This window comes from Lithobates pipiens, unplaced genomic scaffold (genome assembly GCF_037356315.1).
Source record: "Lithobates pipiens isolate NorthernLeopardFrog02 unplaced genomic scaffold, aLitPip1_a1.2 Scaffold_13, whole genome shotgun sequence".
In the NCBI taxonomy this organism is placed as follows: domain Eukaryota; kingdom Metazoa; phylum Chordata; class Amphibia; order Anura; family Ranidae; genus Lithobates; species Lithobates pipiens.
The window spans coordinates 222187746-222259834 of NW_027507718.1; the positions used below are offsets into that span (position 1 = coordinate 222187746).

At 44.9% G+C, this 72089-nt stretch overlaps 1 protein-coding gene across 1 annotated transcript; it reads right to left on the minus strand.

Annotated features, from left to right (window-relative positions):
• Positions 1-21232: 21232 nt before the first annotated feature.
• Positions 21233-45549, minus strand: ERI1 (exoribonuclease 1). Its single transcript, XM_077476248.1, has 7 exons — positions 45187-45549; positions 42829-43004; positions 39278-39497; positions 34948-35031; positions 22296-22405; positions 21864-21978; positions 21233-21641 (listed from the first exon to the last, which is right to left on the minus strand). The coding sequence occupies exons 1-7, from the start codon at positions 45283-45285 to the stop codon at positions 21399-21401; spliced, it is 1047 nt and encodes a 348-aa protein (XP_077332374.1). The 5' UTR covers positions 45286-45549; the 3' UTR covers positions 21233-21398.
• Between the last annotated feature and the right edge of the window lie 26540 nt (positions 45550-72089).

The following is a 72089-nucleotide window of genomic DNA, read 5'->3' on the forward strand; positions in this document are numbered from 1 at the left end:
TATTTTTTTTTTTTTTTTTTGTCCCCTTTTTTATATATCATTAATATAAATTTTAAATGAAGTGGATCTTTACATTCCAAGTCTTTCATGACATATAATAGTCCCAAATATATCTGTATAAGATACCTTGTATAACTTGTCTTTCTCTGATTGATGCATCCTGCCTTATTTGAATTCTCTGTCTTTTATGTTATGTTTTTGCTTTATACCTATTTTTTGATTATACATGATGTATTTACCAAAGAGTTAAATTCAATAAAAATTATTGAAAGAGATATCAGCTGCAACAAAGGTTAGACAGTCTTCCTGAAGCCGAAATCCAGTCTGACAGGAGGTATTAGTGTTCCCCAATGAACCACTGGAGCAAAAGATTTTACCCGTATGGGTGCTCAACTTGTGGCCCTCCAGCTGTTGCGGAACTACAAGTCCCATCATGCCTCTGCCTTAAGGAGTGACGTTTGTAACTGTCAGCCTTGCAAAGTTCCACAACAACTTGAGGGCCACAGGTTGAACACCAATTTAGTCAGTCTAACGGTGAGTACAAAAATATTCCTTATGCTCATTATTAGTTTTCTATGGACCTTCAAAAGCAGTCCCAAAAAATGGAGGAGAAATATGCCAAAGGCAACTATCAAGGATCAGTATGTGACTGAATCATTCTGCCGCATCCAAAAATGGTTTCAGCTGACTCAGCAGGCTTAGGGTGCATGATTTACCATAGTGGGCCAGTAACAAGGTCTCCTGTAACTTGAGAGAATAAGGCTTCATGCACACTGTATTCTATTGACACTTTGTTCTCCTACAGTTTAGCAGCACCAAAAATATGGTAAAAAGACACATTGTTGCATGCACATTTATGCATGCTCCAGTGTCAAGCATTATTATGTTCTATTGGCCATAACAATACATTAAAGCGGGCCTAACGTTGATGCGCATTTATGCATGTTTAGGTGCTTTTGAGCGCTTTTTTTATGCTCAAGCGCTCCTTTATTTTTAACGACCAAGTAATTATTTATTTTCTCTAAACTTCTACTGTATGTGTGCATGGATACATAGATTAACATAGAGGGCGTTTAGAGGCAGAAAACAAAACACTCAAACGCCTGTAAAAGCAGAGTTTTTAAAGTGGTTGTAAACCCTTACAAACCACTTTGACCTACAGGTAAGTCTAGATTAAGGCTTACCTGTAGGTCCAAGAAATATCTCCTAAACCTACACGGTTTAGGAGATATTTACCCGAAGACAGCCACCGCTGTCTACGGCGCATGCACCGTAGACAGCGGCGCACAGATCGCGGCGATATGCTGCGAGTGTCGGCTCTCGTGCGCATGCGCAGGAGTGACGTCATCGCGGCTCTGGTGAATCACAGCGCCAGAGCCGCGAGACCCGGAAGTCGCTTCCGGATACATGGCAGCGGCGAAGAGGAAGACGGAGGACCGCTTTGGGGACTTCGTTCTCAGGTAAGTTATTCTTAATGAGCTAGTATGCTATGCATACTAGCTCATTATGCCTTTGCCTTGCAAGGTGTGTTTTTTATTTTTATTTTTATTTTTTTTCCCTTTACTTCCTCTTTAAGCTCAAGTGTGCATGAAGCCTAAATCTGTGAAATGGTTAGGCATCTTTATAGCGAGCCTTTTATAGGAATAATTAAACTCAATAAGTAATCGCAGTGTAATGCATTTTTCTAGGGGGTAGCATTACACTGGTTTTAAATGATGCCATTGTGAAAAAGATGTACTGTTAGTTCTTTACAAAGTTGATCTAATTGCAGAATCTACAGTATTCTACCCTATGGGTCTGATGCATAGCACGATTACAATTTGATACCTTGTTTATCAGCGATCAGTCAAAAAAATGATTAGATCAGGTGACTACATTAGTTTGCCTTTTTTAAGCCGTTTCTTTTTAATAATTTATTTAAAACCTTTTTCCCCCCAAAAGAAAAAAATAAACTTTCATTCTAACTGCTTATAGCTTGTTAGCTGCAGTTGAGCTTCAAATTGTTAGTCAAGTACATTTAACTCTTCTAGTCTAACACTACTAAACTGACAACGATGCTATCCAAAGGTGTCTTGCTTAAAGTGGATGTATACCCTCACATAAACCCAGTGAAGTGAATAGCCTCAGACGATACATCGAGATTAAACAAATCCTTATACATGCAGTGCCTTGAAAAAGTATTTGTACCCCTTGAAATATTCCACATTTTGGCATGTTACAACCAAAAACGTAAATGTATTTTATTGGGATTTTATGTGATAGACCAACTCAAAGTGGCACATAATTGTGAAGTGAAAGGAAAATAAATGGTTTTCTAAATTTTTTACAAATAAAGATGTAAAAAGTGTGGTGTGCATTTGTATTCAGCCCCCTTTACTCTGACATCCCTTACTAAAATCTAGTGCAGGGATCCTCAAACTACGGCCCTCCAGCTGTTGTGAAACTACACATCCCATGAGGCATTGTAAAACTCTGACATTCACAGACATGACTAGGCATGATGGGAATTGTAGTTCCTGAACAACTGGAGGGCCATAGTTTGAAGACCCATGATCTAGTGGAACCAGTTGCCTTTAGAAGTCACCTAATTTTGTAAATAGAGTCCACCTGTGTGTAATTTAATCTCAGTATATATACAGCTGTGAAGGCCTCAGAGGTTTGTTAGAGAACCTTAGTGTACAAAAAGCATCATGAAGGCCAAGGAACACACCAAACAGGTCAATGATAAAGTTGTGGAGAAGTTTACAGAAGGGTTAGATTATAAAAAATTCCCAAGTTTTGAAAACCTCACTGAACACTGTTCAATCCATCATCCGAAAATGGAAAGAGCAAACCTACCAAGACATGGCTGTCCACCTAAACTGACAGGCCAGGCAAAGAGATCATTAATCAGAGAATCAGCCAAGAGGCCCATGGCAACTCTGGAGGAGGTGCAGAGATCCACAGCTCAGGTGGGAGAATCTGTCCACAGGACAACTATTAGTCGTGCACTCCACAAATCTGGCCTTTATGGAAGAGTGGCAAGAGGAAAGCCATTGTTGAAAGAAAGCCATAATAAATCCCATTTTCAGTTTGCAAGAAGCCATGTGGGGAACACAGCAAACATTTGGAAGAAGGTGCTCTGGGCAGATGAGACCAAAATTGAACTTTTTGGTTTAAAAGCAAAACGCTATGTGTGGCGGAAAACTAACACTGTACATCACCCTGAACACACCATCCCCACCGTGAAAAATGCAGATGGCAGCATCATGTTGTGGGAATGATTTTCTTCAGCAGGTACAGAGAAGCTGGTCAGAGTTGATGGGAAGATGGATGGAGCCAAATACAGGGCATTATTAGAAGAAAACCTATTAGGTCTGCAAAAGACTTGAGACTGGGGCGGAGGTTCACCTTCCAGCAGGACAACAACCCTAAACATATAGCCAGAGTTACAATGGAATGGTTTAGATCAAAGCATATTCACGTGTTAGACTGGCCCAGCCAAAGTCCAGACCTAAATCTAATTGAGAATCTGTGGCAAGACTTGAACATTTCTATTCACAGATGCTCCCCATCCAATCTGACAGAGCTTGAGCTATTTTGCAAAGAAGAGTGGGCAAAAATGGCACTCTCTATATGTGCAAAGCTGGTAAAGACATACCCAAAACGACTTGTAGCTGTAATTGCAGCGAAAGGTGGTTCTACAAAGTATTGACTCGAGGGGTGAATACAAACACACGCCACACTTTTCAGATATTTATTTGTAAAAAAATTTGAAACCCATTTACCATTTTCCTTCCACTTCACAATTATGGGCCACTTTGTGTTGGTCTATCACATAAAATTCAGATAAAATACATTTACGTTTTTGGTTGTAACATGGCAAAATGTGGAAAATGTCAAGGGGTATGAATGCTGTCGATTTTTACCTGTATATCTGCAGTCTTCCCTTTTCTATACTCTTTGGAAAGTACAGATCGTGTCAGAAATCTTTCTTCCTCTTTTAACAGTGGGTGGGGAGTCTGGGCTTACACTGTGTGAGAGCTGATTGGAGGAAAGGCACACCCCCCCCCCCCCCTCCACATAGGCAGAGGAAGGAAGGAACATGCAGAGCTGTAGTCTGAATATTTAAGCTGCCTGCTAATCTTCCTCTAAGCTCCCTCCCTGACACAAATTTTCAGCTGCTGTTTTCTCATGTCAGAAGTGACTCCACTGATAACAGAGGAACGGATCACCAGAGAGAAACGGCACTCTGAGCTTTGGAGAGCGATATATAAACACTAGATATATGGGCTTAGGTCAAATTTCATGAATGGATTTTACAACCATTTTAACTACTTTATCCAGAAAACAGATACACCAAGATAGAAATTGTGTTACTGGCATGATCAACAGGTGAAATTAAAGGGGAAAAAAAGTTTTTAAAAAAAGAAAACCAGTGCAACCACCACATCTAATGATTGGTAAGCTGCAATATATTATATTTTTGGGTTTTATACTGCTTTAACTCATATACAAGGTATTTTTCAGATGCAGGCGTACCTTTCACCCACAAGCTTACTTAAATTCTTTCTTGTACTGGCATATGCTTATTGATTCTTTTGTAAAGTACACTGTTGTACATTTATCAACTACTTTTTCTGGTGGCAAAGTCCAATCTTAGAATGCATAAACAAAAGAAACAGCTGATGAGGTCCTTCACACAACTAGTCTTTAAGGGTTCATTAAGTTAGTGTGCAACTATCTACATGTATTCAAAATGTGTATTAAAGTATTTATAACCCAAACTTTTTTTTTAACACCAGGACAGGCGGGGAAGGGAGATCCAGTGGGAAAACATGTTCCACTGACAAATGTCTAAAAGGATTCAGATACAATTGATTATACTGCAGTGGCAGCTGGTGGTTCTTTGTTTGGGGGGGGGGGGGGGGGGCGGCAAACAACTGAACTCCCCTCCACGGCAACTTAAACCCCTTACCACCCCCCGCTGTCCGCTGGTCGGTCCACCGGCACTTGCCCCATCTAGGCAGCAGGGATCGGGCATCCGTGGAGCGGTGGCAGGGATCGGGCATCCATGGACCGGCGGCAGGGATCAGGCATCCATGGAACGGCGGCGGGGACCAAGCATCCAAGGAGCGGCAGCGGGGACCGTGTGGCTCTTCTCCTCCCCGCCTCCTATGCGTCCAATAGGATCGCCTGTCCTTTCAGCCAATCGGGTGACGGGTATAAGACCCACTTCTCGATTGGCCAGGAGGAGGATCAGTGTTGCAACCTAATGAAAATTCATTCACTGTTGTAACACACCTGAGTGGGCTCCAGATGCACCCTTAGCATCCCGAGCCCACCCTATTTTGAAGCCTGTTAGAGCCTATGGCTCTATACAGGTACTTAAAAAAAAACCCTGGCCACTGTAGTTCATGCGCCCGGTGACCCGAAAGGGGCCAGACGCATGAATAGGGGGTGGCCATGGATAGATTCATGCTATGCATGATTCAATGCTATGCATGAATCTATCCATTGCATATAAGGGGTAGCGACGAGAGAGGGAGCAGCGCCCAGGTGCCCCTAATGGAAGGGCCACCCCTGGTATACTGGCACTTACAGAATAAACTTTAAGCCAGCCCCCACCTAACCCCTCCTACCAGCATGCTTCAGTTTTGTAGAAAAAGCAGTAGCAAGAAAAACAATGGACCCAAAGATTTTACAGCAAGTACAAAAACCTTTTTTTCTTTCTCGTCCATTGGGGGGCACAAGAATTCAGATACAGTGAGACAGTTTGTCTAAAAGCAGTCACAATGAGGGATGGCCAATAGTCACAGACATGTCACAAGGAGGGACCTGTCTGCAGCTCTGAACCAATGAACACTCTGAACCAGATGAGGTAAATCCCCCCGCAGGACAAGAAAAACTGCCAATGATCAAGGGATCAACCTTGTGCTCAAGACCAGAAAAGAGGAGATGCAGAGCCTGAACCAGCAAGAAGGTGTGAAACGAAAAACCCATCAAGACAAGCAAACAAAACATACTGTAATCTCAGTGTAGTAGCCCAAAAGGGCCGTAAGGAGATTCCTGAGGCTGGCAGAAAACTTTAAGTATACGATCACGTGATGTCAACCTGACTAAAGGGGATAGGGTGCAAGAAACACCCTCACAGGGGTAGGCAGGGATGAGAGGTACACCTCAAACCCCAGATTGGTAAAAAGAGGACCACACAAGAATGAGGATGAATGAAAAAACATATATTTTTCAAGATCATAAGGTGTCTCCGCGGCCTGTCAAAAGAACTCTGCGGGACCACAGAACATGGCTCCAAGAAGCCTTTAACCTGTCTCAGTCCAGAGAAGTGACCAGAGCCACGGAGAGAGGGACAGGAAACTTAGACTCTCTGTTAAGAACATTCATTTGAGTAGGGGCACAATTAGTGCAGCCATCAGAAATTTTTGGGCCCCTCTGCCCCCCCCCCCGAGCCTGACCATCAACATTCCCCAGGGCTTGCACCCCCTCCCCCCACACACACCTGTATATATGTCAGAACCCATTTGAGGAAAGCCAGATTCCAATACATTGTCTTTAGGGGAGACAGTGCAAAGTTGAGAGCTAAGAGAAGTAGTCGACCGGACTTTCCGGCAGACTAGGTCCGTTGGTCTTCCTGACGGACTTTCGGCGGACTTCCGACAGACTTTCCGAACAAACGGAATTGGACACACACAATCACACCAAAGTCCGACGGATTACAACGTGATGAGTTGACGTACGACCGGACTAGAATAAGGAAGTTCATAGCCAGTAGCCAATAGCTGCCCTAGCGTCGGTTTTCGTCCATCGGACTGGCATACAGACGAACTGATTTTTCGTCCGGACTCGAGTCCATCGGAAAGATTTGAAACATGTTCTAAATCTAAAGTTCGTCTGATTTTTAGACAGAAAAGGTCCGCTGAAGCCCACTCATGATTGAATTGTCCAGCGGATTCGTTCCGTAGGACCTTTGCTTTCCGGTCGTGTGAATATGGCATTAGTGTTGTCCAGCATAGGGACCACATACTTGTTCTGTCGCAGGAACTAATGCTGCTAATTCCTAAAGGCAAAAGCACTGCAACACCTAGGTAATAGCCAGGAAACTGAATCAAAGGGGGATTCCCCCAACAAAGAGGGAACTACCTGTTCAGGGGAACCAGACAGAAGCCCCAAGTATGGAGAAAGCTTAGCAAGCTGGGTAGCCCTGAGGTGGGAGGAATCACCTGGCTCACCTGATGATACTGATGGATCATGTCAAGGAGTCCATAGAGACCATCTGGATTTTGCCCTCAGAGCCCAGGCCCATAGCAATAGAGGGGGTCTGAGAAGAACCCAAAAGAACCAACTAGAGATGGGGTTCCTCCAATGCCGTACACTCCCCTGGTGGGGAAAAAGGGTGTTTGGTGGCACATAGGGTGTAGACCTTTTAGCAAGGGTGTAAAGAGTTATTAAACCCAAAGGAAAACATTATATTGCAGCTTACCAATTCTTACATGTGATGGCTACATCAGTTTTCTTTTTTAGGCTTTCTTTTATTTTCACCTGTTGATCCAGCCATTGAGTTTGGTGTTTTTCAACAGAACAATCTGTTCTGCAGATGTGGCAGTTAGAGGAATGAGACAAACCATTTAACACTGACAGGAGTGCTTACAATAGTCAGCTTTTTTTATGTGAAACTTTTATCCCAAAAGGATTTGCTTAAAAATGGTCAGCTGGTATTACTCAACAGTTTATGGATTTCCCGATGCTGGAGGATCCGGTCTTCTTCTTGCTCCATTGCTCACAATTACCTCTTAAAACGTACAAGAAGTTAGTCCTTCGTCACATGCCTAATGCCGCCAAAGTTTGTATTACACTGTGCTGGAAAGACACCAATCCCCCCTCCATTGCCATGTAGCACAATAAAGGGCATTAATGCCCTGGAGGATTTAGTGCTTACCACCCAAAATAGGAGTGCGCAATACAGGAAAATATGATCATATTGAAACAAGTTTGTATACTCTGATGAGGACCAAGCTCTCCTGAAAGACTGTTCTGAGGATTGATCTGCTGACTCAAACATGTCACACCACCCCCTTTCTCTCTGCTGCCCACTGTTATCTTTTAATCCTCCTACCTCCCTGTCCCTTCTTTTGAAAATTGGAGTATCCACCCAAGCAATTTCTGTTCTATTTTCTATGGTTCGCTATTTAGGGTGATTATCTACTTTTATATGTGGCTTGATGCTCAACATTTTCTGTACCTCCTTTTAATGACAGAATGTTGCTCTTGTTTGTCTTTTCAGAGACAGTACATCTAAGGCCGCGTACACACGCGGGGACTGTTCGCCCAACTTTGTCCGTCAAACAGTTTCGGCAAACAGTCCGCTCAAAATTAGCATGGACGGACATGGCCACACACGACGAACGAACAGTTTGCTGAAACCGTGCGCGATGACGTGAACGGCACGTACGACGGGACGAAAAATACGACGTCCTATACACTGCATTATAACTTTCGGCGTGTAAATCCTTTCTGAGCATGCACGGAACTTAGTTTGACGAACAAGCCTACACACGAGGGGACTGTTCGCTGAAACAAAGTTTCAGCGGACAGTTTTTCGGAATTTCCGAAAAACCTTGTTCAGCGGACTGTTCGCTGAAACTGTCCGCTGAAAGCCCACACACGAGCGGACTGTTTGCCGAAACACTGTTCAGCGGACAAAGTTGGGCGAACAGTCCCCGCGTGTGTACGCGGCCTAAGTTGTAATTTGTATCAGGTTGCTCTGGTGGATGGATGCTTTACTGCTTTCGAAATAAAGAATTTGCAAAAAAAAATAAAAAAATAAGAATTGTCAGCTGGAGTTCAGCTCAAAATTGTTTTGTGCATTTAAATCTGCAAGTGCATCTAAAGCCCCATACACACCATCAGATTTTCTCCTTCAGATTTACCAAAACAATATAATATGAGGTCAAACCTTAGGAGTTTCAATGTGTATGCAATCAGGCAGACCCTTGTACTACATGGTTTTGGTAAATCTGAAGATAAAAATCTTCAGAAAATCTGATAGTGTGTATGGGGCTTAACACTACCTTCCCCCCAGATTGACAATGCTGCTGTCCATAGGTATCTCTGTTGCTCCTTCATCTAGAGTGGAGGTACTCTGATACATGAGGTATGTGCAGGCTTGACCACCAGGTAAAAACAGGGAAGAAAACATTTAAAAAGTAAACGAATGCAGCCACCACATCTAATGATTTGTAAGCTGCAATAGATTACATTTTTGGTTTGGGGTTTAATACCGCTTTAAGCTAAACAGCCTTGGCCACCAGTGGCAAGTAGCTAACAACAACAGGCACCTGCAAGGCCCTAACCAACCAAATCTTCTTTCAGAAGAGTTTGACTGTGAGGGTACTCTAAGCTGACTCTTAAAATAAGGTTTTCTGAGAACACCACAATGGGAATGTCAGAAAAAGAAACAGGTTAATATAAGGGTCTATGCTCTGAGGAGTAGCAGGTGTCTCCAAAGGACACTAAGGAGTGTGTTTCTGGATGGGATACAAAGCCAAAACATGGGGCCTCATTTGCACATGGGCAAAGGGGTCACAGGGAGGCAGGGGATGCTGCAAATCGTTGGGCAGAAGCACAAGAGAGATTATGAAATGCAACTGAGGGGAATGCCAGAGACAAGAGGATAGACTGTAAGCAAAATTGGGTGTGCTCTGTGTCTGCATGCATAATCAAATCCCCACTTATAAAAGTGGGGTGCACCTTCATGCAAAAGGTTTTTCACAGGGTTAGCTTACCTCTGGTCTTGAGCACTATGGCCTCAGGAGGAGGCTTTAAAGACCTGTGAGTATATACTGCCAACATAAATGAAAGTGAAGAGTGGGAATCCTCAAACCCCTCTACAGACACGCTGGCTATTTGTGGTGTTGCTAACCATGGTGTCAAGTGCAGGGCCAAAGACACAAGGTCCCTTGAAAATTAAGCAAGCCATAAACTCCTTGAATGCAGCATCAGCATCTCAAATGTGCAGCCAGAATGCTCTGTGCATCTGCACAGTAATTACTATTATTATACAGGATTTATATAGCGCCAACAGTTTGCACAGCGCTTTACAACATGAGGGCAGACAGTACACTTACATAAAAATCAATACAGGAGGGATCAGAGGGCCCTGCTTGTTAGAGCAACATCAGACCCATATAAGACACAAGTTCAGATGCTTGTAACAAGCAATTACAATTGAAGCAAAACACTCCAGACATTTGCTCTGATCCATGAAACACTAGGTTGGAGGAATCCCTTTTTAGGGAACCTGCCATTCTTACATGGTTTGATAGATTAAAGTCACAGCCAATATGGGATTGAGAGTACCAATCAATTCCAATTAGGATTCAAAGTGGGACTCTACTTTAGTTTTAGATAGAGTGGAGAGGGATGAGAACCCTTGTCAGGTTGTATTGCTGTCTGTGACCCTGTGAGATTTACTCTCTGCTTGTCCTGTTTACCGTTATCATTGAAAGTAAAAGAATGTCCCAAATTTTGGATTGCTCCCAAAAAAGTAATATATGGGAAATCCTCCAATGGGGACACTAGTTCTGAATTGCCTTAATTTGCAGGGTTTCCTTCCCACTTCCTGTTAGGCTATAGGACAGGAATTAGAGGGTAATCTCCACAATGGGATGCAGATGGCAAAAAAAAAAAATCTGACAGAGGTTATCACCCGTTCTTGCTTTATTCAAAAATTAAGAAAAAAAAAAGTTTTGCCTATAGTTCCATCTTAAACCTTACTGTGGTCAAATTGGCAGTGGCAGGAATTTTGAAAGTCACCTAGTGGAGTAAACAATGAAGTAGCTCCCTGCGTTTTAGCCTGAAAAGCCTTACTCACAAAGTGAGTCTTTTAGGGAAAAGGTCAAATTGGGGCTGTGCCACAGATCTGGACCTGGAAAGCACACTGCAGCTAACACAGTACATATAGGTCTGAACACGCCATGCAGTCCAACAGGGTGTAAAGACTGCCCCCAAAGCTGGGCTGAGGAAACATTGGTCTGGATAGCTGCTAAATAATGACTCAAACAGTGGAGATTATGATAGACATCACCAGGAAAAAAACTCCTAGATGAAAAGAAGGCTAGCAACAAATGGACTTTTCCTAGCAGATCTGAGGCATTCAACCTCCTGGGCACCAACAAAAAAGCGAGGCACGCTGGGTAGAGGACAGAGGCTGGATGGCATTTTTACTGTTTGCTAGTGTCTTGTAGGTGGCAGTATCTGTATCCCTACGTCCCTCAATGGACCAGAACGAAATTTCCCCAACAAGATACTAGTGAAAAAAACTGACGCGTTTTAACACCCTTACTAGCTTAGACAAAAAAAAAATAGTCTAAATATACTTGAGGCTATTTGCGTCGGGCTCTGTTTAAGATATGGAGCTGAAGGGTGGATTGCAGCACTATATGAAAAGGTTGCCAAAAGTCTTTTAAATGGTTGTTGCATAAAACTGTGCAAACTACCAATTAGCAAACGTTTTGAATTCTGTGTGTGCTGGGCCTTACATTAACCAGAAAGTTTACGTAAGAGTCTCAGTTTCAACTGTTATATTAAAACAGCAGTGACATCTACTGGCACTATAATACACAACCATAATTTGAGCACTGCTGTTGTGTCCGCATTATTCTTTCCACATGACCTATTTCTTAAGGGTGTGGAGCAATTCAACATCCTATTTGTAGAAATGAGGCATGCTTAATGAGATATAATGGCTGTAATTTGGCAGGTACATAGATTTTCTAAACACGTAATGTCATCTTGCCTGTACAATAACTGATACAGCACAGAGCTCTGTCGAAAATTGGCATAAAACATACTGCAATGGGGCATCATGAAAAAGCATATTATGAGGTTTCGATTTTTATTTTTTTTCACGTAAACCTTATGCAAAACACATAGACACATCTAATCTATGAATCCAGGGTTTTTCAAATTCAGTACGCCAACAGTTTATTTTTGCACAATTTTCCCCAGTTAGAAATGTAATGATTACCTGGCTTAGATGAAAATTTGACATAAAGGAAAATCTCAAAAACACAAGTGCTCTAAAGCAGTAGTTCTCAACCTTTTTGGAAACAAAGCCGGATTCATTTTTCCAATCATTTTCCAGAACAGCTATGAGGGAGGGAAAGCAAGTAAAAACACCTCAGAGCCAGACTCCTGCCCATAGAACTTTCTATGGTCAAATCAACTCAATCTTCATGAAGGTGTTGTGACTTGACCATACAGCTGCTGTACAGATTTGGTCCAATGTGGTCCCTGGCTTTCTGTCCAGGACGTCACTGGTAATCTCAGTAAATGGGCCTTCAAGGCCCCTGGGCCTGTAGACCTTGCTTATTGTATACAAAAGAAATAATTTCTTGGAGAAATCTAACCACTGAACTTTTATGGGCTTGAAGACCTTTCTTATGCCACTGAAGACTACTATAAAGGTGACTGGATTTACCACATTTCTTCATTAACTCCAGATGAAGAAAAAGACACCTGTATACATCCATGGAATAGAATTCCTTAGCCTAGGCTCCTAAACCAGAAGATCTTGCCATTTTAGGAGGTGCCAAGGTATCTCCAGAGACAGCACAGTACTGAGAATACGGGAGGATATTGTCCAGATAAGAAAGAGCTAAAATCCACTGTCCCTGAAACTGATGCTGGCTTGGCCAAATATACAGAGTGCTGCCCAGAGAACAAATGGTAGAGATTTGAATTGCCAATGCTGAATGCCTTCCTTCTGGCATCTGAAGCACAATGCTGAGAAACTGCTGATAAAATGGATGAATTGGAATGTGCAGGTACACATCCTGTAAGTCCAGAGAAACCATATGGGCATCTTTTTGTAGGACTTGTCACACTGAATAGATGCCTTTCACGTTCTGTAAATTGGACACTTGTCTAGCTGCTTCAGCTTTTTAATCATGCGATAGTTGTAACCATAAAAAAAAAAAAAAATTACTTCACAGGAAACTAGCTGCACAGTGGAAAGTCTTACAGTGGTTGTAAAGGCATAACATATTTTTGCTTAATATATTCTGTGCATTAAAGCGGTAGTAAACCCGCACATTTTTTTTTTTTTTTAAACCTGCAAAGCAAAAGGCATAATGAGCTAATATGCACCGCAAACTAGCTCATTATGAAATACTTACCTTAGAACGAGGCCCCGACATCTGGCCCGATCCACGCCGAGGGAGCTGACATGCTCCCTCTGCGTTTCTTCCGGGTATCGCGGCTCCGGCGCTGTGAGTGGCCGGAGCCGCGATATCGTCACTCCCGCGCATGCGCGCGGGAGATTTCCTTCCGGCCGGCCGGCCACTGCCGGATTTTCAGGCCGAGAATCCCCTTGTGCGCATGCGCCGCTGCAGTCAGCGGCGCATACCGAGGGGAATATCTTTTAGATATTTTTTTTTACCTACAGGTAAGCCTTATTTATAGGCTTTCCTGTAGGTAAAAGTTTAAAAATTGAGTATACAACCACTTTAAGGTAAAAAAAAAAAAAAAAAAAGTCCCAGCAGGTTTATTGCGCCCTTGCCTCCTCTTATACTTACCTGAATCCTATTTTGATCCTGTGCTGTAAATGTCTGCAGTGGCACTCTCCTTACAGGACACATAAGCAGTAGCTGGACAACTGGCTCCCGCTGAGGTCAATCAAATCCTGTGAGGAGGAAGCGGGGTTCTAGGGCGAGCCACAATATATATGAATGCACACAGCCCAGGTCTGGAGCAAGCTTACAGCTGTGCGACCATAGGGGGTACACAGAGAAGGAGCCAAGAGTGCCTCAGGGACCCCTCAAAAAAAAGGATGTTTTGCAACAACATTGCACAGAGCAGACAAGTATAAACGTGTTATTTAAATAAAGAAAAAAAAAAAATAGGATTTTTGTACTACTAAAATCCTTTTCTCTGTAGCTTGCTGACTGACACAGCTCCTTTATTCTTGACCCTTGGGTTGTTACACCACCTTCAGGATAGGACTAGGCAGAACATGTTAACATGTTAAAAAAAAACTAGCAGTAACAAATGCAACAGTGCATTTACTGAAACTGTGTTTTTGTCAAAAAAATTGAAAAAAATTAAGTGCAATTACAATTACACGGCCGCCTACAAAACTTTACGGCCAAAACAGGCATTAGCCGATGCACTGACATCTACCTTGTAGAATTTTGTAGAGGTGTGAACAGACGACCAAGCCGCCGCTTTACACACTTGAGCGACAGACGCTTGATGTCGGAAGGCCCAAGACGTTCCAATTGCCCTGGTGGAATGGGCCATGACCAGAAAGGGGGGCACCGTCTCCTTCAAGGCGTAGGTCTGTACTACAATCTGTCTGATCCACCTGGAAATGGTGGCCGACGAGACCGCCATGCCTTTTTTCGGACCAGCCACCGAAACAAACAAGGAGTCTGACTTCCAAAAGGGAGACATAGCAGACAAATACACCCTCAGAGCCCAGACCACGTCCAGGGAATGCAGGGCCACTTAGGATGTGTCGGTATAGGACACAGAGATGGTAACACAATGTCTTCATTAATGTGAAACGCCAAAACTACATTCGGCACAAAAGAAGGTTGCGGACACAACACCTTATCCTTGTGGATAACCAGATAGGGCGACTTGCACGACAAGGCCGCCAGTTCCGAAACTCTCCTGGCCAATGTAATGGCCACTAGGAAAACCACTTTCTGGGAAAGAGTCAACAGAGGGATCTCTCTGATATTCTCAAACGGCGGTTTCTGAAGCGCCGATAACACCAGGTTTAGATATCATGGGAGTAACAGTGGACACACCGGAGGAACTACATATCGGACCCCCTTGAACAAAAGTGGTCACTAGAGAGTGAGACGCCAGGGGTTGCTGAAAAAAGACAGCCAAGGCTAATATTTGTCCTTTAATGGTGCTTAAGGCCAGTTTCTGGTCTACTCCTCACTGTAAAAACAGCAGGATCATGGATATAGAAAAGGAGCGCGGATGCCATCCTTTCTCCTCACACATGGAGAGGTAGGCCTTCCAGGTACGATGATCTATCTTCCGAGAAAAAGATTTCTGAGCTCTCAGCATAGTTGGAATCACCGAGTCCGAAAGGCCCCGGTTCCTCAACATCTGGCTCTTAATAGCCATGCCGTTAAAACAAACGATGGTGAAGCAGGATGGAGAATCGGACCGCGAGACAGAAGGCCCTCTCATAACGGCAGTCTCCAGGAGGAAACCGCCACCAGGCGCACTAGGTCTGCGTACCAGGGGCTCTGTGGCCAATCAGTATTACTGGAATCCCCCAGCCTCCACTCTACGGAGCAGGCGTGGTAGTAGCTTTAGCGGAGGAAAGGCATAGATCAGCTGGTACTGACCCCACGGAGCCACCAGAGCGTCTGCCCAAGGATCTCTTGTCCTGAACACAAATCTCAGCACCTTCCGATTGAGACGGGAGGCCAGAATATCCATGTCTGAAGTGCCCCATCGCAGGCACAGTAGCCTGAGCACCTCCGGATGCAACGCCCGTTCTCCTGGGTCCAGCATCTGGCGACCTAGGTAGTCCGCCTGCCAGTTCTCCAATGGCCGACAGGGTCAGTACATGTCGCTCTGCCCACTGAAGGATGTGAGCGACCTCCCGTGCAGCGGGCGAGCTTCTTGTTCCTCCTTGATGATCGACATATGCCACCGCCGTGGCGTTGTCTGACTGAATCCTGATCAGACTCCCTCAAAGTCTTATCGACCATGTGGAGAGGCATAACTTGATCGCTCGCAGCTCGAGCACATTGATCGGCAACTTGGATTCCTCCTCCGACCAGAGGCCCTGGGTCAACTGAACTCCCATTACTCCACCCCAGCCGGTTAGGCTGGCGTATGTTGTGATCACTGTCCAATTCAGAGGTAGGAACGACTTCCCGGACCGAAGTGCCGGGGATCTCAGCCACCAAAGCAGGGAGTCCCTGACTGACTGGCTCACCTGAATCTGCCGATCCAGGGATAATGGAGATTTGTCCCATTTTGTCAAGATCTCCTTATGCAAGACTCTGGTGTGGAACTGGGCATACAGTACTGCCTCAAAAGAGGCCACCATGAGTCCCAGGACTCGCATGCAGAAGCGTAGCGATGACCACCTGCTGTTCATCAGCAGTTTTACCACGGGTCTGAGAGTCTGCAGCTTGTCTGAAGGTAGAAGCACTCTCGCTTCCATGGAGTCCAGCAGTAAGCCTAGGTACTCCAATCGTTGAGTCGGTACGATCACCGACTTTTTTAGGTTCAACAGCCACCCAAATTCCCACAGGGGCTGCATAGTGATCGCCACATCCTCCTCTAATTCTGAGGCGGAAGATGCTCTCAGGAGATCGTCTAGGTAACCCAAGACCTCGCGATCCCACGTTGTCGCAGCAACGCCAAACAGGAGCAAATACCTTGGTAAAGACTCGGGGGGGGGGGGGGGTGATGCCAAGCCAAAAGGGAGAGCCACAAACTGATGGTGGGCTTCCCCAACTGCAAATCGCAGAAACTTCTGATGCCGAAGGCATATGGGTATGTGCAGGTACGCATCCTGGATGTCCAAAGAAGCCAGGGAGTCCCCTTGATGGAGTGCAGCGACTACTAAGCGAACTGATTCCATTCTGAACCTCTGTACTTTTACAAAGTAATTGAGGGCTTTTAGGTCCCCCTTCCTTTTTGGGGACTACAAACAGATTAGAGTAGCACTCCTGGAACCTTTCCGGCTCTGGAACTGGTACTATACCCATTTCAGCAGGTCCCTTACCACCCCCATTAGGGCCTCCCGGCGAGTAGGAGTACGGGTATGCTGGAGGGGAAGAATCTGTTTGGCGGCCGAGAGAGAAACTCTATCTTGTAGCCAGAGGAAATCAGATTGCAGACCTATTGGTCGGACAGCCAAGAGCCCCACCGGGCTGCAAACTCCTGAAGGCGACCCCCCATCCATGTTGCGGGCAGGGGCAAACCTTCATGCGGTAGCACTTTTGCGCACAGGCTTGTGGTTCCAGGGACGCTTTTGTCTCCAAAGGTTGGCCTGTTGGGCTGGGGACGTTTAGCCAGAGCCCCGGGCGGACGAAAACGCCACTTGTGAGTGGAAAATGAGGAGGAGCCGTCAATTTTTTTGAGAAGGCTTTTCTCAAAGGGGTAGGGCACCACCATGTATTTGGGGACCGAAAAGGTCCGTTGTGGTCGATCCCATTCCTTGTATATGAACTTATCAAAATAAGTCAGATACGGAAACACCTTAGGTGTATGGGCTGGCTTACGGGACCCAAAAGGGACCACTACATCAACAAAGGGATCTGCTGTATCCTGAATTTTCAGGGTATCACGCACAGCTGTAATAAGTGCTCCAACAAGCGCTTTATCGCGCACGGGCGGGGACTCATCCTCAATGCCCAATCGGTCCTGGTCAGCATCATCTGAAACGACAGAGCAGGGGTCACCAGCCTCAGCGAGGCCTGACTCTGCGTCAGAGCTCTCCCCAGAGGACGGGGGGCAGGGGCTGCTTTTACCACCTTTGCGCCCACGCACCGCCTCCATCTTGGCAACGAACGTGTTAAGGACCGCCGAAAAAAACATCCTGAGGCACTGCAGGCGAATCGGTTGCATTGCCTGGATTTCGGGGGAAGAAACACCAGTTTCTGAAGCCATGCTGACCCTACCCTGTCTGCCACCTGTTGGGAACTTAGGACAGTGATGGCCCCACCCTCCTAACTGCTGCAGGCTGAGGGGCCCCCACCGCAGGACTCACCACCCTGACCGAGTTCTGCTCTGTCCAGCTAGGTGTGCCTGTGTCAGCTCCCAGATGCCTGTAAGAGAAAACCGTGCTGAGCTGAGCCCCAGAGTACATCGCTGAGCATGAAAAACGTGTTCAGGCTTCAACAAAATGTCAGCCGAGCGTCCAGTATAAGGCACATAATCACAGGAAAAATGGCCGCCGGACTACAGTAACATGGAGACAGACCATAATTCTCCCTGGTTACACCAAAAATGGCCGCCGAGCACTGTATGCAATGAGGGACAGTGAAAACAGGCAGAGGAAATTGTGGCAAACAGCACTACAGAGATCAGAAGGGGAGAGACCTACAGACATCCAGGGCACAGCTACCCAGCGCAACCCCCACCCCAGGTGAGAGACCCCCAGGAGCCCCTGACTGACACACACACACACACCGCTCAGCAGCCCATGCAGCATCCCCCAAGGGGGGGGAAGGTAAGATAGGGACAGGGAGAGAAGAGAGGGAGGTGAGGGACCCCCGCCGATTCAACCTCCCGGGGAATGCCCAGCCGAGGCCGGGATAGCTGTACTTGCCAGTCTTGACGAGCTGGGGAACATTCCATCACAGACCCACTCTCCGATCAGTACGGAGTGGCTGCTAGCCCGGCACACTGACGCAGACATCAGTAGCCCGGTCATATGTGAGGCGTGTTGTGGCCGACGCAGCGCAGAGGTCTAGACTGCACATGCTCGCTGGCCAGGCTGGGGAGACTACAAGGATAAGGGTATCCAGCCTGGCACCCAGCAGGCTGTTGATAGCAGATCACAGGATCTTAATCTTGCGCAAAAGGCAAACTTCTGCAGAAAAAAAAAAAAAAATCCACGGACTGATGGGTCCGTAGGATTCCTAGGTCCTTTTCCTTTACTAGACAAAAAAAAAAAAAACAGACTGCAGAAGGCAGGCTGGGGGGGGGGGGGGGGGGGTTGTTACCCAAGGGACCGCCCCTTCAGCAGAACTAGAAAGTTCTGGTTTTGTTGTACATGTTAACATGTTCTGCCTAGTCCTCTCCTGAAGTTGGCATAACAACCCGATGGTCTAAGAAAGGAGCTGTGTCAGTCGGTGAACGCAAGAGAAACAGAACTTTCTAGTTCTATTTTCTTTAAAATGCAGAATGTGCAGAATTGCAACATTACACGGCCACCCGCAAACTTGTGGCCAAGCAGGCATTAGACGATGCACTTACATCCACTCTGTCAAATTTGGTAAAAGTGTGAACGGAGGATTAAATCATCGCCCTACACACCAGAGCGACTGCCACTCGATGTCGGAAGCCCGAGAGGCCCTATTGTCCTGGTGGAATGGGCCATGGTAGGAAAGGGGGGCACCTGCCCCTTAAAGGCGTAGGCATGTACCACATCTGTCTGACCCACCCGGAAATGGTGATTGATTAGTCCACCATACCCCTTTTTCAGACCAACTACCGAAACGAACAGAGATCTACTCCCAAAGGGGAGCCGTGGCAGACAAATATATCCCTATAGCCTTGATCTCATCCAGAGAATAAAAGGGCCACCTCTTACGATGTGTCGGTTTAGGACACAGAGTTGGTAACACAATATCATCATTGAGGAAGCAGGCTGGAGGGTTGTTACTGAAGGGACCACCCATACTAGAAAGTTCTGTTTTTTGTTAACATGTTCCGCCTAGTCCTCTCCTGAAGGTGGCATAACAACCCAATGGTCAAGAATAAAGGAGCTGTGTCAGCGAGCGTAAGAGAAAAATAGTTTACAAGCACTTTAAAGCACAAATGCAGGAGGAGTTAAAAAAAATCCTTCCTTTCTGTAGGGTCATACCTGCACTGTGGGGGTTAAATGCATGCAAATCCTATGCTCCAGCAGTAGACTGTTCCTTATTGTCCTCACACAGCAGCTATGGGCCCTGAATCCCCCTTGATAACATCAAGGATATCTGACCATCAGAGAATAGGGAAGGTGTGGTTTGGGGGGGGGGGGGGGGCGCAGTGTTGCAATATAGAAGGTGCCTGTGGGAACAGTGTATCAGGCAAGTAAAACTGCTTTTTTTTCTGGTCCCCCTCCTAGATGTAAAGTAACAGTAAACACAGTTTAAAAAATAATATGCTTGTGTCTTCTGAAAGCAAAAGAAACCTCTATCTCAGCCTCCTGCTAATTCTTTCCTTTTTTTTTTTACTTTTCTGTTCCAACTTCCTGTTAAAAAGGTGGCAAATGTTAATTTTTCATGGTCCCACTCTATGTAGGAATGCAGCCACCCTCTCTTGTTGCACCCAAGATGGATTAGGGACTGTGGAATTTGTCCACAGAGCAGTGCTCATGACTCAAATAATGGGCAAACAGATGTGAGGGGGAAGGGAAAGGCAGAAAAAATGGTAAGAAATAATTTAATAAAATACAGGAATACAAGGACATTAGGTATTGGATGTGTGTTAATTATTTGTGGACAATAAGGATATAGTTTAGTGTTACTTTAAAGTGATACTAAACACGCACTGTTTAATTTACATTGTGCCTTCCATTTCTGTATGTGGATGATAGCCCTTTTGATGTGTTGTGTTTATTTAAAAAAAAAAATAGAGATATATATATATATCTATCCATCTGTGTCACATAACCCAGCATGTCTGCAGGGAAACATAAGCAGGAGGAGCTTCTAGTTCTCAGCTGCTGGTTACATGGTCAAAAAAAAAAAAAAAAAACCAGCATAAAGATAAATCAATAAACAGTTTTAAATTGTCATACAAATATATATTTGACAAAATATATTCAATTTCAAACATGGTGTAGGCAAATTTGTCACGCCCCTCCAGCCTAGGTCTTCGCATAGTAGGGAGGTGAAGTCCCCATCAATCTACATGTAATATCCCACCACCATTGTGTTTAGCTGGTTAGTGGGCATGGAGGGAGGGACTAGGCTGTCATTTACCACTGTTTATACAACCACCTGTATTACTCTACAGTCCATGAGCTGCTCAGATGTGATAGGGAGGAAATGCTCAGCATAGAAACTCATAGAAATCGAGTTGCCAACAGCACTCTGCAAAATCCCTAGCTGAACTGGGGACATGGACAAAAGGGGGGAGATAAAACAGCAGCAGGATCAACCAGGTTGTTTGCAAAATGCAAATCTCAGTGACTGAGCGAGTATGATCAGCATGTAATACACAATTGATGGAGGGTTTTTCTTTTAATAATATATATATATATATATATATATATATATATATATATATATATATATATATATATATATATATATATATATATATATAATGTGGGTTTAGTGACACCTTAACCCTTGCCTTGTGGGGCTACCGCACTGCAAAGAAGGATTTTTTTTTTTTACGTTCTGCAGACTTCAGCTTTAAAAAGCAGTTTCCTATAAAATGTGTCCATCAAATATATTTTGTGATGATACTGTTACATGTATCTAGAATTTTTACTAAAGGCCAATCTTTAGTAAAAAGTTTATGAACTGAAATTTACATTTTTATTGCTGAAACCAGTAACACTTGTCCATGATTACCAGAATATTAAAAAGCAACCATGACATTTACAGTTTACAAGTCTATACAATGAAAGCAAATGGTTTTTAAAAACATTTTAAAGTGCTCCTAAAACTGACAGAAAAAACAAACATAAAAGGCTAATTTTTTAACTGTGGATTCTGCGGAATTGCAGCCCCCTCAAATGGCAGGGAACTGGACACAGTCATTAGCTGTCCTGTGTGCATTCTCTCATTCACTCGAAGTTCACAGCCATCTTGAAGCATATGGATAGCTATTCTGGCAATGTTCTTTGAATCATCCAGGCCACTGTGAAGACGTCCAATGTAACTCATACCCAGCTTCTCCAGCATCACTGTTAACTTTGTCTGGTTCCTTGGAACCTGCAATAAAATGCATGGCTTGAATATCAAGGTTTATACTTCCAAAAACGCTTCTGACGTACTTTTCCCAAATATGCTTCAATTCTTATAAAACACCTTGTTGACAGTTGCTTTAAACCAAAAATATTAGCAAACAGACATTAAAATTTGCAACAGCTAGCTTAGAGTAATGGGCAAAAGGAATATTGTTTTTTTTCCAGTTGAAATCTACACTGTACTAACCTTATAAAAATTGCCATAACACTTGCGAATGTTGATCCACTTCTTTGCAAAGCGAGGGTATTTAATCCGACTAACGCGGCACTGCATATTTAGGAACTTACTCATATCCCATGACCTGCAGGTTCATGAAAACAATATTTACATATTGCAGTACAATAAATGGACTCAGTGGTTTAAAACAATATCAATATAAAAAACAACTTCATTGGTGGCATACCATTTGTATTAATTTTATGAAAATAAAAAAAAAGGAGGAAGAAAAGTATTCATAGAAAAAAGGTATTGCATATGACATATGATTTTGCATTCGTCAAAAAGCCTAAAGTGTTTAAAATGATTCTCATATTACCCCTGGTATTTAGTAACTACAATTATAAAAGACTCATGACAATACGAATATATAAAAAAGGAAGAAGAATGCTAGCATCTTACCCATCAGTCAGTATAGCATATTTATATTTCGTGCCCAGCTCTTTTTGTCTCATCCAATCAACAACACTTTGAAGAACTACGGGAAATGTATCTGCTTGGTCTATAATATCCTGTAGATTGAAAGCAACATTTATAATGAATCATACAAAAAGTGCTATATATTTATATATTTTACATACATGCACACACAGTATCTCACAAAAGTGAGTACACCCCTCACATTTTTTGTAAATATTTTAATGTGACAACACTGAAGAATTTACACTTTGCTTCAAAGTAAAGTAGTGTGTGTACAGCTTGCATAACAGTGTAAATGTGCTGTTCCCTAAAAATAACTAAACACAACCATTAATGTCTAAACCGCTGGTAAGATAAGCGAGTACACCCCTAAGTGAAAATGTCCAAATTGGGCCCAATTAGCCATGTTCCCTCCCTGGTGTCACGTGACTCAGTGTTACAATGTCTCAGGTGTGAATGGGGAGAGGGTGTGGAAAATTTGGTGTTATCGATCGCTCTCACACTGGTCACTGGAAGTTCAACATGAAGGCAAAGAATTGAGGATCTGAAAAAAAGAATTGTTGCTCTATATAAAGATGGCCTAGAGTAGACTATAAGAAGATTGCCAAGACCCTGAAACTGAGCTGCAGCACAGTAGTCAAGACCATACATCATTTTAACAGGACAGGTTTTACTCAGAACAGGCCTTGCCATGGTTAACCAAAGAAGTTGTGTGCACATGCTCAGCGTCATATCCAGAGGTTGTCTTTGCAAAATGGACGTATGAGTGCTGCCAGCATTGCTGCAGAAGTTAAAAGGGGTGGGGTCAGCCTGTCAATGCTCAGCCCATACACCGCACACTCCAAATTGGTCTGCATGGCTGTTATCCCAGAAGGAAGCCTCTTCTAAAGATGATTCACAAGATAGTTTGCTGAAGACAAGCAGACAGACATGGATTACTGGAACCATGTCCTGTAGTCTGATGAAACCAAGATAAACTTATTTGGTTCAGATGGTGTCAAGCGTGTGTGATGGCAACCAGGAATGGAGTACAAAGACAAGTGTCTTGCCTACAGTCAAGCATGTTGGTGGGAGTGTCACGGTCTGGGGCTGAATGAGTGCTGCCAGCTCTGGGGAGATACAGTTCATTGAGGGAATCATGAATGCCAACACGTACTGTGACGCAGTAGAGCACGATTCCCTCCCTTTGGAGAATAGGCAGCAGGGCAGTAGTCCAACATGAAAACGACCCCAAACACACCTCCAAGATGATCACTGCCTTGCTAAAGAAGCTTAGGGTAAAGGTGATAGACTGGCCAAACATGTCTCCAGACCTAAATCCTATTGAGCATCTGTGGGGCATGCTCAAATGGAAGGTGGAAGAGCGCAAGGTCTCCAACATCCCCCAGCTCCATCATGTTGTCATGGAGGAGTGGAATAGGACTCCAGTGGGAATCCGTGAAGCCCTCACGAACTCCATGCCCAAGAGAGTTAAGGCAGTGCTGGAAAATAATGGTGGCCACACAAAATTGACACTTTGAGCCCAATTTGGACATATTCATTTAGGGGTGTACTCACTTTCGTTGCCAGCAGTTTAGACATTAATGGCTGTGTGTTGAGTTATTTTGGAGGGGACAGCAAATTTACACTGTTATACAAGCGGTACACTCACTACATTGTAGCAAAGTGTCATTTCTTCAGTGTTGTCACATGAAAAGAAAATATTTACAAAAATGTGAGGGGTGTACTCACGCGTGTTTGTATTACATATACATGGGGGGAGGGGAATGAGATGGTGGCAGCCGGTGTGGTGGTGACAGTGGAGGGGACCTTGCAGTCATGGACGTGGGTCGGATTTGCCAGCATTTCCTTCTTTACTGCAGCAGTAGGGTGGGGTGTGCTGATAGAAAGATGGAGACAGGTATAGGAGGAGTGCTACTAGGATTTCTGTGCACCCATCTCTCACTTCTTGGCCAGCTCAAATCCCTCTTGTACTTTAGCAGCAGCTTGCCCCACAGACGTATTTGCCGTCTCTGCGCAAGAGCAGGGGCCATCGCCGGTTGTGGCGAAAACAACGTATCCCATGCACTAGCAGTAATTTATATATCTCTAGGCTCATGCAGTACACTGTCCTCCCCCCCCCCCCCCCCCCCTGCGCCCACACCTCCAAACTCATTTCATTAACTGAAGGTGTGCAAGCTACTGACTCCATTTATTTTTCATTGAAGCAATTAGTCTATGGGCACAGTTATTTTCCTCCAGCACTGTGAATGTTTAACCACTTGCCTACCAGGCCAATTCTGACATTTCTCTCCTACATGTAAAAAACATTTAATTTTTTTGCTAGAAAATTACATAGAACCCCCAAACATTTTTAGAAAGGACCCTACTGGCATATGCGCAGCAATTTTTGGAATGCTTTATTTTTATTTTCCCGAAAAAAATAAAAAATAAAAAAAAAACTGTTTTGTGCTTTAAAAAGAAAACAAAGCAGTAAAGTTAGCCCAATGTTTTTGCATAATGTGAAAGATGAAGTTACAGCGAGTGAATAGATACCCAACACGTCACGCTTTAAAATTGCACACGCTCATGGAATGGCGCCAAACTTCGCTACTTAAAAATCCCCTTAGGCGAAAAAACGGCGTGGGGGTCCCCCCCAGATTCATACCAGACCCTTATCCGAGCACGCTACCCGGCCGGCCAGGAAAGGGGGTGGGGACGAGCGTGCACCCCCCCCTCCTGAGCCGTACCAGGCCGCGTGCCCTCAACATGGGGGTGCCTTGGGGAAGCACCCCAAAGCACAATGTACCCCTACCCATTCACCTGTGAAAAAAAAGTACAAAAAAAATAAATAAACACAACACACAAGATAAAATAGTTTATTGCACAGCTCCGGGGGTCTTCTCGCCGGACTCCTCCGCTATCTTCTTGTAGCTCTTTTACTAGCGGAGGAGCCCGGCTTTCTTCCTCGCCGCCGCCCTCTTCTTCCGACTTCGGGGGTCTTGTCCCCCTCTTCGGTTCTTCTGCCGGGCCACCGCGCCTTCTTATAGCTCTTTTACAGGTGGTGGCCCGGTCTTCTCCTGGAGATGTTGACTCGACGCTCTCTCCGGCCGCAATGCCAGGGACACGCTGCGCGACGCCTTGTATAGGGACAAGGGACGGGGTCATCGGTTGATGTCACATGGGTTGATGTCACATGGTGACCCCGCCCCCTTACGATGTCACAGTCCCGGAGGATGCTGGGACTGTCGCCATGTGACATCAACCGATGACCCCGCCCCTTGTCCCTATACAAGTCGTCGCGCAGCGCGTCCCTGGCATTGCGGCCGGAGAGAGCGTCAAGTCAACATCTCCAGGAGAAGAAGAACGGAAGGCGGCGGCAGAAGACCGGGCCGCCTGTAAAAGAGCTATAAGGCGGCGCGGTGGCCCGGCAGAAGAACCGAAGAGGGGGACAAGACCCCCCCAAGTCGGAAGAAGAGGGCGGCGGCGAGGAAGAAAGCCGGGCTCCTCCGCTAGTAAAAGAGCTACAAGAAGATAGCGGAGGAGTCTGGCGAGAAGACCCCCGAAGACGGAAGACCCCCGGAGCTGTGCAATAAACTATTTTATCTTGTGTGTTGTGTTTTTTTTTTGTACTTTTTTTCACAGGTGAATGGGTAGGGGTACATTGTACCCCATACTCATTCACATAGGGTGGGGGGCCGGTATACGGGGGGGGCCCCCTTATTAAAAGGGGGCTCCCAGGTTCCGATATGCCCCTCGCCCGCAGACCCCGACAACCAATGGCCAGGGTTGTCGGGAAGAGGCCCTTGTCCTCATCAACATGGGGACAAGGTGCTTTGGGGTGGGGGGGCCGCGCGGCCCCCACCTTCCCCAAGGCACCCCCATGTTGAGGGCACGCGGCCTGGTACGGCTCAGGAGGGGGGGGCGCACGCTCGTCCCCACCCCCTTTCCTGGCCAGCCGGGTAGCGTGCTCGGATAAGGGTCTGGTATGAATCTGGGGGGACCCCCCATGCCGTTTTTTCGGCGTAGGGAGTTCCCTTTGGAATCCATACCAGACCTAAGGGCCTGGTATGCTCTCGGAGGGGGAACCCACGCCAAATTTTTTTCATAAATTTGGCGTGGAGTGCCCTCTTGAGAGCTGATAATTCTGTCAGTCGCCTCCATATAAACGGAGATCCGACTTGGAGGCGACCTCCATTGAAATCAATGGGTACCGGTCGCCTACAAGTCGGATTCAAGTAGTACAGGAACCTTTTCTGAAGTCGGAGCGACTTCAGTAGTGTGCATTAAGACGGCTCTCATTCACTTACATTGCTTTTTAAATGTTGTCCGACCTGAGGCGACTAGGGGCGACCTGAAGTCGGATCGGAGTTGCCCCTGTGTGAACGGACCCTCAGTGTTTGGCTGAATCCATTTATTATCAATCAACTGTGTTTACTCTTTTTAAATCATAACAGAAACTACCCAAATGACCCTGATCAAAAGTTTACATACCCTGGTGATTTTGGCCCAACATGTACACAAGTTGACACAAAGGGGGTTGAATGGCTATTAAAAGGGGAACCAACCTCACCTGTGATCTGTTTGCTTGTAATTAGTGTGTACATAAAAAGGTCAATGAGTTTCTGGACTCTCAACAGACCCTTACATCTTACATCCAGTGCTGCACTGAAGTTTCTGGATTCTGAATAATTGGGAAATCAAAAGAATTGTCAAAGGATGTGTGGGAAAGGGTAGTTGAACTGTATACAACAGAAAGGGATATAAAAAGATATCGAAGGAATTGAGAATGCCAATCAGCAGTGTTTCAAACTCTAATCAAGAAGTGGAAAATGAGGGGTTCTGTTGAAACCCAACCAGTCAGGTAGACCAACTAAAATTTCAGCCACAACTGCCAGGAAAATTGTTCAGGATGCAAAGATAAATCCACAAATAACTTCAGGTGAAATACAGAACTGAAAACTGAATCTGAAAACATGTGGTATGTCTGTTTCAAGATGCACAATAAGGAGGCACTTGAAGAAAGATGGTCTGCATGGTCGAGTCGCCAGAAGAAAGCCATTACTACACAAATGCCACAAAGTATCCTGCTTACAATACGCCAAAACCTTCTGGCACAAAGTCATGATGAGACCAAAATTTAGTTTTTTGGCCATAACCATAAATGCTACATTTGGAGAGGAGTCAACAAGGCCTATGAAGAAAGGTACGGAGGTGGATCGCTGATGTTTTGAGGATGTTCGAGCTACAAAAGGCATAGTAAATTTGGTTAAAAATTGATGGCAAGATGGATGCAGTATGTTATCAAAAAAATACTGGAGTAACATTTGCATTCATTAGCCAGGAAACTGCACATGGGATGTACTTGGACATTCCAAGATGACAATGATCCAAAACACAAAGCCAAGTCGACTTGGCACTGGCTACAGCAGAATAAAGTGAAGGTTCTGGAGTGGTCATCTTAGTCTCCTGACCTCAGTATCATTGAGCCACTCTGGGGAGATCTCAAGCATGCAGTTCATGCAAGACAGCCCAAGAATTTACAGGAACTCCTCTAGGCAAAAAGCCTCCAATGGGCAGCTTTACCATCTGAAAAGATAAAGGGCCTCATCTACAAATATGACAAAAGACTTCAAGCTGTCATTGATGTTAAAGGGGGCAATACATGGTATTAAGAACTGAGGAATGTAAACTTTTGATCAGGGTCATTTGGGTAGTTTGTTGCTATTACGATTTAAAAAACAGTTGATTGATAAAAAATGGCTTCAGCCAAACACTAACCATGAGTTAAAGAAAAAAAAAAAAGTGTTATCATTCATATTCTCTGAAAAATGGCCAAGAAATCATAAATTCTGCCAGGGTATGTAAGCTTATGAGCAAAAATTAAATTATATATCTATATATATATGAGAAACAATCAGTTCACAGCTGTCACTCAGTTGTAAATGAATTCTCAAAACGGATCACAAGGGGTCTTTAGACACTTAGGTACTTACCACCCATTGTATACACCCTTTCCTCCACCCATAATGGGGCAGGAAGTAGGCCTGCTGTCCTGGAAGATTCATAGAAATACAGTTATTGGTAAGTAACCATCGCTTTTCTCACCTTCCAGGACAGCATCACAAGAGGATAATCAGGTAATCCACAGGCCTACATTAGGGTTGGATCACTGCCTGTAGCACCTTTCGACTGAATGCTAGGTCTTGCTGCGATAGGACCTCCACTTGGTAGTGCTTCAGGAAGGTGTCTTGGCTGGACCAGGTGGATGCGTTATGAATTTGCTCCCAGGAGGCTCCTGCTTTTTCGGCCCAGGTTGCCATGGCTCTGGTTGAGTGTGCTTTCAACTTTGCTGGTGCAGGGATACCTGAGCTTTTGTATTGTATTTAAATGGCTTGCCTTATCCACCTAGAGACTGAGTATTTTGAGGCCTGAAGTCCCTTCCTTGGTCCAGAAAAAAAAAAAAAAAAAAAGAAGGGGGGATTGCGAGGTGATCTAGATAAGGAGGAGCATTTCCTTAAATGTAGGCAATTTAAACCTTTTTTTCCCCTAATTTTTAGGGTTGTCACAAAAGAATGGTAGATTACCTGTGTCTTACAGAAGGCTGATGACACCTTGGGCAGATATAAAGGATCTGGTCTGAGGGTGATCCTGTCTGGCAGGATCAAAAAAATAAAAAAATAAAAGTTATTTAATGGAGAGACCATGTAGGTCTACCCTTCTAGCTGTGGTAATTGCCAGCAGGAAGGCTAATTTTAAACTTAAGTGAACCTCTATGGGTTCAAAGGGGTGTCTAGATAAAGCCTCTAGAATCCTGGTTAGGTGCCAAGGCGGGAACCTATCTTTCGTGACCAGGGTAGCCCTATCCCTGGCCACCAAAAACCTTGTAACTAAGGGTAACCTAGCATTAAAGCGGGAGTCCGCCGGGACTCCGCGTTTTTTTTTTTTTTTTTAAAGTCAGCAGCTACAAATACTGCAGCTGCTGACTTTTAAAATAGTGACACTTACCTGTCCAGCGCGCCCGCGATGTCGGCACCCGAAGCCGATCTCTAGATCGACACTCGAGTGCTGCCGCCGCCATCTTGGGTATGGGAATCAGGAAATGGAGCCTTTCGGCTTCATTTCCCGGTTCCCTACTGCGCATGCGCGAGCCGCGCTGCGCAAGGACGGTCCCCGCTGCCTCTGGGATCTGTGTGTTCCCCCAGCAGGCAGCGGGGCACTTGCGGAAGGGGGTGGGCACTTGTGGAAAGGGGCGTAATGTACGCCCCTTTCCGCAGAGAGCTAGCCCGGAAGTGGGTGCAGTTACCTGGATTATCCAGGTAACTGCACCCCCCTCCCCCCTGAAAGGTGCCAATTGTGGCGCCGGAGGGGGGGAGGAATCCGATGAGCGGAAGGTCCATTTTAGGGTGGACCTCCGCTTTAAGGAAAATAGAAAGCGCGGCCACTTGTACCCGAAGAGCGTTCACTGGCATACCCTTCTCTACCCTATCCATAAGAAATTCTAGGATTATGGGGATTAAGGGGTGGAAACAACCCGTTTTTGTTTACACCAGCTACAAAAGGTTTTCCATACTTTAAAGTATATCTTTCTGGTTTCCTGCTCAAGAGGAGTGTCCATCACTTTGTCCGAGCAGCCTTTACCTCTGAGGATCTGGCACTCACTAAGCAGGCGTCAGATGGAAGAACTCCGGTCTGGGGTTAAACACTGGACCCTGAGAAAGTAGGTCCAGAAGCTCCCAGGGAGGCGCTACTGACAACGCTTTCAAGGTTGCAAACCACACCCTCCTTGGCTACCAAGGAGCAACCAAGAGGAAGCAGCCCGAGGACCGGTTGAATTTTTGAATCAGGAATCAGTGCCAGAGGAGGGAAGGTGTAAGTCAATTGGAACTTCCATCCTGCACTAGGGCATCCAGGCCATCCGAGAAAGGGAGAAGAACTTCTTTAACTTCCTGTTCTTGAAACTGGCAAAGAGGTCCATTTCTGGCCGGCCAAGTTTTTGGACCAATGCCTGGAATACCTTGGGGTTCAGCTCCCAGTCTCCCCCTCTGGCAGGTTGGCGACTGAGGAAGTTTGCTTCCCAATTGTCTGCCCTCTTTATGTAGAATGCTGACAGCGAGAATACCCTGTGCTCGGCCCAGCTCAAAATCTCCTTTGCCAAGTCCAGAAGGGCTTTGGATCTGGTTGCTCCTGGTGGTTTAGGTAGGCTACTGCTGTGGTGTTGTCTGAGCAAATCTGGATTTCTTTGCCAAAGACTCTGCCATTGAAGGCCCTTGATGTTTCACTCACTGCTCTGAGCTCCCTGAGGTTGGAAGAGGATCTGGCTACCCCCTTGTCCCAGGTGCCCTGTGTGCCTTGGCTTTTTCTAGGTGGGCTCCCCAGACACTTGGGTCCATGGTGAGCTTCAGTGGATCCCACTGACGCTATGGTCTGCATTTTTCCAGATTTTCTGAGACTAACCACCATTCCAGGGAAGATTTTACCCAAGTTATGACTAAACTTTCATCTAGGGAATCGTTCCTTTTGTCCCAAGAGGAAAAGGTGGAAAAGTTGAAGGTCGCTGGAATGCCGTTGCGCCCAAGCGACTGCCAGCTGACACAAGTCCCAGGACCCTGAGAATCTCTCTCCTATAACACACGGGGGCATCCTATCGGCCTTCTGACGGCTGTGACTAGTTTCTCTGCCTTCTGGGAGGAAGAGCTTTTGGGCCTGTGAATCTACCCGATAGCCTAGGTAGGTTTGGACCTGAGCCGGTACCAGGAATGATTTTTCCACACTCACCACCCAGCATAACTTCTGTAGGACTGAAATCGCCCTTTGGGTATCAGTCTCTACTTGAATGGCTGACGGACCAAAGATGAGCAGGTCATCCAGGTATTAACGTTATTCTGTGAGATGCAGATAGGCCAATGTTTCGGCAAGGATCTTCGTGAAGATCCTTGAACTGGCTGCTAACCCGAAAGGGAGGGCCCTGAATTGCCAATGACGAGTCCCTTCCTGGGTTACCACCGCAAATCTCAGGAATGCCTGGTGTTCCGGGTGGATTGGGACATACAAATAGGCATCCCTGATATCCACAGTGGTCAAAAAGATGGCCTTTAGCAGGTTCTTTTGCACATATTCTCCATGGAAAACCTCTTGTATTCTAGGAATCTGTTTATGTTCCTGAGGTTTATGATCAGGCAGTACTTCCCTGATGGTTTAGGTACCACAAAAATATGGGAGTAAAAGTCTTGATATCGCTGACCTTTTGGTACTGGTACTACCCACCAGCTGTTCCACAAGTTCCTGAATCCCTTCTAGTAGGGCTCTCTTTTTTTAATGCATCCTTGGGAGGATGCATTACAGGTAATCATAACCAAGGGGCTTTGCTGAGAATTCTAGTCGGTAGCCTTCCTTGATCAGCTGAATGATGTACGGACTGTCTGAAATTTCCTCCCACTGGGGAATGAGTTGAAAGTCAGACCCCCCACCTTGATTCTGGCATCACTTGGAATCTTTGGTGTTTTGGGCTGGAGCAGGAAAGAGTAAATTGCCTTTTTGCCTACCTCTGCAGTACCTCCACTTCCTGCTGGGTTCTTTCTTAGCTTTTCGCTGATTTTGTCTTGAGGGGCCTTGAAAAAAGAAGTTTCTGTACCTCTCCCTTTTGGGTTTGACAGGACATTTCTTGCCTTTCTGGGAGGATCTGGACAAAACATTAAGACCCGGCCTAAACAGTAAAGACCCATCATTCTCTTCCCTAGCCTGAGCTGGAGGAAGGCCCTGAGAAATTTGTAAAAAAGCACTTGGCCCTGGTCTGGAGAGAACAATCTCCTGAGAGGAGGGACCCTCTTTAGGGGGCATCTCCTCTGCATCTGCCACCTGGGAAGCAGCTGCAGAGGTGCGAAAAGATTGTATAGTGGCCAGCATCTGTTTGAACAGATTTCAGAAAATCCTTCATTAGACATGAGGCCTCTTCCACAGCCAATTTGTTAATACAACGGTAATAAAATGGCTTGGGTGTGAGATTTAGATAATCTTTCTCCGCAGTTACTGCATTTTGTACTGGCACTAGTGATAGCGGATGTAGAAGGTGGTTTGTCAGCAACCTCCTGAGATCCACCTGGGAAGTCTACAAGAGAAGAGGAGATGAGGGAAACAACACTCTTCCAGCCCCCCTTCAGTGATGGCTGCAGGCCCCATTCCCCAGAGGCGAGAGCCTAGGGGTTTTCCAGGGACCACTAAAGGCTGGTGTGTCACTCTGCATAATAGGCAAAACACTTACCGGGCCCCAACTTACTCTTGCCTGCAGCCATATGTGCTGCCTTGTCATCCTCTGTTTCCATGAGGTGGGTAACAGCAGACTTTCTGCTCCTTGCAGTTCGCTGGGTCCTGAGAGAAGACAGGGAACCTCCAACCTCCGCAGCCACATGGGTCCGGCATCTCCTCCATGCTTTATTACCCCTTCCTGAGTGTGCTCTGCCCCGACCGGAAGTTCCGATCTCAGGGCGAGGCTTGGAGTGCACAAGTGTCCTCCCCCTGGTGTCTTGCTTCCTCTGAGCTCTGTGAAAATGCCTGCTGCACACAGGGAAGGATAGGACTACACCCGAGCTACTGAGCGGCATGCGATGGCAGGGGAACCTTAGAAACACTTAGACTGCCTGCACCACACCCTGGGGAGACCCGTGAGAAGCTTAAAGTGGCAGGTTAGTGCAACCCTCGCTGACATTCCTGAACCTGGCTCACAGGGGTACCATCCAACTCTTTTTTTTATTCTTCTGGTCAGAGAAAATAATAAACGTTTCCCTGTAGGAGAAACATAATCGAGACTAAGGGACAAGGCGGAAGGTGGGGCCTTTTAACAGTTGTGAACCGATTGCGTTTCCTGTAGGGAGGAGCCCATCATCTCTCATGTGTTGTCGTCCTGGAAGGGGAGGTGAGAAATGTGTTCATTTCATTATTTAACACTGTGAATACACATTTCCAATTCAATTATGTTTAGGATTGGTGAAAGTGAGTGCTGACTTTATATGCAAATTAAGTAATTGTGCCCAAAATAATATAGGATTTGTTCCCACTCATTTCCCTGCAGCGAGATGCACTTAACAGCATAAAAATGCATTTTAGCTGAAGTTACATTCAATAAAACACAGAATCTGGTGCAGCTGTGCATAGTAAACTAATCAGCTTCCAGGTTTTTGGCTGGGTGCACACTGGTGCGAACAGACATTGCATGTGAGTAGCACAGCATTGCTGTTCAGATCACATCCAATGTCTGTGCAATGCAAATTCAGCCATACAAATTGTATGGCTGAAATCACATTCGCACCAAAATGGCGCAGGACCCTTTTTTGGTCCGCACCAGAATCAGATCGCATGGGTGTGAATGTGAACACCCATGCGATAAGATTGCTGTACCATTTGACAGTTCGCACTGTGAACTGAATTGATCAGGGGGTGTCATTACCTTTCTATTGACACACTTGGCGGTCCATAGAGGGCAGTGTGAATTGCCTGCCAGTGACACGTGTTGCGGGAGACCGCACAGGAAACACGCTGGTTCCTGTATTGCATGTATGAACCCAACCTCATTGGCAAAAACGTAAATTAAACAAGCTAAAAGCTGATGATTGGTTACTACACAGCTGAACCAGATTTTGTGAGCACCCGTTTTAGTAAATTTCCCCCTATGTAACCAATTCAGATATACTACAGCTTAGCACATCTTAAAGAAAAAAAGAAAAAACAAAAACAGCACAACATGTTTGTGTCATGTATTAAGCAGGCCTTCGTAAAATACAGGAAAAAAAAAAATAAAAAATGCACGTTAGTGTTAATTTTTACATCAAATGTCAATTTGGTTATAGTCTGACTAAAATCCCCAGTAAATTTTAGTCGATTAAAATAGAATGGGTTTAGTTTTAATGCATTATTTCTTTAGAGCAGCGAAACATTATAGCCTCATTGAGTAAAAATCAAATAACATTTATGGTATCAGGGTTTGAACATGCACTACAGACAAAGATTTACCAGTTGTGATATAAATTCAATGTAGTTTTAGTCATAGTCTTGACTAAAATGTAATTTTCGTTTTAGTCATCTGAAGCGCTTTAGTCGACTGAAATAGTATCAATTTAGTCGTCAAAATTACACTGGTTATTATACAGTTTGTGCATTATGAATGCATCTTCGACTAGCTTAGAATATTTCTTCCTAACTTTGAATTTGAAATGGGGAAAATAAAATGTGACAAATTAAAATTGGATATATAGATATGGGACAATTGTTTGGATAAAATGAATAGTCTAGGGCAGCCTCTCTCAACCTCTTCAACACAGAGAAAACCTTAAAACAACTGTTTGGTCTTGGGAAGCCTGTGCTAAAAATTTCTATATCTACAACTCATGATACATTAGTGCGATCGTGAGTGGAAAGAATGCTCCTTACACTTGTGATCATTGGGAAGAATACCCACCTTACAGATAGCTAAAAATGTCAATGGTGTCAGTGAGAACTTATCCAAGAGGCAGCAATTGCTCCTAGCTCAAGGAACTCCTAGCAACCTCTGGAGGAACCGTAGGGTTCCACAGAATCCTGATTGAGAAACTCTGGGATAGGTGTTATACTGCGACAGCACTTTGTTCAAGATAAGAAAGTTTAGTTTCTGTCACAATTTTACCTGAGTAATTCCAGTAAGATTAATGCAGAACTCTGAAAGTTGAGGCTTGATTTCTGGCTTCACATACCGCTGAAAAGTGTCTTCCTAGAGATGGAACAAAACACGTTGTGGTCATTCATTAAAGGAAATTTGTCACCACAACTCTAAATTTACTGTTAATCTAAGCATCCCAACTGATAAGACCGTAGCAAAAACACCCAGAAAGGGAGCAGTCTTGTATAGCTTAATGCAGCTCTGTATTATAACAGTAAAATGTCAGACATGGTCTCATACAATATAGAGAGGCCAATCCTAGAAACAGGATTCTGTATAGTAATGCAAATTCATTTTTTTGTCCAAGTGAACCTATTAAAGCCCACACAGGTTATCAGACAACTTCCATAAAATTTAGTTAAAAATACATATCAAAACTAATAGCAGATCCAGGGATCTGTAGGTGGGAGAGGTGGAATCAAGCTCACCTCAACTAAAAAAAAAAAAAAAAAAAAGTTACATTTCTGGCAAAAAGTGCCACAGACGATGCTGCTCTAGGTGGACCCCTGACTTGTCACCACTGGCCGTAGGTGCAGGCTTACAGGGTCTGTCCACTCCTCTGGGAAAAACTGCTAACAATGAGAAAAAGATACACATCCAACAAATCTTTTTACCAAGAAAAACTTTGGCTGTAGGTTACACTCAGCATCTCACCACATCCTTACCTTCTTGAAGCATTTTACCCTATAAATGGCTTAATCTTAGGAGCTCAGAAATCAATGGTGGAAGGATGCATGTACAACTCACTGCGCACTTCCTACACAATGACTGAACTGTCACAGTCAGCTCCCAGTCACCGTTTGCGATCGGTCTGGCCCCTCGTCACGTGACAGCCAATCACAGCGATCATGGGATCAGATCACTACCACTGCCTTTCAGTATTAAGCCCTTTGTGCCTAAGGGTAAAAGAAATTTACATGCCTAAGCCCAATCTTGCAACTTTGACATGTTAGTAAAACTGTACATATCGCCACAACTACTTTGTGCATCCAATTGGATTATACCTTGTTTTTTTCAGGACAGATTGGGTTTACATTTGGTGGTAAATGGTAATGGATATCTCCTAATTTTTCACACAGAGAGAGAGAGACTATTTAGCGGTATATTTCTTGCTACTTCCATAACCTACCACCTAAGAGCATGAAGAACCAAAAACAAAAAATTCTCCCGCTCCGGACGATTGCAGCGATACAACAAGTAACATACACATATGTGGTATGTACCCATAGTACAGCCCAGAAACAATAGTGTGCATTTTGCGCTTTTTTTATTATATACAACACATATACACTACATATGGTACTAATTAAAATAAGAAAAAAATCCTGTCCCAGACGCCAACCCTGGTATTGACCTAGATCAAACCTTGATCTGACAACACACTTTTTACAATGTATCTTCCTCCAGTCACAAGGACAGAAAATACGAGGATGGGCTTCAGTCACCGATCGCTGTGATAGCCAGAGGCTATCAGTGGACCCAGAATCAGACATTCCTGGTCTTGATCGTTAGAATGGGGCCCAGGACCCTCAGCGAGACCGGGGGTCACTGTGCTGGGAGGTACGCAAATATGCAGCCTCACGGCAAGAAGCCTAGTGTGGTGGGGCCACATATTTTTGTTGTGTCGATGCCAAGGGTTTTAAAGGATACGTTTACATTTTAGAAAAAAAAAAAAATTATAATATAATAATAATAATAAAAAAAAAAACGCACTTTTGCAGTTAAACAAATGTGCATTTTTTTTTGGAGCCGGGAACGCATTGCACCAGCAGATCACTGATGCCATGCAGGTCTCCTGCAGATCTGCCAGTGTACAGTGATACAATCTGACAGGAAGAGAGAATGAACTACCATAACACAATAGTAGTTCATTGAAAACTACAAGCCGACAGCCGCAAAGGCTGCCATACCTTGTAGTTTTTCATTTACAGGGCATGTGAATGAGTGAAAATAGCCAAGCGAATGGGGAGGTTCGGGGACCTGAATATAGGTGTGACATGTAACAGATTACAAAAAGTGAACTTAGCCTTTAACACCTTAAAGTGACATGGTTTACACTTTGCATCCTTCTTTCATGTTACGTTGAACAGCTTAAAGAGGAAGTAAACCCTGATGGGTTTACTTCCTCTTTCATTCCCTGCAAAGGCAAAGCATAATGGACTACTATGCAACGCATAGTAGTCCATTATGTGTCACTTACCTGACACAGGAGCCAGCGAAGTCACCGCTGTCCCCTGTAGTCCGGCGCATCCATCTTCTCGGTGGGGTCTCGCAGCTCCGCCGCTGTCATTCGGCGAAGCCGCGATGACGTCACTCCCGCGCATGGGAGCCGACACGCGCGGCAGCTCCGTCGTTGAAAATGCCGCGCTCAGTGCGCCTGCGCGCCGCTGTCTACGGCGCATGCACCATAGACAGCGATGCCGGTATTCGGGCAAATATCTCCTAAACCGTATAGGTTTAGGAGATATTTCTTGGACCTACAGGTAAGCCGTAGTCTAGGCTTACCTGTAGGTCAAAGTGTGTTGTGGTTGTAAACCCTTACTTTAAGCCAAAGTACTTGTTTAAAATCCTGTTAAAAACAATCCTAAAAATTACTAAATAGGCTTTTAGATGTTTTGTAGATTAAAAGAGTTGGTTTTAGGGGTGGAATGCTTTTAAATCAATGTAACAAGAATTTTGGTTTAACCTGTTCTTGTTGCCATAAGATACGAAAGAAAGAAGCAAGGTAAACAACGCCACTAAGAACATGGCATGTAATGAAGATAATGTACATACATACTTATTTGTATGATGTGCATTATAAGAGCAATTGTGGCACATACGATATGGTCTGATAATCCATCATATTGCTTTTAACTGTTCTCACAGGTGAACTGTCTAGAGGAATATTGCAAGATACTTACTGAAGTGTCTTTCTGCTAATAAACCTCCATACTCCCAACCTGGTATACTACTACCACCTTTTTAGTTTACAAGACTGACTTTTTCTTAACTTCAGCCAGCATAGAATACTGGAGAGGGAAGCATATTTCCTAATGAGGAATAAAGGCTCTTTTATTCCACCGACAAGCAAAAGTCAGTACAGAACTATAAAGAAACAAAAAAGGTGGGACTTCATTTGGGATATTCTGTAACTCTAGAGCTCTACTTCCTTTGCACTCCAATTTGTATCATAGTATATCAATGTAGTTACCATATAGATAGCAGCCCTTTACCAAACAGACTGATGTCAGTATTCATCCCTACTTATGTGAACACTGGATGCACCTAAAAACATGCAGTGTACATTTAATGGGCAAAGTAGAATAGCCGCTAGCATTTACCATATAATAATTGTCTAGCGGAAATTTGTTCTGACAACAAGTTTAGGAGTACAAGCCTATGTAAAGAGAAGGGCAGATTAAAAGGAGAAGTGCAGGTAAAAAAAAAAAAAAAAAAACCCATCTATGTTCATCTCTATGGATACAGCATGTGTCTGATACTGCATCTGTCTCCTGGTGCCTAAGAACTGAGTGCCAAAAAACGAAGCAAGTACCGCTGAGCAAGCAGTTCTCAGGTCCACTCTGAGTAGAGAGCGATGACTGTCAATCACTGGAGCTCCAGGCTGGAGATGGGGTGGGAATGGTTCGGTCAGGCTTTCAGCAAGCCAGCTGTCAATCAGGAATCTGAGTGGATCCCAACATTATTCTCAGAATCCCTCTACAGGAAGTCAGAGTTATGAACACGTTAAGGACTGTAGGTTTGATCATAAGTCAGAACACTGCTTGTAAGTGTAACGTCGGCCTGTGCGGGGATGTGGGGTGTTCTGGCATCTGCCTGTGGAGGGATGTGGGATGTTCCGGGCGCTTCTGGGGCTCTTCTGGCCATGCAGTACATGAAGTACTGCAGTGTGGAATGTGGCAAGACAGCTACTCTGAGGTATCCAGGACCAGTGTGGAGCACAAGTAACCGGCACTGATTCCGTTCGTAAGTCGGGGACTGCTTGTATAGTCTGGAGCATTTCTGTGACATGGCTAAAGCCTACTGCTGTCTGATTCTGAGGCACAGTAGTGTGACCCACATGAAAAGTATGACCAAACAAGCTTTGGCCATACTTCTAAGATCTTGATTTGACAGCCATCTTTTAACAATAATTTTTATAAAACAGGATCAGGGCAGCAGTCCACAGAACAAAAAGTGAACATATCAAGCTTATGTAAAAAGGTAGAAATAGCCACATAACATCTATGTGAGTTACAATCAGTGCAAATTCCTGCAATTTAGATTTTACACATCCCCAGAAATGAGTTAAACTCACAATTTCTAAAGTCCTTGTGTTCAGCAAGACAATGGGGAACTCTATAATCTCATGGACGTAATCTGTTGCATTACCATCTTCACAGGTAGCTTCAAAATCAATTACGCAGATATAGTCATAATATGCATCAGTCTCACTGGAGTCCTTTGACAAAATGTGAGTAAGTTTCTGCTTCTTATAGTAATTCTTTAGACGTTTCCTGAGAACATCCTTCACTCCCCTGTAATGGAGAAAGAAAAAAAGATAACTATATTGTATCTCAACAGGCCTGAAGAAGAACAGAAAGGAATTGTAATCTGCCTGCGAGAAAGTCTTTATTTTTTTTTTTTTTTTTTTACACTGAACTAAGATCTAAAATTTGTTAGTTGAACACAACCTTTCCTTGCCAAGTTAGATTCCTCCTACACAACCGATTCCGTTTAATAATTGTATTTTGACGTGCATGTTAATTCAGGTTACATGTTATACTGCTGATCATTCGCACATCTCTGGTATCATTTATTTATTTTTTAACCCCTTGCCACCGCCCACCCTTTAAGAGGGTTTTAACCACTTGCCGACCAGCTCCTGTACGTATATGTCGACAGTTTAAAGATGGATATCTTGGTAAAGGCAGCAGCTGCTGTCACAACTGAAGTATTCATTTTTTGAGTCGGCGGTCCCGTTTATGATAATGGAGGTCTCTGCAGCTGACTCGCCGCAAGATCGGCGGCGGGAGAGGGGCGGAGGTGATCAGGACCGGTTTGTGGCTGGGTATGGAGACGAGTGAGGGGAAGATGGCCCCCACCATCTATAGCAGGGCGGAAGCGACATCAAAACGTCACAGCCACCCATATGTCTTAAAAAGGGCCATTTTTCGGTTGTCACTTTTTTTTCAAATATGAGATCTGAGGACTTTTTGACCCTAGATCTCATATTTAAGAGGACCTGTCATGCTTTTTTCTATTACAAGGAATGTTTAAACCGTGAAAAAAATAAAAAAAAATGTATTAAAGCCCCCTCGTCCCATTGAGCTCGCACGCAGAAGCAAACGCATACGTGAGTAGCACCCGCATATGAAAATGGTGGTCAAACCACACGTGAGGTATTGCAGCAATCGTTAGAGCGAGAGCAATAATTCTAGCCATAGACCTCCTCTAACTCAAAACATGCAACCTGTAGAATTTTTTAACGTCGCCTATGGAGATTTAAGGGTAAAAGTTTGACCCTAGGCCACGAGCGGGCGCAATTTCGAAGCGTGACATGTTGGGTATCATTTTACTTGGCGTAACCTTATCTTTCACAATATAAAAAAATTGGGCTAACTTTACTGTTGTCTTTTTTTTAATTCAAAAAAGTGAATTCTTTCCAAAAAAAAGTGCGCTTGTAAGACCGCTGCGCAATTACGGTGTGACAAAAACTATTGCAATGACCGCCATTTTATTCTCTAGGGTGTTTATGAAAAAAAAAAAAAAAAAAAAAAAAATGTATAATGTTTGGGGGTTCTATGTAATTTTCTAGCAGGAAAAAACAAAAAAACAAAACAAAGAAAAAAACTTGTTTTTAACTTGTAAACAGAGTCTGAAAAAGAAGCCTGGTCTTTAAGTGGTTAATGCTGGGAGGTTGACATCCCAATCATGTGACCGATGTGGCTGGTTGTCACAGTGGTCATGCGATTGAAAGCAGAGAGTGAGCAGAAAGAACAGAAGTGCTGTTTTACATGGACGTATTATCCGATGGTTTGGCATCAGGCCCACCCAATGCGTTGCTACATATATGTGTACAGCCAGCAGGAAAAGGTTAATCATGCACTGCACCATATGTCTGAGCAACCCTCAACTGTGTACAAGTGTTTCTGGGAGAATTGCTGACATTTCAAAAGTTTAAGGTCTCTTTCACACCAACAGACCTATCGGGTTCACCTGGAAGTTTTTTATGCGGACCCGATCGAACCATTCATTGCCATCTATGGAGCAGCAGATGTCCGACATGTGTTTGTTGACACCTGCTGATATCCGATCAAAACAGATGGATGGGGATCAATTCTCCATCTGTCTGGTGGATCATATGACAGTCCGATGGAAACAGACAGGCGGCCTGTTTCCAAACAGCCCATAGAGGAAAGCAGGCTGTGCCCGTATCAGCGGAAGTGAACATGGACCTGTCATCTGCCAGCTCAGCAGAGAAATCCCCTGTTGAGGCAAGAAATATTGATTTGATTTAGTTTTTGTCTTGTTTATGCACTTTTTAGGTTGTTAATTGATAACTACAAATACTGCAGCTGCTGACTTTTAAAATAGTGACTTACCTGTCCAGCGCGCCCGCGATGTCGGCACCCGAAGCCGATTTCTAGATCGTCTCTCGAGTGCTGCCGCCGCCATCTTGGGTATGGGAATCAGGAAATGGAGCCTTTTCGGCTTCATTTCCCGGTTCCCTACTGCGCATGTGCGAGTCGCGCTGCGCAATAAGGACAGTCCCCGCTGCCTCTGGGATCTGTGTGTTTCCCAGCAGGCAGCGGGGCACTTGCGGAAAGGGGCGTAATCTACTGTACAAATTTATATATATATATATATATATATATATATATATATATATATATATATATATATTTTTTTTTTTTTTTTTTTTTTTTACTACACACATACACGTGATCAGCACAGGGCCAATCAGCACTGTCAGAAAGTCAGGGGTCATGCAGCCTCATAGGACAGTCAGAGCAGAATGAAAACTCCTCCTACAAGCTTTAACCAGTGCTCTGCCAGACACAAATAGAAGCCACAAGACTGCCACAAGCCACAAGACTGCTATATACTGCCAAGGAGAAAAGGGTATTTAGCAGTTTATATTTACTAAAATAATTGCATTTCCATGTACTGTGGGAGAGCAGATATAGTGAATGCAGGGTCCTAGGTTTAGTAACACTTTAAAGCTCCCACACAATACAATGCTTGCAGATAAAGGTGAAACATGCGATTCTCTTCTCTACACCCCATATTTCAGGGGCCTCTTCATTCGTAGTGCCGATCCATGCACAACCCTTCTTGCCTCCTGCACATTTCTACTGCCGTCAGGTTGCCAATCAGTGTAAAATAAAGACGTGGCCTTGGTAGCAAGCCTTGACACTACTTGGAACTGTGGGAGCTATACCTGTAAAAACCTGTCTGACAGGGGGACATGATATTGTTGTAAGGTGGGGTGGATGCTGCAGGTGTAAGCAGGCAAGGTCCAGGTGTCTGCATTTCAAATGTGCAGCAGTTTTTTTTTTTTTTTTATATTTAGACAAATGGTATTTTGCTCTGCGCAGGTTTCAACAGGCTGGACAAAACACCATATGGTGCTTGCAAGACGCTCCGTGTTCCTCCGATCCCCCATAGAGGAGAGCGGAGAGCTGACAGGGCGGTCCCTGCACAGTGTGCAGGGACCGCCCTGTCATCCACCGGCTCAGCGGGGATAAACGGATCGATCCCCACTGAGCAAGAGGATCATCACGGGGTGGATCATTACGGATCCGTCCCGTGTGAAAGGGGCCTTACTCAGACATGCAAACTATTAAGATGCAACATTTGATTTACCTTGTTTCTAGTTTCAATTCTGAAAGTTTTGTCTTTAGTTCATCTTTACTCATTCTGTTCACACATCCATTTGCAATTGCAATTTCTTTGTAGACTGGGTCACTGAAGTCATTCGCACATGATTTCGCCGAATGATTTGCACTGTCCTCTTGCCCATCAAGTCGATTAGGTTTGACCTAGAAATAAAGGGCAACATTTGATCTGTAGAGATAGACACACATATAAATACATACATATATACACACGCGCACACACACACACACACACACACACTGGTCACTTTATTAGGTTCACCTATTATGGGGACAGACCCCCTTTTGCCCTCAGAGAAGGCTGAATTCTTCAGAGTATAGATTTTAAAAAGGGGGGTAAGATTTAAGGCACAAATATTTTGGTCTATACAGACTTCTGCCACATATTCCATGAGACAGCCCTTAGCAGTGGAGGTGGCCAATAGGGTCCATTGGCACTGTACACAATGTAAACATTAGCACAAATGTTTACATAGACAAAAGTGTAAAATTACAGCCAAATGAAGGACTGAATGTAGATTTTTCTAGTTTTGATTTACATAGCTAAATGCTACTGTTGAAAACATACCAGTCTGCATGGGCCCAGCACGCAATGCTGCTGCATTTATATCTGTATAAAATTACAGCTCTAAGCATGGGGTGTTGTACCTCTGTTTACATGGACCCTTAAAATTATTATTTTTTTAGGGTGAACAGAGACTTTCCATACTGTATCAGCAGTGACTTGGGGGTTGGAAGATTTAATCACGGTATGAAGCAGGATATACAGGCATCAGAAAATCCCAGACAGACATACTGAATACAGAAGAGTAATACCACTTCTTTTGCAGCAGACTTTAGATTTTTAGAGATTAAAAGGACTCTTTTTCGGGTTACACTTAGGCCTAGTTCACAGCTACGCATTTTTTTCGTGCGTTTTCAGTTTTTCAAAAACACACTACACAGTCGATTTAACATGGTTTCCTATTGGTGTAGTTCACATCTATGCGTTCTATGGAGGGCCAGGGACTTTTCTGGTTTTTGGTTCCATAGCCTTCAATGGATCAGAAACGTGTATTGAAAAATGCAACATCCACCTAGAATATGCAACTGGAACACTGTACATGTGTGAACCAGGCCTAAGGCTGGGCTCACAGCAGGGGTCTGATGCATCCTAGTGCAAGGTTTCAGGTCCAATTTCAGCCCGAATTTTGGCTGAATTGGGGGAACTAAAAATGGACCAAAAGAGGCACAATGGTTTTTGTGCAAATCGCACCGAACTCGCTGCGGAGATGTGTGAGCCGGCTCCATAGAGAGCCGGACAAAATCTCCTATTGTGAATTGGAATGCGAAAAAGCAACATTTGCAATGGTGTGAACCCAGCCTTAATGTTGAACTCTGTCCCTGCCCATGATCTCCGTTCGATGGATCAGACTGATGCATGACTGCTTGTTTCCATTCCCCTTGGGGAGGTTGTGCTACTATGGTAGGCCATCGTTTCTTTTAAATCTCTCATGTTCTTGAACAGGACAGCCTGGTCTTTGCATTACATTCCTCTAACATATTACTGCACTGGAGTTTGGACTTTATCAGTTCTGCTTTGTATTACTTTGTGTGTGAAACTTTGTGTGACTCGGAAGTTGCCTTTTTCCTTTACAATACAAAATTTGAAAAATAAAAATAAAAAATTGAACTCTGGAAAAATCTGCCCTGCATTGGGGCTTCCCCTGCACTGCTAAGGTTAACCCATTTTTTTTTAAAAGGGTGGTAGAACAAAGGGCGGCAGGCATTTAGGAGGCGATCCTGCCTCCTCCAGAATGCCTGTTTTTTTTTTAAAATCCTAAGGGAGATTTTGTACTGAAATTCCATGTTTGTGGTGCAATCATATTGAATCCAATGAGCAAGTTTGACAGGTGGTCCCGTCCCCCCCCCCCCCCCGATAGCATAGTTGCCTCCTGACAGCGTCTAACTAGGTGGTGCCCCCCCGACAGCATCAGTAGCATATAAAAGGCAAATAAGGGGGTTCAGATGAAAGGGAGATTTAGACACATGCATTTACAGAGCAGGGGGAGCCCCCAACGCAAGGGCAGTTTTGAATTTTCCCCAGAGATCAGCTTTAAAAGTCTTAGTAACGTTGTAAGAAAAAAGTGCTTTACTGGTCCTCTTTCTCAATGCAAATCAATCTGTCAGCTGAAAATCTAAAAGAAATATAAAAATACAGAAGAGCAAAAAAGGGGAAACAAGTTATCAGAACTCCCATAGAGTGTACACAGAAAAGCCACTACTGACCCCTATGGGAATGTCCTATGAGCCTAATGCCATATAAACACATGATAGAGACATGTACCCCTCCTCCGAGATCCACATTCTTCCAAAACGTCCAGGCCAGACCAGCCTCGTCCACATGTCCAGGTTCTATCGGTCTGTTCTCCTTCTGTTCCTCCATGTCACAGCTATACAACACCACCCGATTGGTGCCTGTCCTCTACAAGCCTTCTGACATCACCTACTGCTCCAGGGAACACAGGCCAATGGGTGCTGCCGGTTATAACATGCGCATTACACCCGAGTAAGTCCAGGGAGCCGGTGATAACAGGAACCTCTGGAATATAAGGGCCAAAATAACGATTCTAAGCGTAATTCTCGCCCTCAACTCTCAGCTCTTGTTTAGCCCGCTTCTAGCAGCGCGTCGACATCACTTCCGGCCTACAGGGCACCGGAAACCATGTTGATAGGCTGGAGGCAACACGACTCAGAAGCCTAAATCGCCATCTTTGAAATGGTAATGCTTGTACTAAAGGTATTAGGAGTTGTGTGTAGCGCCCTCTGCCGTCATTTCTGTAGTGAGAGCATACGAAGGCGCCTCTCTCCTGAAGAGATTTTAGTATGTCAACGTGCACATGAAGATTTCTGGCTTCACTGAGCTCTAATGCTGCATACACACGGTCGTAATTTCTGCCAGCAAAAGACCGATGAGAGCTTTTCGTCAGAAAACGCGACCGTGTGTATGCCCCATCAGAATTTTGCTGGCCGAATTTCCGCCAGCAAAAGATTGAGAGCAGGTTCTGAATTTTTCGGAAATTCAGAAATTCCGATCATGTGTATGCAATTCCGACGCGCAAAAACTCACGCATGTTCAGATTCAACTACGAGACGGAAGCTACTGGCTATTGAACTTCCTTTTTCTAGTCCTGTCATACCTGTGGTACGTCACCACGTTCTTAACGGTTGGAATTTGGTGTGACCGTTTGTATGCAAGACAGTTTGAGCGAAATCCCGTCAGAATTCCGTCAGGAAAACCATCAGAGCTTTTTCCGACCAAAATTCAGATCGTGTGCATTAGACTGTCTTTTCAGTCTTTTAAAGCAGGGTTTCTCAAGCTTTTTTCAGTCAAGGCACACTTTAACATTATGCACCCCATTCTAAAATTTTAAAAACAAAACTTATATTCTTACATTCGCAGCATGCACGTAGGACACCCAACATTAGAGGCGTTTTTTTTTTCCCCCCTAAAAAGCAAATACACCTTTGCAGCACACACTGATACTGACTATTATTAACCACTTAAGGACTGGAAGATTTGCCCTCTTAATGGCCAGGCCATTTTTTTGCGATTCGGCACTGCGTCGCTTTAACTTACAATTGCGCGGTCTTGCCGCGCTGTACCCAAAGAAAATTGATGTCCATTTCCCACAAACAGAGATTTCTTTTGGTGTTATTTGATCACCTCTGCGATTTTTATTTTTTGCTCTATAAACAAAAAAAGAGTGTAAATTTAAAAAAATATATATATATTTTTTACGTTTTGCTATATTAAATATCCAAAAAACAAATGTAAAAAAAAAAGTCTTCATCAGTTTAGGGCAATTTGTATTCTACATATTTTTAGTAAAAAAATCGCAATAAGCATATATTGATTGGTTTGCACAAAGGTTATAGCGTCTACAAAATAGGGAATAGATTTATGCCATTTTTATTATTATTTTTTTTACTAGTAATGGTGGGAATCTGCGATTTTTAGTAGGACTGCGACATTGCGGCGGACAGATCGGACATATTGACACTTTTTTGGAACCATTGACATTTATAGAGCGATCAGAGCTAAAAATAGCCACTGATTACTGTATAAATGTCACTGGGAGGAAAGTGGTTAACACTAAGGGCGATCAAGGGGTTAAGTGTTCCCTAGGGAGTGATTCTAACTGTGGGGGGAGTGCAGTGACAGGGAATAGCGAGAGATCGCTGTTCCTGATCAGTAGGAACAGCAGATCTCTCTACTTCTCTGACAGAAAGAGGATCTGTATGTTTACATTGACAGATCCCCGTTCTGGCTCTCTGAGGAGCAATCGCGGGTCCGACGTCACGCGGGCACACCCTATACCCCTTAAAGTGGCCGCCGCACAGCTACGGGAATTCGCGCAGGGGAGCCAACCTGCCGCCATATAACGACAGCAGCTGGTCAGCATGTAGTTAAAGAGGAAGTAAACTTCCATATTTAAGTTTCTACATATAGGTAAGCCTATAATAAGGCGAACCCGGAAGGAAGAGCGGGTGAAGATGGACGCCATCTCCAGCGATGACATTGCATCACTGGAGGGCTTCGTTTTCAGGTACGTTTCACATAATGTGCTAGCATGCGATGCATACTAGCACATTATGCCTTTGCCTTGCAGGTAAGAAAAAAAAAAGTGCAGCAGTTTACAATCGCTTCTTCTCTCTCAGTTTCTCTCCCTCACTTAGCTAACTTGACCCCAGTGCTGAAAGAGAGGAGCAGAGGAGGAGCAAGCTAGGGTGTCCTCAGGCACCTGACATCCACCTTATCAGCCTATGATGTCATTGGTTCGTAGAAGCTGGCATCTGGTCCACACAGTGCCCAAGGTTCTAGTGCTGTGCAATAAAAAAACCTGTGGCTTTGTTTAACAAAAAGGCAGACCTGATCCACCCACTTGTTGCCAGTTTTTGGACAATTTGTAGGCATTTTGTCAAGGCAGCCCTGAAAAACCCAGAAGGCACCCTGGTTGAAAAAGGCTGTTTTAAAGTATAGAAGAAAGAGAGGATGGTAAGTAGTAAATCTGGGAAGACAGTGGGACTGGGGATGAAGCCAAGGGGTGGGAGGTAAAATCTAACTAAAAGCAAAACTTTTTTAAAGCGGTAGTAAGATTTAGTAAACCAAAACTTTCTGACTGCAAAGCAATAACATAATGTGCTAGCATGCATTGCATACTAGCACATTATGAAAGACTTACCTTGAAACAAAGCCCTCCAGAGGCGTGCTATCACCGCTGACGTGACTTTCATCCTCACCCAGTCTTCCTTCGCAGGCTCTGGCAGCTTGAATGTCCAAGTCACAGTGACATCAATCCCCGCATTTGAACGGGAGTCACGGCCGTGGTACAGAGCTCTGAAGCAACGGCCAAACAAGTGAATATCTACTAAACTGTGCACGTTTAGCCTCGGTTCACACTAGATGCGGTGCAAATTCAGAGCACGTTCACTGCGGATTTCGCACTGCATCAAAATCGCAACGTGTTCATGTGAACCGATTGCGGATTGTATGTTAAAGTGGTTGTTAACTCACCAATGTAAAATTACAGTATCCTCTTTGTTTATGTATGTAATGCGCCCCAGTGTCTGTGCCTTATAAAAATAATGCAGTATATACCAGTTTACAGAGTGAGAAATCCCATAGTTGGGATGAGCACATGTCAGGCAGGTATAAGGATTTATTATTATTAGTCTAGTAGTATAAAACAATGGAATAAATAAAAATAAATCCCATAGTTGGGGGGATGAGCACATGTCAGGCAGGCATAAGGATTTATTATTATTAGTCTAGTAGTATAAAAAAAATGGAATAAATAAAAATAAATCCCATAGTTGGGATGAACACATGTCAGGCAGGCATAAGGATTTATTATTATTAGTCTAGTAGTATAAAAAAATGGAATAAATACAAATAAATCCCATAGTTGGGGGGATGAGCACATGTCAGGCAGGCATAAGGATTTATTATTATTAGTCTAGTAGTATAAAAAAATTGAATAAATAAAAATAAATCCCATAGTTGGGATGAGCACATGTTAGGCAGGCATAAGGATTTATTATTATTAGTCTAGTAGTATAAAAAAATGGAATCAATAAAAATAAATCCCATAGTTAGGGGGATGAGCACATGTCAGGCAGGCATAAGGATTTATTATTATTAGTCTAGTAGTATAAAGAAAAATTGAATAAATAAAAATAAATCCCATAGTTGGGATGAGCACATGTCAGGCAGGCATAAGGATTTATTAATTATTAGTCTAGTAGTATAAAAAAATGGAATAAATAAAAATAAATCCCATAGTTTGTAGATGCTATAACTTTCACACAAACCAATCAATATCCACTTATTTGGATTTTTTTGCCCAAAGACATGTAGCAGATTACATTTTGGCCAAAAAATATGAAGAAATTCGATTTTTAAAATAGTTTTATTGGATATGTTTTATAGTAGAAAGAAAAACATTTCTGTTTTTCAAAATGTTTGTTCTTCCTTCATTTATATTGCCCATTTAACCACCTCGCGCCTGCCCTATAGCCGAATGATGGCCATAGAGCAGGCGCTTTCGTCCGGGAGGCCGTCCTAATGCTTACTTCCGCAATGCGCGCCACCGCGGGCGCGCATCGCGGAAGTTCTGTGTTCGCCGTGTCCCCCGGGGACAGGCAAACACAGATCGCTGTAAACGGCCAATCACAGCAGCCGTTTACAGCGCGATCGGCGTGTCCAATGGGAGATGATCTCATATGTAAACATATGAGATCATCTCTCATCGCCGCTCTCCCTCCTCACACAGACAGAGTGTGAGAGGGGAGAGATGAACGGCTGCAGCGGCAGCCGTTCTGCTTTGATTTGATAAAAAAAAAAGTAAAAAAAAAGTGCCATCCTCCCCCAGCAGTGCCATCCGCCCCAGTGCCATCCGCTCCAGTGCCATCCACCCCAGTGCTACCTGCCCCCAGTGCCATCCACCCCAGTGCTACCTGCCCCCAGTGCCACCTGTTGTCAGTGCCATTTGTCCCCAGTGCCATCTGTCATCAGTGCCACGTATAAGTGCATCTGTCATCAGTGCCATGTGTCATCAGTGCCACATAGTGCCATCTGTCATCAGTGCCACATATTAGTGCCATCTGCCATCAGTGCCACGTATCAGTGGCATTTGTCATCAGTGCCACCTGTCAGTGTCACGTGCCATCTGTTGTCAGTGTCACGTGTCATCAATGCCACTTATCAGTGCCATCTGTCATCAGTGTCACGCGTCATCAGTGCCATGTATTAGTGCCATCTGTCATAGGTGGCACGTATTAGTGCCACGTATTAGTGCCATCTGTCATCAGTGCCACGTATTAGTGCCATGTGTCTTCAGTGCCACGTATTAGTGCCACGTGTCATCAGTGCCACATATTAGTGCCATCTGTCATCAGTGCCACATATTAGTGCCATCTGTCATCAGTGCCACGTGCCATCAGTGCCACGTATAAGTGTCATCATTGCCACGTATCAGTGCCATCTGTCATCAGTGCCACGTGTCATTGTCCTGGTGCTTCAAAAGTGTAATAAATAGTCAACAAGTTAGATGTGTAATTTATGTTCCTAGAACACATGATGGCGCTACCTGCATGTTGGGCCTCTCTATGTGGCCAGGCTGTAAAAAAATCCCACACATGTGGTATTGTAATACTCAGGAGGAGTAGCAGAATTTTTTGGGGGTGTCATTTGTGGTATACACATGCCATGTGAGAGAAATAACCTATTACAATGACAATTTTGTGGAGAAAAAAATAAAATTAAAAATCTTAATTTTGCAAAGAATTGTGGGAAAAAAATTACAACATCAATAAGCTCACTATGCCTCTTACTAAATACCTTGGAATGTCTACTTTCCAAAAAGGGGTCATTTGGGGGGTATTTGTACTTTCCTGACTTGTTCGGGTCACGAGAAGCGAGATAGGCCACCAGTACATCAGATGTGATCAATTTTGTGCGATTCGCACCACAGCTTGTAGACTCTCTAACTTTCACAAAGACCAAATAATATCCACTAATTTGGGTTATTTTTACCAAAGATATGTGGCAGTATAAATTGTGGCCAAAATTCATGAAGAAAAATTAATAATTTGCATAATTCTGTCACAGAAACAAAGAAATATGGGGTTTTTTTTAAAAAATTTCGGTCTTTTTTCATTTATAGCGCAAAAAATAAAAACCCCAGAGGTGATCAAATACCACCAAAAGAAAGCTCTATTTGTGGGAAAAAAAGGACAAAAAATTTATTTGGGTACAGGGTTGCATGACTGAGTAATTGTCATTCAAAGTGTGAGAGCGCCGAAAGCTGAAAATTGGTCTGGGCAGGAAGGGTGTTTAAGTGCCCAGTAAGCAAGTGGTTAATAAAAACTAGGGATGAGCTTCATCCCTAGAACATACGTTCGACTCGAACATCGGCTGTTCGGTGAATTCCGAACGTTATGGGCCATTCGCGCCAAATTCGTGTGGCGCTCACGGCCCACAATGCACTGCGTCATCGCAGTGCATTGCTGGCTCATGATTGGCCAAGCATGCACTGTGACCCCGCATGCTTGGCCAATCACAGCGCCAGCAGCGAGGAGAGCCATGATTGGCCACAGGCTGTGTAGTACACGCCCCACACTATATAAGGCCGCCAGCGCGGCGGCCTAGTGTAGTGTGTTGGCGTCTGAAGCAGTTAGTGGGTGTTCTGTGTACCTTCAACACAGTACACAACAATCGTTTTCGATCTTGCTGTTGTGTAGTGGTTGTTGTCTGTGTGCCCTGACCGCAGTATACACCGCTATATTAACCTCACCTATATAGCTAGTGATCTATCTTTTATAATAGAGCTTGCAGTCAGTAGTGTTAGGAGCTTGTGCGTGCTGTCTGCATGCTCTGTACCCAGTACACACCGCTATATCCACCTACATAGCTCTTCTCTATTTGAGCCCACTTGCCATCTGCAGGAGTTATTGGAAGTTGTGTGTGCCTCCAGCACAGCACAGTATACATCTGTACAGTGGTGTGAAAAAGTGTTTGCCCCCTTCCTCATTTCCTGTTCCTTTGCATGTTTGTCACACTTAAGTGTTTCGGAACATCAAACCAATTTAAACAATAGTCAAGGACAACACAAGTAAACACAAAATGCAATTTGTAAATGAAGGTGTTTATTATTAAAGGTGAAAAAAAATCCAAACCATCATGGCCCTGTGTGAAAAAGTGATTGCCCCCCTTGTTAAAACATACTATAACTGTGGTTGTCCACACCTGAGTTCAATTTCTGTAGCCACACCCAGGCCTGATTATTGCCACACCTGTTCACAATCAAGGCATCACTTAAATAGGAGCTGCTTGACACAGTAAGGTCCACCAGAAGATCCTTAAAAGCTACACATCATGCCGAGACCCAAAGAAATTCAGGAACAATTGAGAAAGAAAGTAATTGAGATCTATCAGTCTGGAAAGGGTTATAAAGCCATTTCCAAAGCTTTGGGAATCCAGTGAATCACAGTGAGAGCCATTATCCACAAATGGCGAAGACATGGAACAGTGGTGAACCTTCCCAGGAGTGGCCGGCCGCCCAAAATTACCCCAAGACCGCAGCGACGACTCATCCAAGAGGTCACAAAAGACCCCACAACAACGTCCAAGGAACTGCAGGCCTCACTTGCCTCAGTTAAGGTCAGCGTTCATGCCTCCACCATCAGGAAAAGACTGGGCAAAAATGGCCTGCATGGCAGAGTTCCAAGGAGAAAACCACTGCTGAGCAAAAAGAACATCAAAGCTCGTCTCAATTTCTCCACAACACATCTTGATGATCCCCAAGACTTTTGGGACAACATTCTGTGGACCGATGAGACAAAAGTGGAACTCTTTGGAAGGTGTGTGTCCAAGTATATCTGGCGTAGAAGGAACACTGCATTTCATAAAAAGAACATTATACCAACAGTAAAATATGGTGGTGGTAGTGTGATGGTCTGGGGCTGTTTTGCTGCTTCAGGACCTGGAAGACTTGCCTTGATAAACGGAACTATGAATTCTGCTGTCTACCAAGAGATCCTGAAGGAGAATGTCCGACCATCTGTTCGTGTACTCAAGCTGAAACGAACTTGGGTTCTGCAGCAGGACAATGATCCTAAACACACCAGCAAGTCCACCACCGAATGGCTGAAGAAAAACAAAATGAAGACTTTGGAGTGGCCTAGCCAAAGTCCTGACCTGAATCCTATTGAGATGTTGTGGTATGACCTTAAAAAGGCCGTTCATGCTCGAAAACCCTCTAATGTAACTGAATTAGGACAATTCTGCAAAGATGAATGGGCCAAAATTCCTCCAGGACGCTGTAAAAGCCTCATTGCACGTTATCGCAAACGCTTGGTTGCAGTTGTTGCTGCTAAGGGTGGCCCAACCAGTTATTAGGTTTAGGGGGCAATCACTTTTTCACACAGGGCCATGATGGTTTGGATTTTTTTTCACCTTTAATAATAAACACCTTCATTTACAAATTGCATTTTGTGTTTACTTGTGTTGTCCTTGACTATTGTTTAAATTGGTTTGATGTTCCGAAACACTTAAGTGTGATAAACATGCAAAGGAACAGGAAATGAGGAAGGGGGCAAACACTTTTTCACACCACTGTATATACCCCTTTATCTCTGGTGTTCTATAAAAAATGCATCTGCAGGAGTTAGTGGGTTTTTTGTGCCTCCAGCACAATATACACCTGTATCTACCCTTTATTGCTGTTCTCTAATAGAGGCATCTGCAGGGCTTAGTGGGTGTTGTGTGACTCAATTACAGTATACCCCTTTATCTCTGGTGTTCTATAATAAAGGCATCTGCTGGAGTTAGTGGGTGTTGTGTGACTCCAGCACAATATACACCTGTATCTACCGTTTATTGCTGTTCTCTAATAGAGCCATCTGCAGGGCTTGGTGGGTGTTGTGTGACTCCATTACACTGCTGTTTTACCCAACTCCCTTCAGGCCATTACCATGTCTGGAAGGCCAGCAAGGAGAGGCAGACAGGCGCGAGCCGATAAAAGAGGGCAAGCAGGCTCTGTGTCTAGAGACAACAGTGCTGGTCGTGGACGCGGTGCATTGTCATCAGCACGTGGCCATGGGACACGCTTGTCCTTCTTTTCGGCAGCTGGACATGTTGAACCGCAACATGCCAACGACTTGGTAGAGTGGATGACCAAGCCCTCTTCATCCTCCTCATCCTCTCTCACCCAGTCTCAGGGTACTAGCAAAGCAGCTGCCAACGCATCGTCTTCCCTCCTCTCAATGTCATCATCAGTGACTCCTTCCCTAGACCCACCACGTCCTCCTGAGGAGTCTCCTGAACTCTTTGAGCACAGTGTTGGGTACATGCTCCAGGAGGATGCCCAGTGTTTTGTGGGCTCTGATGATGACACTCAGCTAGAGGAAGGCAGTAGCGTGAGCCAGTGCTCGACAAAACTCGGTCGCCAGGTCGCATTGGCGACTAGAATCAGCGACCTTGCGCCTGGGGCAGCATAGCTGGGGGTATCCCGTCTCCATGGACCCCCCCCCGCGCGATCGCGTCGGGCCGCGCCGCAGGCGGCCGGTAATTGGGCCCCCGGCTTTGAGGCCTTCTGTGATCCTATGGTTCCTTCTGGAATCTGGCGCCCTCTTGTGGTGGCCGTTGGAATTACAACCAACAATGCTAATGGGATTGCCTGCCAGTCTTTCTCCATCCCTTTACTTAGAACCCCTAAACAAAAAAAAAAACAAAAAAAAAAAAAAAAAAAAAAAATATATATATATATATATATATATATATATATATATATATATATATATATATATATATATATTTTTTATTATTTATTCTAACACCCTAGAGAGTAAAATGGTGGTCGTTGCAATACTGTCTGTCACACCGTATTTGCACAGCGGACTTACAAGCGCACTTTTTTTGGGGAAAAATTTTTTATTTAATAAAAAAAAAAAGACAACAGTAAAGTTAGCCCAATTTTTTTTTTTTATATTGTGAAAGATAATGTTACGCCGAGTAAATCGATACCCAACATGTCACGCTTCAAAATTGCGACAAACTTTTACCCTTTAAAATCTCCATAGGCGACGTTTAAAAAATTCTATAGGTTGCACGTTTTGAGTTACAGAGGAGGTCTGGGGCTAGAATTATTGCTCTTACTCTACCGATCGCAGCGATACCTCACATGTGTGGTTTGAACACCGCTTTCATATATGCGTTCGCTTCTGCACGCAAGCTTGGCGAGACAGGGCGCATTTAAAAAAAATTTTTTTCTTATTTTAACTTTTATTTTTATTTTTTTCACTGTTCTTTTAAAAAAAAAATGTGTGTCACTTTTATTCCTATTACAAGGAATGTAAAAATCCCTTGTAATAGAAAAAAGCATGACAGGTCCTCTTTTATATATGAGATCTGGGGGGTCAGAGAGACCTCAAATCTCATATTTACACTAAAATGGAATTTAAAAATGTCCCTCTAAGAGCTATGGGCAATGACTTGGAGACAGGTGGGGGGCTGGGGGCTATCTTCCCCTCACTCGTCTCCATGTCAGGCCAGGGACAGGTCCAGATCGCCGTCACGGACCTGGCTCCTAACTTTTTTAGCTGGCTCCTAGATTCCAAGCAAATTTGTCAACCCCTGGCGTGAGCACAGAGAGAGGGGATGCTCAAGAAGGACAGCAATCTGGCAGTCATGTTCCACAAGCTGCAGCATACTGCCAGGTTTGCTACAGCGATGAAGAGGGAGGGGATGATGAGGGCACTGACTCCACGTGGGTGCCTGGTAGGAGAGAGGAGGAGGAGGAGGAGGCACATGTCCAACGAGGCAGGATGCCCTCCGGGGGCCAGCTTAGGGGCAGCACACCGACTGAATCACACCGCAGAGCTCCGCCTGTGCAGGGCGCTGCCTCTGCGCGTTATTCTAAAAGTTCTTTGGTGTGGGCCTTTTTTGAGATGAGTGCATCAGATCGCACCACTGCTATTTGCAACATATGTCTCAAGCGTATCTCGCGTGGCCAAAACATCAGCCGCTTGGGCACCACATGCTTGACCAGACATATGTTGACCTGCCATGCAGCTCGTTGGCAAGCGTACCTCAAAGACCCACACCAAAGAACAAAGCAGACCTCTCCTTGCTCCTCATCAGCTGGCATCTCCAACCCCACTAGACCTTCAGTCCTCTCTGAAACCTGCTCTGAGAGGAATGAAGGTGTAGAATTAGGTGTGTCACAGCCAAGTGCTTCCGGGAACTCTGCTAGCGGTACACCCACGTCCGATTATAGCAGGCAAATGTCCCTGCCCCAGCTGCTGGACCGGCGAAAGAAGTTCACTCCCAGCCATCCACATGCCCAGCGGTTGAATGCTAGCTTGGCTAAATTGCTAGCACTTCAACTGCTGCCTTTTCAGTTGGTAGACTCGGCCCCCTTCCGTGAGTTTGTACAATGTGCGGTTCCTCAGTGGCAGGTCCCCAAACGCCACTTTTTCTCACGGAAGGCGATTCCGGCTCTCTACCGGCATGTGGAAGGCAATGTCCTTGCCTCGCTGGACAGGGCGGTCAGCGGTAAGGTGCATATTACCGCTGACTCATGGTCCAGCAGGCATGGACAGGGACGTTACCTGTCTTTCACGGCCCATTGAGTCACTCTTCTGGCAGCTGGGAAGGATGCAGGACAAGGTGCAGTAGTGTTGGAGGTTGTTCCGCCACCACGCCTCCAAAATGCTACTATTGGTTGTGACACACCTCTCTCCTCCACCCCCTCCTCTTCTTCTTCCTCCATGGCCTTTTCCAGTGCTCTGTCCTCAGAACCAGCGGTGCTCCGTAGGCGTTCCAGGGGCTACGCAAGTATGCAGGAAAAACGATGCCATGCCGTGCTTGCGCTGGTTTGTTTGGGGGACAGGAGCCACACTGGGGCGGAAGTTTTGTCAGCTCTGCAGGGGCAGGCCGAGAGGTGGTTGACGCCACACCAGCCTAAGCCAGGAATGGTGGTTTGTGACAATGGCACCAACCTCCTGTCCGCCCTCCGACAGGGACAACTGACCCATGTGCCCTGTGTAGCTAACGTCCTTAACCTGGTGGTGCAGCGGTTCTTGGGCAGGTACCCCGGCTTACAGGATGTACTGAAGCAGGCCAGCAAAGTCTGTGTGCATTTCCGCCGATCATTTAATGCCTGTGCTCGGCTGGCTGAGCTCCAAAAGGAGTTGAACCTGCCCAAGAACCGCCTTATATGTGACATGCCCACCAGGTGGAACTCAACGATGGCCATGCTGCAGCGGCTGCACACGCAGCAGAGGGCCATCAATGAGTACCTGTGCGACTACGGCACCAGGACAGGGTCAGGGGAGCTCGGTTTTTTCTCACCACGCCAGTGGGGCATGATCAGGGATGCATGCACTGTCCTGTCACCGTTTGAGGAGGCCACTAGGATGGTGAGCAGTGACAGTGCATGCATCAGTGACACTGTACCTCTTGTCCACCTCTTGGAGCATACGCTGCATGGAATAATGGACAGGGCACTTGAGGCAGAACAGAGGCAGGAAGAGGAGGACTTCCTTGCCTCTCAAGGCCCCCTTTATCCAGACAGTGTTCCTGCTGTGCCACCCATCACAAAGGAAGAGGATGAGGAGGAGGAAGAGGAGGAGGAGGATGATTAGCATGTGTCAGCATGGAGGTGGAGGCTGGCACTCAGCATCAGCAGCAGCAGCAGCAGCAGTCTTGTAGGGATGATTTACAGTCCCAAGAAACACGTGGACTTGTACGTGGCTGGGAGGAGGTAGCTGCAGGTCATGTTGCCCTTAGTGACCCAGAGGACTCCGGACCGAATGCCTCAGTTAACCTACGCTGCATGGCCTCCCTGATCCTGCAAAGCCTGCGGAAGGATCCTCATATTCTTCGGATCAAGGAGAGGGACCATTACTGGCTGGCCACTCTCCTTGATCCACGGTACAAGGGTAAGGTTGCCGACCTTATCTTGCCATCGCAGAGGGAGCAGAGGATGAGACATCTCTGGGAGGCCTTTCAGAAAGGTCTGTGCAACGTGTTCCCAGAGACTGGGAGGTTACAAACTCCTGGTCCTGGACAACGTGTTGCTGAGGCATCGGTCAGAAGGAGCGGTGGAGAAGGTGGCCGTCTGACTGATGCTTTCAGACAATTTTTTAGTCCGCAGCCCCAAGGTATGATCGGTTCCAGCAACCATCGCCAGCGTCTGATTTACATGGTGCAGGAATACCTAGGGGCAAGGTCAGACTTGGACACCTTTCCCACCGAAAATCCTCTGGCTTACTGGGTCTTGAGGATGGATCACTGGCCAGAGCTTGCACAGTATGCAATTGAGCTACTGGCCTGTCCTGCATCCAGCGTTCTTTCGGAACGCACCTTCAATGCTGCTGGTGGCTTTGTTACTGATCACAGGGTGCGCCTGTCCACCGAATGAGTTGATCGACTGACCTTCATCAAGATGAATCAGTCTTGGATCACCCATAGCTACCAAGCACCTGAAGCTGATGTAACCGAATAATTTTTTTTGAAATATCACATCCCTTCAAGACTGCCTATGCTGATGCTGAGTGACTATCCTGTTATGTTGATTGTCTATCCTCTTCCTCCTCCGCTGATATGTTGGAAGAACATTTCTGGTTCTGGGTGATGCCATTAGCCCAATTTTTCTGCCCCTGTTTAACAGGGGTGTTTAAGTACAATTTTTGATGCAATGCTTTGCAGCAGGGCTAATTCCTGCAATAAAACTAGAGTATATGGGAGAGGTTGCAGTGTCGTGGCACCAGCACCAGTGCCTAAGGCCCAATTTTTCTGCCCCTGTTTAACAGGGGCGTTTAAGTACAATTTTTGATGCAATTCTTTGCAGCAGGGCTAATTCCTGCAATAAAACTAGAGTATATGGGAGAGGTTTCAGTGTGGTGGCACCAGCACCAGTGCCTAAGGCCCAATTTTTCTGCCCCTGTTCAACAGGGGCGTTTAAGTACAATTTTTGATGCAATGCTTTGCAGCAGGGCTAATTGCTGCAATAAAACTAGAGTATATGGGAGAGGTTGCAGTGTCGTGGCACCAGCACCAGTGCCTAAGGCCCAATTTTTCTGCCCCTGTTTAACAGGGACATGTAATTACAATTCTTGATATAATATTTCACAGGAGGGCCCGTTCCTGTGCCCACCCAGAGTAACTGTGAGGACTTATAGTGTTGTGGCACCAGCACCACAACCACCAAAGGTCAATTTTTCTACCACTGTTCAACAATGGCATGTAATTACAATTCTTGATATAATCGTTCACAGCAGGGCGCTCCAGCGCCCAGCAAGAGTCACTTTGAGGGCTTACAATGTTGTGGCAAAACCAACACCTTGTTCCGCCATTTCTGCAGAGCATATAGGGCAGGTAATGGTAATGGGCAGGGAGGGCTACCCATGCCATTTTTCTCAATGGTTTTCAACCATATTGCAGGAACCAGATATAACATTAAAACCGCAAGCAGTTTTCAATGATGTTATTTCTGTTTAATGTCATTTTGTGCAGGGACTGTTCTAAACACGGGAAACACGTGGCACTTCACAGGCATACTACAGACACCCCCCAGGCACCATATTTAAAGGAATATTTCACTTTTTTTTTTCACTTTAATCGTCATTAAAATCAGTGCTCTCGCCAAAACGGCCATTTTTAAAAACATTTTAGGCATTGACCCATGTCCCCTGGGGCAGGAGCCAGGTCCCCAAACCCTTTTTAGGACAGTATCTTGCATATTAGCCGTTAAAATTAGCACTTTTAATTTCGAACGTTCGAGTCCCATAGACTTCAATGGGGTTCTAAAGTTCGTACGAATTTGGGGTCCGTTCGAAAGTTCTGGTGCAAACCGAACTGGGGGGTGTTCGGCTCATCCCTACTGGAGGCACACAACACCCACTAACTCCTGCAGATGCCTGTATTAGAGAAAATCAGCATAAAAGGGTAGATACAGGTGTATACTGTGCTGTGCTGGAGGCACACAACACCCACTTTTACACCTGTATCTACAATAGTGATACTGACGAATAAAGGCAGCTCCTTTAAATTAAGTCCATCAAGCAAATAACCATCCGTCACGTCGTCCAACATCCAAGTGGAAGAAAAACTGCAGTCTGCTCACATAATTTGTAGTAAAAACATCTTTGCCATTGTGAAGCTTCCCTCCAACCACCTTGCATATTATTTTATATAAACTGTGATTCTGTACTTGCCAAATATGCGGCAGAAATCTCCCTCCGCTGAGTCTGGCTGCAGCCATTTTAACTGTGGGAAGCTGAAGCTGCTGCCTGTTCACTTCCTGGATTTACACAGACACCATTGGCTCCCGCTGCTATCAATCAAATCCAATGACGTGGGCGCCGGGGGGGTGGGGGGCCAAGTCCTGCATTCAGCCTCTATGGATGCCAAATGCTGGATTCGGGAGTGCGCCCGCTAGATAACCCCCTCGGGAGAGCGCTTCTCCTAGGAGGTTCTCTAATGCGGGGAGGAGCCGCAAGAGCCGCCAAGGGACCCCAGAAATGGATGTTCGAGGCCACTCTGTGCAAACGCGCACAGTGGAGGTAAGTATGACATGTTATTTAAAAACAAGAAAAAAAAGAAAAAACGATCCTTTAGTTTTACTTTAAAACAACAAGGGCAGGAGATTTAATTGATGGAAAGATGAACAAATGACTAAAGTTCCGCTTTAACCACCTCAGCTTTGGGAGATTTTAACCCATTCATGACCAGGCCATTTTTTGCCATACCACACTGCTCTACTTTAACTGGTAATTGTGCGGTCATGCAACGCTGTACCCAAATTTAATTTGTATCATTTGTTTAACACAAATAGAGCTTTTTTTTGGTGTTTTTTGATGACCACTGGGTTTTTATTAGGGACGAGCCGAACACCCCCCGGTTCGGTTCGCACCAGAACTTTCGAACGGACCCCAAATTCAAACGAATTTTAGAACCCCATTGACGTCTATGGGACTCGAACGTTCGAAATTAAAAGTGCTAATTTTAACGGCTAATATGCAAGATACTGTCCTAAAAAGGGTTTGGGGACCTGGCTCTTGCCCCAGGGGACATGGGTCAATGCCTAAAATGTTTTTAAAAATGGCCGTTTTGGCGGGAGCACTGATTTTAATGATGATTAAAGTGAAAAAAAAGTGAAATATTCCTTTAAATATGGTGCCTGGGGGGTGTCTGTAGTATGCCTGTGAAGTGCCATGTGTTTCCCGTGTTTAGAACAGTCCCTGCACAAAATGACATTAAACAGAAATAACATCATTGAAAACTGCTTGCGGTTTTAATGTTATATCTGGTTCCTGCAATATGGTTGAAAACCATTGAGAAAAATGGCATGGGTAGCCCTCCCTGCCCATTACCAGCCCCTTTGGGTCTTGTACGCATATTAAGGGGAACCCTGTACCCATATTAAAAAAAGGAAATGCTTGTGGCCCCCAGGCCCTATATACTCAGAACAGCAGTATACAGGCGGTGCAAACAAGAAAGGGACTGTGTAGGTTTGTTGTGTTAAGTTGAATCTGTTTGTAATTTTCAACTGGTACATTTTTAAAGTGTAGCTCCAGTCAAAAAAAATATTTTTAAGCTTTTTGGAAAACATAGGGAAGGGTTATCACCCCTGTATAATTTGTTTTGTCGTCCATCTTTTTTCATCTCACTTGCTGTTGTCTCCTTCCATTTGCAAGTAGGAGATGTTTGTAAGTTTGAATGTTTGAAAGAAGGGGCCTGCCCTATATGCTCTGCAGAAATGGCGGAACAAGGTGTTGGTTTTGCCACAACATTGTAAGCCCTCAAAGTGACTCTTGCTGGGCGCTGGAGCGCCCTGCTGTGAACGATTATATCAAGAATTGTAATTACATGCCATTGTTGAACAGTGGTAGAAAAATTGACCTTTGGTGGTTGTGGTGCTGGTGCCACAACACTATAAGTCCTCACAGTTACTCTGGGTGGGCACAGGAACGGGCCCTCCTGTGAAATATTATATCAAGAATTGTAATTACATGTCCCTGTTAAACAGGGGCAGAAAAATTGGGCCTTAGGCACTGGTGCTGGTGCCACGACACTGCAACCTCTCCCATATACTCTAGTTTTATTGCAGCAATTAGCCCTGCTGCAAAGAATTGCATCAAAAATTGTAATTAATCGCCCCTGTTAAACAGGGGCAAAAAAATTGGGCCTTAGGCACTGGTGCTGGTGCCACCACACTGCAACCTCTCCCATATACTCTAGTTTTATTGCAGGAATTAGCCCTGCTGCAAAGCATTGCATCAAAAATTGTAATTAAACGCCCCTGTTAAACAGGGGCAGAAAAATTGGGCCTTAGGCACTGGTGCTGGTGCCACCACACTGCAACCTCTCCCATATACTCTAGTTTTATTGCAGGAATTAGCCCTGCTGCAAAGCATTGCATCAAAAATTGTAATTAAACGCCCCTGTTAAACAGGGGCAGAAAAATTGGGCTAATGGCATCACCCAGAGCCAGAAATGTTCTTCCAACATATCAGCGGAGGAGGAAGAGGATAGACAATCAACATAACAGGACAGTCACTCAGCATCAGCATAGGCAGTCTTGAAGGGATGTGATATTTCAAAAAAAATTATTCAGTTACATCAGCTTCAGGTGCTTGGTAGCTGTGGGTGATCCAAGACTGATTCATCTTGATGAAGGTCAGTCGATCAACTCATTCGGTGGACAGGCGCACCCTGTGATCGGTAACAAAGCCACCAGCAGCACTGAAGGTGCGTTCCGAAAGAACGCTGGATGCAGGACAGGCCAGTAGCTCAATTGCATACTGTGCAAGCTCTGGCCAGTGATCCATCCTCAAGACCCAGTAAGCCAGAGGATTTTCGGTGGGAAAGGTGCCCAAGTCTGACCTTGCCCCTAGGTATTCCTGCACCATGTAAATCAGACGCTGGCGATGGTTGCTGGAACCGATCATACCTTGGGGCTGCGGACTAAAAAATTGTCTGAAAGCATCAGTCAGACGGCCACCTTCTCCACCGCTCCTTCTGACCGATGCCTCAGCAACACGTTGTCCAGAACCAGGAGTTTGTAACCTCCCAGTCTCTGGGAACGCGTTGCACAGACCTTTCTGCAAGGCCTCCCGGAGATGTCTCATCCTATGCTCCCTCTGCGATGGCAAGATAAGGTCGGCAACCTTACCCTTGTACCGTGGATCAAGGAGAGTGGCCAGCCAGTGATGGTCCCTCTCCTTGATCCGAATAATACGAGGATCCTTCCGCAGGCTTTGCAGGATCAGGGAGGCCATGCAGCGTAGGTTAGCTGAGGCATTCAGTCCGGAGTCCTCTGGGTCACTAAGGACAACATGATCCGCAGCTACCTCCTCCCAGCCACGTACAAGTCCACGTGTTTCTTGGGACTGTAAATCATCCCTACAAGACTGCTGCTGCTGCTGATGCTGAGTGCCAGCCTCCACCTCCATGCTGACACAATCATCCTCCTCCTCCTCTTCCTCCTCCTCATCCTCTTCCTGTGTGATGGGTGGCACAGCAGGAACACTGTCTGGATAAAGGGGGCCTTGAGAGGTAAGGAAGTCCTCCTCTTCCTGCCTCTGTTCTGCCTCAAGTGCCCTGTCCATTATTCCACGCAGCGTATGCTCCAAGAGGTGGACAAGAGGTACAGTGTTACTGATGCATGCACTGTCACTGCTCACCATCCTTGTGGCCTCCTCAAACGGTGACAGGACAGTGCATGCATCCCTGATCATGCCCCACTGGCGTGGTGAGAAAAAACCGAGCTCCCCTGACCCTGTCCTGGTGCCGTAGTCGCACAGGTACTCATTGATGGCCCTCTGCTGCGTGTGCAGCCGCTGCAGTATGGCCAACGTTGAGTTCCACCTGGTGGGCATGTCACATATAAGGCGGTTCTTGGGCCGGTTCAACTCCTTTTGGAGCTCAGCCAGCCGAGCACAGGCATTAAATGATCGGCGGAAATGCACACAGACTTTCCTGGCCTGCTTCAGGACATCCTGTAAGCCGGGGTACCTGCCCAAGAACCGCTGCACCACCAGGTTAAGGACGTGAGCTACACAGGGCACATGGGTCAGTTGTCCCTGTCGGAGGGCGGAGAGGAGGTTGGTGCCATTGTCGCAAACCACCATTCCTGGCTTAAGCTGGCATGGCATCAAACATCTCTCGGCCTGCCCCTGCAGAGCTGACAAAACATCCGCCCCAGTGTGGCTCCTGTCCCCCAAACAAACCAGCGCAAGCACGGCATGGCATCGTTTTGCCTGCGTACTTGTGTAGCCCCTGGAACGCCTACGGAGCACCGCTGGTTCTGAGGACAGAGCACTGGAAGAGGCCATGGAGGAAGAAGAAGAGGAGGGGGTGGAGGAGAGAGGTGTGTCACAACCAATAGTAGCATTTTGGAGGCGTGGTGGCGGAACAACCTCCAACACTACTGCACCTTGTCCTGCATCCTTCCCAGCTGCCAGAAGAGTGACCCAATGGGCCGTGAAAGACAGGTAACGTCCCTGTCCATGCCTGCTGGACCATGAGTCAGCGGTAATATGCACCTTACCGCTGACCGCCCTGTCCAGCGAGGCAAGGACATTGCCTTCCACATGCCGGTAGAGAGCCGGAATCGCCTTCCGTGAGAAAAAGTGGCGTTTGGGGACCTGCCACTGAGGAACCGCACATTGTACAAACTCACGGAAGGGGGCCGAGTCTACCAACTGAAAAGGCAGCAGTTGAAGTGCTAGCAACTTAGCCAAGCTAGCATTCAACCGCTGGGCATGTGGATGGCTGGGAGTGAACTTCTTTCGCCGGTCCAGCAGCTGGGGCAGGGACATTTGCCTGCTATAATCGGACGTGGGTGTACCGCTAGCAGAGTTCCCGGAAGCACTTGGCTGTGACACACCTAATTCTACACCTTCATTCCTCTCAGAGCAGGTTTCAGAGAGGACTGAAGGTCTAGTGGGGTTGGAGATGCCAGCTGATGAGGAGCAAGGAGAGGTCCGCTTTGTTCTTTGGTGTGGGTCTTTGAGGTACGCTTGCCAACGAGCTGCATGGCAGGTCAACATATGTCTGGTCAAGCATGTGGTGCCCAAGCTGCTGATGTTTTGGCCACGCGAGATACGCTTGAGACATATGTTGCAAATAGCAGTGGTGCAATCTGATGCACTCGTCTCAAAAAAGGCCCACACCAAAGAACTTTTAGAATAACGTGCAGAGGCAGCGCCCTGCACAGGCGGAGCTCTGCGGTGTGATTCAGTCGGTGTGCTGCCCCTAAGCTGGCCCCCGGAGGGCATCCTGCCTCGTTGGACATGTTCCTCCTCCTCCTCCTCCTCTCTCCTACCAGGCACCCACGTGGAGTCAGTGCCCTCATCATCCCCTCCCTCTTCATCGCTGTAGCAAACCTGGCAATATGCTGCAGCTTGTGGAACATGACTGCCAGATTGCTGTCCTTCTTGAGCATCCCCTCTCTCTGCATTCACGCTACTGCCTTCCTCTAGCTGAGTGTCATCATCAGAGCCTATATCACGGTGCTGGTGATCATCTTCTGCACCCTCTTCATAGCCTACCCTGACCTTCCCTCTCCTCCATTGCCTTCATGCGCTCCTGAGTCCTTAATTGTCAAAATTTCACATATAAAAAAAGAATGCTCGTAGTTGTTGATCCCAGATTCACTTCATACATGTGTTATGTCAGTGGCCATGTGGTGGGACTATGTGTGCACTGCTAGTAATTATTTTGTGGCTGGAAATATGACCTGTAGGTTTTCAAAGTTCGTCTGCCATTGAAGTCAATGGGTTCGCAAACTTTCGACCGCGTTCGCGGTTCGCGTTCGTGAAATGCCCCGTCGGAAGTTCGTCCATCTCTATTCTTCAGTTATAAAACAATTAGGCTGAAAAACTGACAGGCGGACCTGAACGGATTGGCCGTGTGAAAGAGGCCTTAAAAGTAAATTTTAGGGCTCACAAACACAATAGTTTACCCATTTTTTGGTAAAATATAAAAGATGAAGTTGCACCAAATAAATAGATACCCAACATGTCAAGCATTAAAATTGTATGTACCTGTGAAACTGCGAAAAAAACTTCAATACTCTATATTTTCAATAGGTGATGATTTAATAGCCCCTACAGGTCAGCAGTTTAGCATTACCCATGAGTTCTGTTGCTAAAATTATTGGTATTACTCTGGCGTGTGCGGTGACATGTAACATGTGTAGCACAATTGCCTTTTTTTTCTTTTATGGAGGCATCGCAACGATTGCATTTTTGTATGTATGCCTAAAGGGCCATACACACTATACAATTTTCTTACGATTTTTTTTCCCTTTAGATTTAGAAAAACCATGTACTGCAAAAGCCTGCCGGATTGCATACAGATTGAAAGATTGCTTAGATTTGACCTCATATTACATGGTTTTGGTAAATCGAAAGGAAAAAAATCGTAAGAAAATTGTATAGTGGGTATCCAGGTTTAGAGCTGCACGATTCTGGATAAAATGAGAATCACAAATTTTTGGCTTAGAATAAACATCACGATTCTCGCAGTGTAACATCATGTTTCACATTATAGAAAAAAAACGTACTAACTTTAATTCATTGAAGTGTATTTTTTCCCCAAAAAATGTGTTTGAAAGACCGCTGCACAAATACAGTGTGACATAAAATATTTCAATGATCGCCATTTTATTCTCTAGGGTCTCTGCTTAAAAATGTTATATATATAGATATCTATATATATATATATATAGAGAGAGAGAGAGAGAGAGAGAGAGAGAGATCTCTATATATAATGTTTGGGGGTTCTAAGTAATTTTCTAGAAAAATATACTGAGTTTGTAAGCTTGTAAGCAACAAGTGTCAGAAAAGGCTTAGTGGTTAAACTGGTCTCATCTACAGACCAAAATTTATCCCTTTGATCTAAAAGAATCAAGAGATATATTGTATCTCTTCTCTATCTCTCTGTGCTGAGGAATGTTTATAAACATTTGCTGGCTTTTTTTTTTTTTAAAAAGCTCTGGCTCCACACTGTTTACATATAATCAGGGACAAGCCAGTTAAGATTGAGAGGGGGGTTGAATCAAGATCACGATTTTTTTAATGATTAATCGTGCAGCTCGAGTATGCCTGCATATGTGGGGGTGGGGAGGCTCACATTTGTTTTGTTTTTGTTTTCTTATTTTGCTTTTTATGTGTGAAAGGGGCCTTACTGTTATCTAACTGAGGGGGACAATTTACATTGGTCTTATAATGGCCTGTCATACCTCTCTCCTGCCGATCTGCCATTGGTGAGCCCTTGCTCTTAAAGGCTCGTACACATGGGCAGAATGTCGGGAGAGATTTGGCAATTAAAAAAGAAAAACGGCCGACATTCTGCTTATGTGTATGTCGTCTGTCCAACAGAAGCCGGCTGTTCGGAAAACTAGCAGTTGACCGACTCCCGATCAACATTCTGAGCCAATGGCAGAGAGTGTTGATCTGAGTGATTTGGCGGGGGCTGTCCCCCTGTCAGAACACAACAGCTCAGGGGGGGAGATTCCTGGACTAACCTCACATGGCTAGTACAGTGTCTCTGACCTGAGCTGGCAGGTTTTTTTTCGTGACTGCAAAGCTACAGAGCAATTATTTTGAGAGGAGAAATCTGCTCTGGCAGACTGGCTCTGTAGTTTGGAGATTCCTCAGAGTCTTGGGTGGGACGGAATCTCCAACCCTGTTTCCAGGTCTTTTGGATAGCCAGCAGGTTGTGTGCCCAGGTGCACACAGCCCATATAACGAGGGGCTGGTGAGAGCAGAGAGTGGAGGAAGGTAGGAGTGTGAGCAGCTTGCTGCTGCTGTGTGAAGACAGACCTGTGTCTGGAGTGTGGTCTGCCCTGTGGGAGACTGTAGCCCGTGTAAGGGGGATTCTTTGCCCGGGGACTGGGAAAGGCTGGCCGGGAAGACTACGGAAGCCAGTGAGTCCAGGGAGCTGGAAAGAATCAACTCTGTTCAGAGCAAGCAGAGTAACTGCTGACATGAGAGCCAGTTGGCTTGCTATGTTTTTCATTTATGAGTGCCGAATGAAGTTAAACCCCTGCGTGGGATTTCTGGATGGACTTTTGTTTTGTTTTTCTCCCTTTAATAAACGTGGGCTACCAGGGACCTAACTATAAATGCCTGTCTGATGTGGACTCACTGCCCAAAAAATGCATCTATCTCCTTGAGCTAAACACCCCAATATCACACCATAGAAAATCTGCAGATAATCTATAGGTGTATGGCCAGCTTTATTCTGTGTCTGTGTCCCCTGCATAGCCTGATCCCTTCCCAAACCCCATGCCATGCTATCCCCTCCTCCATTTGTCCTCCCACCACTAGCAGGGGAGACAGCAAACTGTGCAGATGTGAATGGCCAGGAAGCTCCATGTACAGAGAACTTCCTGATCAGTGTGAGAGGACAGCTGCAATAGAGAAAGAGACTGAAGACTGTGTCCCCAATCTCTTTCTCTTTTAAAAAAATAAATATCAGGGGTCTTCAAAACCCTGATATTACACTAAAACTATGAGATAAATCAGGGGTCTTCAAACTTTCTAAACAGCCTGTTTATTGTTCTTCAGCAGACTTTAGAGGGGCTGAACTAAAGCCAGTGGGAGTAGAAAATGTCCTGGTGTCCAGTGGGAGTAAACAATGCCCCATATTTGATGTTAGTGGGATGACTAGTGTCCCATCATTGGCATCAGTGGGAGAAATTGTGCCCCATTATTTGTGATAGTTGAAGGAATTTTGTCCTATTGGTGTCAGCGGGAGGAATAATGCCCCATTGTTGGTGTCAGTCAGAGGAAACTGCTGTTGTAAGTTCTTAGGGGCCATGAAATTTGAAGCTACACAAGGAAGGCTTTAGAGTACATTAACCACTTGACAACTGGGCAATTAAACCCCCTTCCTGCCCAGACCAATTTTCAGCTTTCAGTGCTCTCACACTTGAATGACAATTACTCAGTCATGTAATACTTTTCCCAAATAGATTTTTTGTCCTTTTTTCATACAAATAGAGCTTTCTTTTGGTGGTATTTGATCACCTCTGGGTTTTTTATTTTTTGCTCTATAAATGAAAAAATATATTTTTTCTTTGCTTCTGTGACAAAATTTTACAAATGATTACCGGTAGTTTTTCTTCATAAATTTTGGCTACAATTTATACTGCTACATATCTTTGGTAAAAATAACCCAAATTAGTGGATATTATTTGGTCTTTGTGAAAGTTAAAGAGTCTACAAGCTGTGCTGCAAATCATAAAAAATTGATCACATCTGATGTACTGGTGGCCAATCTCATTTCTTGCGACCCGAACAAGCCAGGAAAGTACAAATGCCCTCCAAATTACCTCTTTTTTGAAAGTAGACATTCCAAGGTATTTAGCAAGGTGCATGGTGAGGTTTTTGATGTAATGTTTTCCCACAATTCTTTGCAAAACTAATATTTTTTTGTTTTTGTTTTTTTCCCACAAAATTGTCATTGTAATAGGTTAGTTCTCTCACATGGTATGTGTATACCACAAATGATACCCAAAATACATTCTGCTACTCCTCCTGAGTATTACGATACCACATGTGTGGGACTTTTTCACAGCTTAGCCACATAGAGAGGCCCAACATGCAGGGAGCGCCATCACGTGTTCTAGGAGCATAAATTACACATCTAACTTCTTGACTACCTATTACACTTTTGAAGGCCCTGGAGCACCATGACAATAACACGTGACACTGATGTGGCACTGATAACACGTGGCACTGATACATGGCACTGATGGCATGTGACACTGATGACAGATAGCACTAATATGTGGCACTGATGACACGTGGCACTGATGACAGATGGCACTAATACGTGGCACTGATGACAGATGGCACTAATACGTGGCACTGATGACATGTGGCACTGATGACAGATGACACTAATATGTGGCACTGATGACACATGGCACTGATGACACATGGCACTAATACGTGGCACTGATGACATGTGACACTGATGACAGATGGCACTAATATGTGGCACTGATGACAGATGACACTAATACGTGTCACTGATGACAGATGGCACTAATACGTGGCACTGATGACAGATGGCACTGATACTTGGCACTGATGACACGTGACACTGACAGGTGGCACTGATACGTGGCACTGATGACACGTGACACTGACAGGTGGCACTGGAGGTAGGTGGCACTGGAGACAGATGGCGATGGTGACAGATGGCACTGATAGGTGGCACTGGGGACAGATGGCACTGTGTTGTGTTAGCGTAACTGTTTTTTTTCACTCCCGCTGCAGCATGGAAGCTCTCCCTCCTCACACGCTGTCTCTGTGTGAGGAGGGAGAGCCAGCAATGAAAGATGATCTCATATGTTTACATATGAGATCATTTCCCACTGGACACTCCGATCTAGTGCTAAATGGCTGCTGTTATTGGTCATTTAGCACCATCTGTGGGACACGGCCAACACAGATTTCCCCTGCGGTGCGGCCGTGGCAGCGCACAGGGGGAATGTAAACAGGAGGATGTCCAGGGACGCCCTCCCGGCAATTGAGCGTTGCGCTGTAGCAGTCTTTCGGCGCAAAGTGGTTAAATGTTTTCCCTATGCCTGTGTGGGTTTCCTCTGGGTACTCCGGTTTCCTGCCACACTCCAAAGACATGCTGGTAGGTTAATTGACTCCTGTCTATATTGGCCCTAGTATATTTGAATGTGAGTTAGGGACCTAAAATTGTAAGCTTGTTGAGGGCAGGGACCGATGTGAATGTACAATATATGTGTAAAGTGCTGCCTAAATTGACGGCGCTATATAACTACCTGTAACGTTTAGAACAAAGGTAGCGCATACCATTTTTTGTCCTCTAATGCCATGTACACTGGAGCGGACTTTTCAACGGACTTTTGGCGGAGTTCCGACTGACTTTCTGAACAAACGGACTTTGCCACACACAAGCATACTAAAGTCAGACGGATTCAAACGTGATGACGTACGATCGGACTAGAATAAGGAAGTTCATAGCCAGTAGCCAATAGCTGCCCTAGCGTCGGTTTTTCGTCCATCGGACTAGCATACAAACAGATTTTTCGACTGGACTTGAGCCCATCGAAAAGATTTGAAACATGTTTTAAATCTAAATTTTTCAACAGCAAAGGTCCGATGAAGCCCACACACGATCGAATTGTCCGGCGGATTCATTCTGTCAGACCTAGTCCATCGAAAAATCCGGTCGTGTGTACATGGCATCAGGCTTTCAATGTAAGTCTGTTATGTAACAAGTGCTGAAGGAACTGCCAAATAGTCTGGGACGAAGGTGCTTGGGGAAGTGACATTTAGGTTGAACTATCTACATGTGTTTTTTCTTCAACACCAAATTTCCCATAAAATAAGCCTAGGGACTGGCTAGTGACAGAAGTACGTAATGTTGGAAACACGTGCTCAGGATTGTAGAGCTGCAAAGCTCTTCAGTTTTGCTTATCAACCTAAACAAACAGAAATGATAATCATATGATTGGAGTATTTGCTCTTTTGTTTACCATCAGTAACCTGAAAACATACTATCTACGTTCCTTTACAGATGATTCATATAACATATAGTTTGCTCTGGGTGTTGCCCACATTACTGTGTGGTTGTGAGCAATTGAAATAGTTATTTATACACAACACAAACTGTGTTGTGTAATATAACAACCATATCATTTGATAACCAATTCAGTTTGCTTTTTGTTTAATTAGAAAAATTACTCTATGCTTTTCTAAACTTACACTTTGTTTTAACAGCAACAGTCATGCTCTTCAAACAGCAATGGGTGCTAAAAATAACACAAACCCCACGTCTGGACACATTTGTTTTTTAATGCTCATTTACAGCTCTAAAGCCGTGTACACATGGTCGGATTTTCCAACGGGAAATGTTTGATGGGAGCTTGTTGTTGGAAATTCCGACCGTGTGTAGGCTCCATCGGACATTTTCCATCGGAATTTCCGACAAACTAGATCTGGATCTCAAATTTTGCGACAACAAAATCTGTTGACGGAAATTCCGATCGTGTGTACACAATTCCGACACACAAAATTCTACGCATGCTCGGAATCAAGCAGAAGAGCCGCACTGGCTATTGAACTTAAATTTTCTTGGCTCATCGTACGTCACCGCGTTCTTGACGTTCAGAATTTCCGACAAGA

What these genes read in the sequence shown, in the direction of transcription:
- ERI1 (XM_077476248.1), bottom strand. Translation starts at nt 45,285, where the DNA reads ATGGAGGAACAGAAGGAGAACAGACCGATAGAACCTGGACATGTGGAC. An exon ending in ATGTGGATCTCGGAGGAGGG is followed by an intron (nt 43,005 to 45,186) that starts GTACATGTCTCT and finishes CTTTATTTCTAG; the next exon opens with GTCAAACCTAATCGACTTGA. An exon ending in GAATTGAAACTAGAAACAAG is followed by an intron (nt 39,498 to 42,828) that starts GTAAATCAAATG and finishes TCTCCATTACAG; the next exon opens with GGGAGTGAAGGATGTTCTCA.